This window comes from Podarcis muralis, chromosome 2, assembly GCF_964188315.1.
Source record: "Podarcis muralis chromosome 2, rPodMur119.hap1.1, whole genome shotgun sequence".
Taxonomy (NCBI): Eukaryota; Metazoa; Chordata; class Lepidosauria; order Squamata; family Lacertidae; genus Podarcis; species Podarcis muralis.
In genome coordinates, this window is record NC_135656.1 from 6,657,483 (window position 1) to 6,717,680 (window position 60,198).

The window sequence follows — 60,198 nt, forward strand, 5'->3', positions numbered from 1 at the left end:
GGTGCTGAATTGGACAGATCTTCGGTCTGATTCAGCAGTGCTCAGTCATGAAACAAATTTATACATTATATTTGTTTTATTGCATTTATACCCCATCTTTCCTCCAAAAAGCTCAAGGTGGCTTACTTCCTTCTCCCTTGCCCCAATTTATACTCACAGTCACCCTGTGGGTTAGGCTAGGCTGCGAGGCAGCGATGGGCCCAAGGTTACCCAGCGAGCTTTGCAGTGTTTTGCATGCCGTGACATTTGCTTGGAGAATTTCTCTGGAGCATCTTTCAGTAAAATGCCTTTTTTTCTCCCCAGCGGTGATCAGCAGCTCTTCTACCATGGGCGGAAGCAGTTACGGCCTTGGTGGTGGTGGCGGCGGCGGCCGTGTGAGCAGCGGAGGATTTTCCCTGGGTGGTGGTGGTGGTGGAGGTGGTGGCAGCGGCGGCGGCAGCCTTCATCTTGGAATGGGGGGTGGCAGTGGCGGCGGTTATGGCATGAGCAGTGCGGTCACTGCAGGAGGGAGCAGTTACAGCTCTGGCTTTGGTGGGGGGCTGAGTTCAGGAGGGGGAGGGGGCTCCTTGAGTGTGAGATACAGCTCAACAACCTCATCATCAAGCAAGAAAGTACGGTAGTCAGATAAAAAGGAAAGCAACCACAAGTGCAGCCACTTCTAGAAAATGTTCATATCTGTTCTAACTGCCCGCAGCAACACCCAGCCTCCAAGCTAGTTGTCCTTGACTCAATGATGGGAGAAATGGTCCCCCAAATGACCACACACAGGAATGCAGTGGATATTCATGAAGAATGCCTTTCCACAGTGCCCCCTAGCCTATAGATTCTGTTGTTTAAGGCTATATTTTCCAATTAGCATCATCATTCTGGCTGCACAAACATCTAGACCTCATTGAAATAAACGAGAGCAAACTTGACCAGAGAGCAGCGCATCTCCTACTTTGTTTATCTTTTTCATTCAGTCCCTGTTTCCCCCCTTCTCTCTGACACGGTTAACATTGGCTGCAGTGCAAGAATTCAGAACCACTTGCAGCGTGAATGAATCGAGGCACCCACATTAAATTGCGTCAGCTGCTGTCTCTGTTCCAGTTGTTTGGGAGGGAGCGGGGACGGAACTGGCATGACAGTTTGAAATCTTTCAAAAAGTCCGACAAAACCAGCAGGAAATTTACTTCAAATTTTGGGTATTTTTTTTCTCTCCATTGAAGGCAAATAATATAACACTTGGATCCCATTGTAATATTGCAATCATTTGGGGGCATGCTCCAACTGCAAAAAAAATAAATAAAGCACTTTAATACCCTGCTGATTTCAGTGAGAGAATTAAGGATGTAATTCAACTTTGCCCACTGAAATGAAAGTGGCTGATAAAATGCTTAATCTTTGGCTGGATTGTACTGCTTAAAAACAAAACAAAACAACACCCTAGAAAACTTGAGTATGTCAAAGAATGACATTTATTTTAGATCATAGCTTCACTTCAAAAGACACATTTGAAATAAATCCCTACTTCTAATGACTTTGTTCTAAACTTTAGGCAGCAACTGAATGTACAGTTACACACAGGGTTTTAGAATGTGTAACACTATGTGAAATGCAACCTTAATGTCTGTGTTTTTCCCTATGAAATTCCATTGCTCCATTTGCAGATTTGTGGACTGATCTCTTGGAGCACCTAGAAGTGTGGAATGCAATGTATACCATCCTCCAGCCAAGGTGACACTGGGAATATCAAATACCATTTTATATATTAAAATAATTTTGCCATAAAAGGCATCTGATATCCCAGTCTGTGCAATCTGATGCACGTCTAACTCAGAACTAAGCCCCATTATGTTCAGTAGGACTTACTCACAGGTAAATGGCTGTACTCTTATGGATCCTATATCCACTTGCCTGAGTGTAAGTCCCCTTGAACTCAGGGGTCTTTACTACAGAGTAGACATATTGTGGATTGCACTGTTCATTTATTTTGAATGATTATAAACCACTTCTGACACCATGTGCCACAGGCACAGTCAAAACAGGGAATTGTTTAATAAACAAAAGGAGCAAGTGCACCAATCAATCAGCTTTGGTTCTTTTTTAATTTTAATGAGTGCCCAGGACAATGATAGCGTTTGGCTTCATCAACGTCACAGTTGCAGCTCCTAAGTGGAGCACATATTTGTCTTGGTTGGGTTGTTTTGCAAAGTGATGAATTTTACAAGTTTGAATAGAATTGACACACTGTTGGAGATTTTAAGGAATCCATAACTTAGCAAGCACATTCACTTTGATTGGTTTCTGTCTGCTAGTGCTTATTGTAAATAAAATTGCAGAGGCCCATCCTTTTCTCACTGTTCATTTTTCTGCATGATCTTTATTGCCAATAAACTGCATTGTAATATTTCTTTCCTGCAAGTGTTTTTTTTTTTAATAAAAATTTAAAGTATAATGGAAGGATACCATGCAGCCTTGCAGAATTGCCTGGATCACATACAATCTGGGCAAGGAAGAGTCTAGTATAGGGAGCCTGTTGGGTCTCTGGTGAGACCAGAACATACTACCACATGGAAATACAGGAGTGAACTGAGCTCCTGTAAATGAGGGTGGAAGGAAATGTGGTTTTGTGTGTGGATGTGTGTCTGTGGATGTGCGTTAAATGTATGATGCACACACAGTCAGTTTCAGAAATTAAATAAAGTCATCCCAGCTGAAGACGGCTAAAACTCAGAGTCAAATCACCTACTGGAAGTTTATTAGATGAGTCGCAGCATCCCTAGTGCCATGGGCCACATGACAAAAGAAAGCTCAACTCCTGTATAGTCTGATGAAGCATGGAAAGATTACTACCGCCCCTAAATCTATGTGCATATATTAAGAAGGAAGTTACATTGAGATTGTATTTGGTAATGCCAACTAAGAATAGGACACAGACTTACACCTTGATGCCAATTAGGGTTGTTCCGATGTAAGACTCATTGAGCCCAAGGGGCCTCACTCCCAAAGACGTATGGAAAAGATTGAAACTCTTATTGTGGGGGACATCAAATGATGGCCAGGCTGACAATACAATTTATGTTGCTGTCATTTGCAGTGTTAGCATGTTGTTGTTGTTGTTGTTGTTTAGTCGTTTAGTCGTGTCCGACTCTTCGTGACCCCCTGGACCAGAGCACGCCAGGCACGTCTGTCCTCCACTGCCTCCCGTACTTTGGTCAAACTCATGCTGGTAGCTTCGAGAACACCATCCAACCATCTCGTCCTTTGTCGTCCCCTTCTCCTTGTGCCCTCCATCTTTCCCAACATCAGGGACTTTTCGAGGGAGTCTTCTCTTCTCATGAGGTGGCCAAAGTACTGGAGCCTCAGCTTCACGATCTGTCCTTCCAGTGAGCACTCAGGGCTGATTTCCTTAAGAATGGAGAGGTTTGATCTTCTTGCCGTCCATGGGACTCTCAAGAGTCTCCTCCAGCACCATAATTCAAAAGCAAGTGTTAGCATACTAGATGATAGATAGATGATGATAGATATAGATAGATAGATAGATAGATAGATAGATAGAGATAGATAGAGATAGATGATAGATAAAATATTCTTTCCACTGGATAAATTTGATGAAATGTTCTCCCCCTCCCCAGTTTCTCTTACCACAAGTAAGATGGAGAATGGCAATAGGTCATGTGCTTAGAGCTCTAAGTGAAATATACAGGAAATGTGAGAGTAGATAACTGTTTTCTGACCTGGTCAAATCAAGACAGTTTATATCAGAATCTAATAAACAGATCAAATTCCTAAATGAATCCATTTGGATTAGACGCAGCGCATAATACATTCCAGGCTACCGCCATGACCTACATGCATGCTAAATTTGCTGTGTGAACCTTCTGGGTGAAAGAAGGCTGTGGCATGAAGACTTTTCCTGCAATCACCCACACCCACAAGAGGATTTGGACATACTGCCTTTGAAGTAGAAGCCTGATATATTAATTATAAGGTTTCATGATGTCCACAGCCATATATGCATGGTTCTTGTCAATGATAACTCAGGTGCACCCAAGATACCAGCTCCAGCTTGCTGTTCCAAACTGCTATAGCGAGAAGAAATTTCCTAAGACAGCCATGGAAATGTTCTTGTCTTCTCCATTTCACACCTTTGTGTGAATCTCCAAGCTGCTGCCAGCCAGAAGCTCAAGATGTAGCCCAGTCAGAGATCCACGAGGCAGGAGACCATAGTAGCCAATCACTCCAAACTAAATCTGTCCCAAATGCACAGATGTGGATCCAAAGAGGGATGGTCAAATCAATCTATCTCCAGATGGATATCACTGTTGCATGTGTTTACTCGCAAATTTGTTCTGTTTCATTTCTGTATAAATTGGTGAATAAGGAAAAAAAAAATCAGTGTAAATGTATTTTCCTCAAAATATGCATTTCTACAAAATGTATTTGGATAGTATTTTCCCCAAACGGGAACTGTACAAGTCAGCAGAGATGCTGTAGTGGTGGTTCCTGAGTCTGGATAATGGGGCTATTGCCTATTTTGGATGGGGCCACACTCCTGTTGAAGGAGCAGGTTCATAGAGGTAGGGTGTGCTACTACTGGATCCATCTCTGTCACTAGTGCCCCAAGTGACCTCAGTGGTTAGGATTGCGTTTCCCCAGCTTTGGTCCATGTGCTGGTGTCCTCCAGATTGGATTACTGCCATATATAGAGTGAGAATGACCTGGAAGCTGCAGCTAGTGCAAAAGTGCAGTGGCTCGACTGCTCCTTAGGGAAGAATATCGCCATCATATTATGCCAGAAAGAATGGCACTGGCTGCCCATCAGCTAACTGCCTAATTCCAACCTGCTGGTACAGGTGAACAAAGCCATATATAGCTCAGGACCAGGAAACTTAAAACAGTGTATTATATATCCTCAACTGATTGCTGAGTTCTGCAGGAGAAGACATCCTGCAGATATCATCTTTCTTTGGTCCCTATTACAGGTCCCAAACTGTGTTCCAAATTCAATTCTATTTCTGGAAACAGGTGAATGCCCACTCTCCTCCAAAGCATGGTGAGTTGCCTTGAGATACTGGCTCAAGATCTCAGTATTTGGCCTGGGGAAGGGATTATTAGTACATTTAACCAATGAGAAGTTTGTCAGCCCATGGCTGAAAACTATGGCCAGAAAAGCCTCCTCGATTGGACTGCCATCATGCCTCTTATATCATCTGGGTTACGACACTGCCCTTGAATCCCTGAGGCAAAGGCTTTGGGACATCTCACATAGCGACTTGTGATCCCAATCATATGTAATTTGTAGCCCGGTCGCAGCTGGAATCCAATACACGTATGACTTTCAGATATCCTCATACCTTACGAATTTGTCTGTACCTACCTATTGGCGTTTATTTACCAAAGCCAGACCAAATGTATTTCTGAATGGTAGACTGAGTGGCATCCCCTATCAGAATAGACTTTGTTTATGTTCCCAGGACATCGATTGTATGAAGCATATCCTATTGCAATGTGGGCAATATGAGCAAGCAAGGGACCAACTGATCAAACCCTTACTGGCAAATTTGCCGGGAAAATCCGAAGCCTCCCATATTAAATATAAAGACAGTTCAAACGATACTCCACTGGCCGTGGCAAAGTTTCTTTCAGGGGTTATAATAAATAAAATCATTATGCCCTAGATAAAACAAAATGACTGCCTTGGTTTCTTCCATCTGTCTGGTTGTTTTAACTGTATCTAATTTTGAAATTGTTTTATGTTTTATGGGTCTTTGGACCACAATAAAATATTGATTGATTGATATCATCTTTATAAGGAGGTACATTCTGCATGATGCCAGAATTGAGCCTTTCGTGTGGTGGCACCTAGCCTTTAAAACTCCCCCTCTTTATATATTATGCAGATACAGGATATTCTTTTCGGTGTATGTTGAAGAGTTGCCTCTTTCAACAAACCTTCTAAGTGCAGCGTTTTTTTAAAAAGCAGAAGATCCCAATTGGTATCATCTGAAACTCTGTAATCTGCACATTAGTCTAGGAGCTGCAGGATCAGATCAGTTCCCACCAGAGTTCACAAGGATCGAATTCTTCAAGCACTTCTTGAAGGGGGCAACTTTCCATGCAAAATGAGCACTATAGCTTTGCACATTTAAGAAGTGTAATGATATTCCTTTCTCCACGTGCATTTTTTTTTTAATGATGCAAAGGTGGTAATGATTCGAGGAAGAAGGGGGAGGTTGGTACCCACTCAGGAATCTGCAGCCTTTATTCACAGCTTCACTGTGTTTCATTGTTGGTACAGCCCTGCATGTAGGGACTTGTGCTCCCACAATTAAAGCCCAACCCAATGCCTGGGAAGTAGGGCAGGCTTGCCGTATATGGCTGCTGTAAGTTTGCTGTCTGGGCTGGAGGCTCATATACGATGGCTAGCGGGACCTGCTTAAGGTGTTACACAAAGGAGACCCAGCGCGTTCCCATCAGAATCATCATACAGTGGACCCTCCGGATATGAACTTAATTCGTTCCGGGGCTCCATTCACACCTGAAAATTACATAAATAGAGGTGCACTTCTGCGCATGTGCATGCGGCGAAACCCCGAAGTATAAACTTCCGGGTTTGCCGTGGCCGTAACCCGAAGATTCTGTATCCAGAGGGATACGTAAGTAGAGGTACGACTGTACTTTTTCATTCATTCATAAACTTTATTGCACTAGCCAAAGGCCATGGCATCATTCACAGGGGGAACAAAAGGAAAAACAGCAATAACCATAAATACATTTTAAAAAACATTTTAAAAGAACTACCAGTGCAATAAACCATGGATACGTCTCCTAGAGATTATTTGTTGCATAAGCTAGTATAGCAGGGAAATCTCAGATAAAATATGCCAGCTTAAATGTCCGAATCCCCTTTGCAGTTGACCACTATTTTATCTTGCTCTTTTCTCCTAATCTTCTTAGCTGCCAATGCATATAATGCTACTTTATAAGATACAGAGGACTGTACTTCCTTTGCCTGGTACACTCAGGGCAGGGCAAAGGCAGGAGGTAGCAGGCATGCCAACATTAGGGGGCCAAGGGGTCTTTGGTCCCCTCAATATCTGGAGGAAAGGGGCCAGGGCCCCTGAATGTTTGAGGCCTCCTCCCAATGGCTGAACATTGGCTTCCTACAGTCTCACATATGACACATGAAGTTCCAAGGTGCAACTGTGCTCATCAACAGAGCCATGCTGGAGGGCTGGATCTTCAGTATAAACCTCTGAGGAGCCCAGCACACCAGTGCTGCTGTATGGTGCCACACGTGTTTGATGTCATTCATGTGTGACATCATTCAACACGCGACGGGCCCGCTCATGTTGGGTGCAACTTGGTGCCTCTGGGAGGTGGCCTAGCAGCTGAGTTTGTTTATGTTTGTTTATTTAGCAAGAATTATATACCACTTGATTGAAACAAAACCTCCAAGCAGTTTATCAGAAATATTAAATTTATCAATCAAAACTAACAAAACTATTAAAATCCAGAACCAGCAGGACCAGACTTTTCAGAAAGACTGGAAAAAAATTTATGCTATATTTGAAAGACAATTGTAAACTATTAACATCGCTAGTAATTCAATTCCTTTTGTTGTTGTTGTTGTTTGTTTCAGATGCTGCCAGTTTGGATACCAATAGCTCATCTGAACAAATGGCATTAAAACAATTAATAAGTTTATATTTCAATTGGACTGATCAAGTATTTAACAAATCTTTATTATACCCAGGGCTTTTTTTCAGCCAGAACTTTCCAGAACTCAGTTCTGGCACCTCTCAGGTGGACACCATTGCCATTACAGTGGTACCTCAGGTTACAGACGCTTCAGGTTACAAATGCTTCAGGTTACAGACTCCGCTAACCCAGATATAGTACCTCAGGTTAAGAACTTTGCTTCAGGATGAGAACAGTAAGCCATGCGGCTGCAGCAGCAGTGGGAGGCCCCTTTAGCTAAAGTGGTACCTCAGGTTAAGAACAGTTTCAGGTTAAGAATGGACCTCCAGATCAAATTAAGTTCTTAACCTTAGGTACCACTGTATAAAAAGAGAACAAGGTAGGCATTTATGGAGAGTTCTGGCAAATCTTTTTCTAGAAAAAATAGCACTCACTGATTATACTTCCACCCAGTGGCGTAGCGTGGGGGGTGCAGGGGGGGGGCGGCCGCACCGGGCGCAACATCTAGGGTTAGGGCAAATCCACAGGTTAGGGGGCGCAAATCCACGGGTTAGGGGGCGCAAATTACTTGCCTTGCCCCGGGTGCTGACAACCCACGCTATGCCACTGCTTCCACCAATCAGCCGGCAGTTGGGGCATTCCAAACTTAAGTAGCTATTATGAAGGGAGCCAATTTAGGCCATACGGTGGAATTGCTGTTTTTCAATAAGAGAACCCATTGGTTGAAACTGGTGGATAAAGAAATCCATATTGTTCCTATAGGGGTATTAACATTAATAATAATAAAAAAGCTTTGATCGCTGAGTTGTCTTACTAATTCCTATACACTCAAATCATTTAGAATATGAAAAAAATGGACATTTTATCATGCTTGGTGAACATGTAAAAAAGCCAAAAAATATTGGATACAAATACATGCATTGATATGGAGAATTTTGAAGACTAACTATCAACTGAAGCCAGAATTCTTCCTGCTGGAACATATAGATAAACAGTTAGAAAAGGACTATGAAACTTTGCTTCAGCATTTGATTATGACGGCGAGACTTTTAGATGCACAAAGATGGAAGGGCTCATCACTACCAACAATGGAAGAATGACAATGACTATTAAAATTAATAGATTCAGCTGAAATGGAGAAACTGACATGTTTAATGAGAGAAAAGTCATTGTTAACATTTATTAAAGAGTAGAAACCTCCCATATTTTTGCATGAAAAAGAAAAAGAAATAATGACATTTGGATCTGAGGATGGAAGATAATGTTTGTTTATAAGAAGTGGCTTTTTAGGGTGTTATACTGGAGTGGTTGAAATGAATATTGTTTATATACAGTGGTCAGACGAAGAAACGAAAGTTCTTTAATTTCTGAATTTTATTTCTCTCTCTCTCTCTCTTTCTTTCTATTTACCTGCTTTTATTTCTCTCTTTGTTCTTATTGTACAGTGATACCTCGGGTTAAGTACTTAATTCGTTCTGGAGGTCCGTACTTAACCTGAAACTGTTCTTAACCTGAAGCACCACTTTAGCTAATGGGGCCTCCTGCTGCTGCTGCGCCGCCAGAGCACGATTTCTTTTCTCATCCTGAATCAAAGTTCTTAACCTGAAGCACTATTTCTGGGTTAGCTGAGTCTGTAACCTGAAGCGTATGTAACCTGAAGCGTATGTAACCCAAGGTACCACTGTATTTAGATTACAGTGGTGCCTCGCAAGACGAAATAAATTCGTTCCGCGAGTTTTGTCGTCTTGCGTTTTTTTTCGTCTTGCGAAGCACGGTGTTGGGAAAGTTTTGGAAAAGCTTCAAAAATCACCAAAGTCTTTAAAAACCTCAAAAAAGGCTACCACACCGCGTTCTATGAGTTGCTCCTCGAAGTCAAGTCGCAACTGTATTAACGGTGTTAAGAAAAAGGAAACAAACTTGCAAGACGTTTCCGTCTTGCGAAGGAAGCCCATAGGGAAAATCATCTTGCGAAGCAGCTCAAAAAACAAAAAACCCTTTCGTCTAGCGAGTTTTTTGTCTTGCGAGGCATTCGTCTTGCGAGGTACCACTGTAATGTTTTAGTTTTATATTTTTTTTTAAAGGCTATTTAATATTAAGATGATAAAATATAAAATATTTGAGAGGGCCTGGCCCATCCAAAGTTACTGGGCATTGCCATTCAAATGATCTTGTGATTAATTGTGTGGTACAGGGCCCCAATTTTATTCAAGTTGGCACTCCTATGTCTGGCCATACAAACAGAGCTCTATATGATGCATGTTCCTCCCAATGTCTCAGATACTTCTCTCCCCCGCCTCTTACTGTCAAATTAAGAGTCAATTGACAGCCTTATCAGATTGTTTGTGGAAGAGGGAGGGATGCTATCTTATCCTTCACTTCAGGAAACAAAATATATTGGCCCAGTCTTGAGCTTAGATTGATAAACAGTGCGTCCATGACATAATTATTGCCATAATAATAATAATAATAATAATAATAATAATAATAATGTATGTTTGGACCATCCTGCCTTGCTCAACAATCTGGCTACCTACAGAGGTTGCCCCACAAATAACTCACTGGAAGGACAGATCATGAAGCTGAGGCTCCAATACTTTGGCCACCTCATGAGAAGAGAAGACTCCCTGGAAAAGACCCTGATGTTGGGAAAGATTAAGGACACAAGGAGAAGGGGACGACATAAGACAAGATGGTTAGACAGTGTTCTCGAAGCTACCAGCATGAGTTTGACCAAAGTACGGGAGGCAGTGGAGGACAGACGTGCCTGGCGTGCTCTGGTCCAGGGGGTCACGAAGAGTCGGACACGACTAAACGACTAAACAACAACAACAACATGCTAACACTGCAAATGACAGCAACATAAATTGTATTGTCAGCCTGGCCATCATTTGATGTCCCCCACAATAAGAGTTTCAATCTTTTCCATACGTCTTTGGGAGTGAGGCCCCTTGGGCTCAATGAGTCTTACATCGGAACAACCCTAATTGGCATCAAGGTGTAAGTCTGTGTCCTATTCTTAGTTGGCATTACCAAATACAATCTCAATGTAACTTCCTTCTTAATATATGCACATAGATTTAGGGGCGGTAGTAATCTTTCCATGCTTCATCAGACTATACTGGAGTTGATCAAACTGCGGGAGGCAGTGGAAGACAGGAGTGCCTGGCGTGCTCTGGTCCAGGGGGTCACGAAGAGGCGGACACGACTAAATGACTAAACAACAATAACAACAGTAGTTCAACCAAGAGGTTAGTAGAGCATAGTCAACAGAAGTTAGGCTGCCCCTGTCCAGAGAAACTCTAATCTGATGGAAGGCACACTGAGGCTACTTGAGCCTCAAGTGACAGGAATGGTTCCAGAAGTACCCATAGATATGTTCCTGCTCCTACACAGAGAGTGTCTCCCCACCCAGAGCAAACCACATCTCCCCCACCCAGTCTAGGGAGCCACCTTGGGACTTGTGCCCCTTCTTAGCATCCCTTTTGAAAAAGTGCCCTGATGTTTTGCCTGACCTTGGCATCCCTCACCATCAGAAATGCTATACGTCTCTTGGAGTCAAACATGTGCAGGCATGATCAGAAAGGAGTCTCTTCATTTTAAGGCTTGATGTTATCAAGTCAACACAATTCCTCCTATCATGTTCAGTCCTGTATTATTAAATGGTGGGTTGGCCACTACGCTGGCCTAGGATGAATGAAAATGCTTTGAGTTCACAAGGGAAAGAGACGGAGCAGGTGGAAGCCTCATTCCTGCCCATCTTGCTCGGCATCTTAGGTGTGGCTTCCTGAGCATTAACCTGGATGGCACCACAAGTTTTGGCCAACTCCATAGCTATACAGGAGAAGGCTTCAGGATATAGAGTGATGAAAAGAGCTCCTTTGGTGCTTAGGGATTCTACAGAAGGTTCATTATGCCATTTCTCGCTGCCTCTTTCTCTGGGTGGGGAACCATTTTCAGCCTGAGGACTTCATTCCCTTCTGGATAACCTTCTGAGGGCCTTATGCCAGTGGTGGGCGGGAGCAGAGGCAGAGAAATGAATGTAGGGTTGACCTTTGTGCAGTAGGCTAGTTTCTAGAAACTCACACGCCCTTCTCTACTGTCTTGGCAAGCAAGAGGCAGTATCAGAGTACAAGGCCACATCTCAGACAGGGAACAACGATGACCGAAGCAAGGGCCATTGAGAGGTGTGGCCTGGGGAGAGTATGAGAGCCAAATAGACTTACATTAGACACACATTTGGGCACATTCCCCACCCTTGTGTGCTCTCTCGCTCTCTCCCCCTGGCCAAACAGAATATTTCAATAGCGGGGGAAATAGATGAAAACCGAGGAAAGGAAAAGCTAAACTGGTGGACTTCTTTGTGGCCTGATACAAAGAAGAGGGTGTGTGGCTGGGGAGAGGGTGTGGTCTGTGCAGAGTCCCAAGGGCTGCAAAGAGTGCCCTGGAGGGCCACATTTGGCCTGAGGTCCCCCCTCAAAATACATGTTTAAATATGCCCTCATCAGCTGCATACCCAATGCAACCTTACTGCTCGCACTGCCCTAAATTTGCTGATTTGAATTTTTTGAGGAACCTTAAACAAATGCTTAAGAACTTGAGAGTCTGTCTGGAGTAGTGTTCAAATCCAGGGTTCAAATCCCCACTCAAGCATGAGGCTCACTGGGTGTAGTGTTGTTGCGGTCCAACTTGGATCAGGCTGCAAGCCATAATGGGTCCCAACCCACCCTCTGAATAACAATGCCCTAGATGGAGCCTTATTTGGATTGCAGAGAAACAGTCACAGAGAAAGTTTTGTTTCATAAACACCCAATTTTGCTTTATTTCTAAAGCAATTTTGTATTTCTAAGATCTCTTGATTCCATGGGCATGTTGATATCCTCCCTCATGTGCATGGGGTAGTGCTGTCTTGGCTACAAAATCTTCCTTAATGGATGTTGGGTCCATTATGTAATTGGCAGTGCTGTGTTGGGAACATAAACAACAGCACCTACCCCCTGAAGATTGATGTTAAAGGGAATGATAGCTGCCTTGGTGGGAGGGTCCAGATAGAGCCACAAAGCATTCAGATGAGATGCAAAATCTTGCTTGAAGAATGCTTGATGACTTCAGATACTCACCACATAATGAAGAGGAAAAGGTTGTGTGTCCTCGCATGGTTCTAAGGGCTGTAAAGAAGTATAGGAGCATCTTTGTGAGTACTAAAGAGCCCTAGTAGAGAAGGCAAGACTTCAGAACTATGTTTAGCACAGGGAGGAGGGGGACTGTGATCTTCCATATGTTGTGGGCTCCAGTTCCTATCAGCATCAGCCAACATGGCCAAAGGCCAGGGATGTTGGGGTATGTAGTCTTAGAACATTTGGAGGGTCATGTGTGCCTCATCTCTGGTTTAGCATGAGGGTTTTTGTTTTTTTTAAAACTAGACCACTGGTGTATATGATTTATGAATGAATGAAACTTTATTTGCATCAGCCATCAGCCATAGCAACAAAAGAACATTGTGATATACACAGAACAAAATTAAAAGTCAATTATATAAAACACAGTTTAGGGTCCTGAATCAACAGTCAAATAGTGGACCTTATTCTGATTGCCCCAGCTAAAAACCTTGCAACTGTTGCTGTCATCTCCTCCTCTTGATCTGCCAGGAGAAAAGACACTGTGGCAGTGGTTGGGCGACCCGGAATGGTCAATAAAAGAGGGGTGATAATCTCATTCCTCAGGTCTTTATAAAGAGTACAAGCCAGGAGGGCATGCGCCACTGATTCGGTGCTGCCATCTCTGCAGGGACATAAGCGTTTATCGTGTGGAATTTGTTGGAATCGTCCCTCAAGTACAGCTGAGGGCAATACATTCAATCTTGAGAGGGTAAAATCGCATCTATATTTTGAAATTGCTAGGTAATACAGATGGGGTGCCAGAGAATTGAAGTGGGAAGATGGAAAATGGTCATACCATGGGCAAAATTTCCTTATTGTGGCCAAGTTGTTCTGATGCTCGAAATCATTTAGACATTGACAAATTAGACTGTTGCTTTACTGAAACCTACGGTGAGTAGCTGTTGTGGGGATAAACCACAAGAGTGAAGTTTTTGATAGACAATTTTAGACCAGGCACTCTTGTGACAGCCTTGTAGAACTAGGGATATTAGACTGGGGGGATTTGAGTTTAGCCGAAGCCAGAAGTTAAATGTCCTGTGCCAGATCCGTTACTTACTTGCTAACAGAGAGACAAAGAGTGGGGAATTTCTGGTCTCTCTCAGGTATGTGCTTCCCAGTGCTTGGGGGACTAGTCAGATCTAGGCAGATGATTCAAGTTCAGCTCAAGAACAAACATAGCACAAATTAACATAAACATCCATATTTTGCCCACCCTGGTTGTGCCCACTCTGAGGGCATGCACAGCCCATGGGGGAAAGGTGCAGTGTGCATGTATCCACTTGCAACATTTGCAGCTGCAGAAATTGACAACCTAGCTCAAAAACGCATTCTGTGGAAAGACTCTGAAGGGAGTGAGTCTTGGACCGGCTACTTGTTGCATTCCATTGGTCTTTCTGCCTGTTTAAACCTCTGACATCCTGAACATTTGCTCCTATATGACAACAAGAGTAGAGTACTGTGTCTCTGCAGTGCAGCCACCATGAACCGTGACAGATGGAACTCTGCATCCTAAATATTAACTGTATAGTACAGCTAGTCACAACTATAAATGAAGAGAAAAGAAGGTAACTCTGTGTGTGACTCGGAAGGCGAAAGGAGATTCCTGTGACTTGCTGCTATATTTAAAACATAATCATACCACTTTAAACTGCAATGGCTTCCCTCAAATAATCCTGGGAGCTGAAGTTTGTCAAGGGTGTGGATAGTTGTTAGGGGGCCCTATTCCCCTTAAAAGGTAAAGGGACCCCTGACCATTAGGTCCAGTCGTGGCCAACTCTGGGGTTGCAGTGCTCATCTCACTTTATTGGCCGAGGGAGCCAGCGTACAGCTTCCGGGTCATGTGGCCAGCATGACTAAGCTGCTTCTGGTGAACCAGAGCAGCGCACAGAAACGCCGTTTACCTTCCCACTGGAGCGGTACCTATTTATCTACTTGCACTTTGATGTGCTTTTGAACTGCTAGGTGGGCAGGAGCAGGGACCTAGCAATGGGAGCTCACCCCATCGCGGGGATTCGAACCACCGACCTTCTGATCGGCAAGTCCCAGACTCTGTGGTTTAACCCACAGCGCCACCCACATCCCTCCCTATTCCCTTTACAGAGCTACAATACTCAGAGTCAGTGCCTTTTTTCTAAAAAATGTTTAGGGGTACTCTCATTTTGACTCAAGAAAACCACCATTTTATAGTTCAAATCGGGGGAAATAAATACAGTGAATGGACAAAAGTACAAAGATTCACAAAATGTTTAGGGGGGGGGGGTGGACAAGACTGCTCAGAGTGATTTTAATAGTCAATCCCTCTTCCCAGAGAACTCTTGAAATTGTAACTCTGTGGGGGTGGATCAGGGTCTTTTAGCAACTCTCAACACCTTCAGCTAACTACAGTACCCAGGAAGGTTTTTTTTTTGGGGGGGGGGGGAAGCCATGGCTGTTTAAAGTTGTATGATACTGCTTTAGATGTTTCATGAAAATGGGGCTAAAGCGTCTTGAGGCCAAGGGTGGTGGTGGTTGTGACTCAGAAAAAACTTCTTCGAAAAAGTGACCAAGTGGTCAGAAAGAATGCGTTGTTAACTAGCCTCACATAAGGTAAAGGTAAAGGTATCCCTGCCCGTACGGGCCAGTCTTGACGGACTCTAGGGTTGTGCGCCCATCTCACTCAAGAGGCCGGGGGCCAGCGCTGTCCGGAGACACTTCCGGGTCACGTGGCCAGCGTGACATTGCTGCTCTGGCGAGCCAGAGCCGCACACGGAAACGCCGTTTACCTTCCCGCTAGTAAGCGGTACCTATTTATCTACTTGCACCTGGGAGTGCTTTCGAACTGCTAGGTTGGCAGGCGCTGGGACCAAACGACGGGAGCGCACCCCGCCGTGGGGATTCGAACCGCCGACCTTTCAATCGGCAAGCCCTAGGCGCTGAGGCTTTTACCCACAGCGCCACCCGCATCCCAAGCCTCACATACCCGCCAACATTTATATGATGAAAATAGGGATGTCCCATTCCACAATGGTGATTTTACTATTTAGACCCCACACGTCTTATTGGGTTGCCCCAGCGCTCTGGGCAGCATCCAACATGTATAAAAACATAATAAAACATTAATTTTTTTTTAAAAAACTTCCCTATACAGGATTGCCTTTAGACTGCTCAGGGGTTGGATAACTCCAAACCCTCCAACCTTTCTCTAATGAAAAAAAAAAAGGATGTCCTAAGGAAAAACGGGACATTCCAGGCTCAAATCAGAAACCAGGACGGCTTCTCTAAATCAGGGATGTCCCTGGAAAATAGGGACATTTGGAGGGTCTGGCCTCAGGGTTGGGGCAGGCTCATTCACCTTTAGTCAGCAGGAGGTGGTAGTGGCTGTGGCAGCTTCTGTCTTTAGCAAACACATGCATAGTTTGTTCCATTGCAGATCTCATTTGCTGCAAAGTTATTAAAGTTGTGGCTTTACTTTACCCAAAGTCAAGTTATTTTATTTCTGAGTATGAGTGCAATCAAACCGCAAGCTATTACCTTCAAAAATAGTTCCGAGTGTGAGCAGATAAATGTGACTCAGAACATAGCCCTAAGACACATCAATCCCCCCCACTCCCATCGTTGATTTTTGGGCACCACCATTAAGGGATGCAGTCTATTTATGCCACACTGTAAACCCTGGCAGGCCAACCAACTAAGCATTGGGTTCAAAAGAAGACAAAAAACCATTTGTATAAAGACAGAAACAAATGATTACTTATGACATGTATTCAAGGACATAATTTGCTTCTTGTCAAGGGTGTAGACTGGTGTTAGTGCATTTACTTTGCTGTGGAGGTAGCCGATTCTGATCTAGACTATTCTCAAATTCTAAAACAAATCATTAGGGGTTGTGTACCATGCTGCATGGGGTGGCGCTGTGGGTAAAAGCCTCAGCGCCTAGGGCTTGCCGATCGAAAGGTCGGCGGTTCGAATCCCCGCGGCGGGGTGCGCTCCCGTTGCTCAGTCCCAGCGCCTGCCAACCTAGCAGTTCGAAAGCACCCCCAGGTGCAAGTAGATAAATAGGGACCGCTTACTGGCGGGAAGGTAAACGGCGTTTCCGTGTGCGGTGCTGGTGCTGGCTCGCCAGAGCAGCGATGTCACGCTGGCCACGTGACCCGGAAGTGTTTGCGGACAGCGCTGGCCCCCGGCCTCTTGAGTGAGATGGGCGCACAACCCTAGAGTCTGTCAAGACTGGCCCGTACGGGCAGGGGTACCTTTACCTTTTTACCATGCTGCATGAGTGAAGTTCCACTTGTATAATGAAACTTCCCCTTCATCTCTTGTCCCTGTGTGACTCCCAAATCTTCTCTGGAAAGTCCCCGGCCCCGTGGAGGGCATTTTAAAGTTGTGGGCAGCAGTGAACATGAGAAGAAAGACAAGTTCCATTGCACAAATGGAAGTCTGTTGCAAGAGCAGCACCTAAGTGCTGTTTACAGTGGAACCTCGGGTTGTGAACATGATCCGTGCAGGAGGCACGTTTGCAACCTGCAGCGTTCGCAACCCACAGCACCACATCTGCGCACAAACGTGACATGATTTGGCACTTCTGCACATGCACTAAGCGTGATTTAGTGTTTCTGCGCATGCGCGAGCTTCCAAACCTGGAAGCAACCTGTTCCGGTACTTCCGGGTTCAGCGCGTCCATAACCCGAAAACACGCAACCTGCAGCGATCGCAACCTGAGGTATAACTGTACAGCCCTTAATCAATATTTTCCTGATATTTGCAGGTTGCATAATGGAATTTCTCAGCTGAAATTTATTTATGACTTATTGAACATAACGTGATTTTCATCTTCTGTGAATTTGTGCTGCTTTGGATACAACCCACTGAAGTCCTCACCGTGTGTAAATTTGAAATGGAATACCCATGAAAGTAAAAAGTTTTTTTTAAAACAGACTCGGCTTCCCATCTCTACCCTCACCCCCCCCCCCCAGTTCAGGATTTTCTGTTTTCTTGATAGCGGTAAGCAAAATATGCCATACAAAGCTCTCCCAAATCTTTGATTGCTGACCTGCAATAGAAATGCTCATTGAACTCAACAGAGCTTGGCTTTTCCCTTCCTTCCTCAGCTTATGTCCATAGGTGAATGTACAGACATGGCAACAAATTGTTATGGGACAATGGGGAGTCTGCCACGCATCTCCAAAATTTCTTTCCTTGTATTTATTGTCTTTCTTAAGTTACTTACAGTCTGGAACTTGCATAAATGGACCAAGTCATTAGGGAGGACTTGTTGGGGTACACACTATGGTTCTTGTGTTCATGAATGTTGTTAGGGAAACAGAAGAAATGATTTTTCTGCATCTCTCTTTGACAGGTGTGGAGAACCTTCAGACCAGGGGTTGGCAACCTAAGGCCCATGGGCCGGAAGCAGCCCACGAGGGTCGTTTAACCAGACCATGAGCCGCCCGCTTGGCGAGTCCCTGCATGCTGTGCTAAACCGACACAGCGTGGTGAAGGGACTCTCTTCCACGGCTCCGGAAATAGCTTCTGCGCATGCCCAGATGCCGGGAATCGCTCCTGCGCAGGTGCGATTTCTGGCATTTGGGCATGCGCAGAGGTGATTTCCTGCGCCGCGGACATGCGCAGACGCGATTTTCAGCGTTGCGCTGCGCCGGCCCAGCTCACGGAGGATCTCCGTGGGAGAGATCCAGCCCATGCCCAGTAAGCCTTGCCAACCCCTGCTTTAGATCTCCAGATGTTGCTGAACCACAACATCCGTCATCCCTGGTCATGGGCCATGTTTGCTAGGGATGATGGGAGCTGTAATCCAACTACACGGGAGGAAGAAAAGGTTCCTCACACCTGCTCTATGAGGATCCCTCCATACGTAGAGACTGTGCTTATATATTTCATTCACAAAATGGTTTTTATAGGAAACTTAGCAATGAGGGTATTTTAAAATTAATATTGTCTTAGGAGATAATTCTTTGGACATTGGCTACAAACTGGAAATATTCTTTAGAAATTTTTAAAAAATCATTTCATTGAAGGGCACGAGCAGAAAATCCTCCATCTCCGAGGAGGTGTTTTTCCGTTTAAAGTTAGGTGTGTCCCAAGTATTAAACTGAGGTCTCCACCAGGGATGGGCCAATGTATCCGTTTCTCTCTCAGTTTCTAGTTTCCCCAAACTCATGTTTAGTTTTTCACATTTCTTTTCCCACACAAGGTATGTTTGTTGACTTTTCAAAAGCAACAACATGCAAACAAGGCCAACAATAAAAAAGCAAGGAACAACGACTGTGTGGAGAACATTATTGCAGCTGGAATAAATTAAACAGAAGGTCCGGTACAATTCTGCAGACATCATAATACAATAGATTTGATGAAACAAGATTTCAAGTAGCCTTGCCACATAGAGGCTTGTGTTGTTGGAGACTTATGAAGCACATTATTTTCATGTATAGGGCATATAAACTGTGCCCATACAACATCAAACAAGTCATGTTTTTAACCCCTCTCAGAAACTTCCTAAATGCTCCGACAAGGCAATATCCTCTCAAACCATCCATCCCTAGAGTTTCCCACATCAGTCTGCATTTAAAAAGTCATTGTGAAAATTCACAAGCTTTTTAGTGTGATTTTCTCCTAATATACATATTTTTTGTGTGCAGTTTTGCCTAATCTATACCTTTTTGCATAGCATTTCCCCAAAATGCAATGCATTTTGTTTGATATTTTCAATGCTATAGGCATGCATATTCTAGGTTTTCATGCATTTTTGTATACATCACTGGGTTGGAGAACTACACTGTAAAATTAGGAGAAATGCAGAATTCATTGTCTTGGAAAGTGTGAGTTAGGCAACTTTGTATGTGAAGTGAATCAAATTTCTTCCCCCATCGCTAGTCTCTGTGTGGTACACGTAAATCTGTTTAGTCCAGCTAACAAGCAAACAAATGAAAAGCAACAAGAGTGGGTAGATAGACCTTGCATATCAGTGATGCTCTAGCATGAAGTAAAATATGTTGTTTACCCAATGGCTCTATCCTTGCTAGTTTCTTCTCACATCACCATTGGCTCATGAAGAATGGAAGTGAGTAGAAACACCAGGTAGCAATTCCTCCTCTCCTCCTCACTGAACGACTTCTGTATTTTATTGCACACAAAACATCAGTTTCCCTTTTCCACGTCTCACGTTCTCTAAAGGATATCACCCTAAAGGTGTGCAAATTATGGCTTCTGCAGAACATTGTTTATCCCGACACATACTTGGATCTCTCTATGCAAGACCATTAATGGGTAGAGAATATATCTCTTGGTTAGCATCATCCGACATTGCGTTATCTCACCTTTGTGTCCCATAGCTTAAAGCCGTTTGCAGGAGGCAACCATGGTAGCGGTTAACATGAAAGAGATGCTAATGAGCAAGTATTGCATGGCAAGCAATTTCGACAAATTAAAAGCTATCTAATAGGTGTGTTGCATTTGGTGTTGAGCCGTTAGTGGAGAACTCATTGCTTGAAGGCAAGCCAAGCCCTTGATGAATATTTAGCCGTAATCTTCCCATTCCCAGGCAACCAAGCCCAGCTCTCCAAACACATATAAGGAGAAATATCCCACTCCCACATCACAGGGGGCTCTCGGTCTCCTCCAGTCTCCGCTCGTCTCTCCCTGCTTCGCAGCTTTTGCCATCCTAACTTTTGCCATCCTCCCAAGGAGCCACAATGAACCGGCAATTCAGTTCCAGGTCGTTCTCAACAGGTGGAAGAAGGGGCTATTCTGTTTCTGGCAGTGGCTTTCGAATGGGCAGCGGCTCAACTTCCGTTGTTCCTGTTGGAGGAGTGGGAGCCTTCAGCGGTGGCTTTGGCAGCAGAAGTCTCTACAACCTTAATGGAAGCAGGCGGATATCCACGGGCCTAGTTTCTGGTGGTGGTGGTGGTGCTCACTTTGGAGGAGGCTTTGGCGCACGAAGTGTTGGGGGCGGTCTAGGATTCAGCAGTTTTAGCAGTGGTTATGGAGGTTATGGTGGTGGGGTAGGCTTTGGTGGTGGTCTTGGCATGGGCAGTCATGTTGGAGGCTTTGGTGGTGGTGGTGGATATGCCCTTGCAGGCCCTGCTCCCTGTCCAGCTCCGGGACGAATCCACAATGTCATTGTAAACAAGAGCCTATTGGCTCCTCTGCACATGGAGGTTGATCCTGACATCCAGAGGGTCCGGGTGCAAGAGAGGGAACAGATCAAGACCCTCAACAACAAATTTGCCTCTTTCATCGATAAGGTAAGATGGGACAGGGAGGAAGTTGTGTTGCAAAAGGGGCGAAAGGAAGACAAAAATGACCTGTTGATATTCTAAAATAGGAAATGAAGTAACTTTTTCTCGCAATACAAATGGTTAGAATGATGCTATTTCATGTATGGGTATCTTGGTGAACACAAAACAGTCTAAGGAGAGACAGCATCACTAGGCCTGAAGCAATAAAATATTGGTTTTCAATTGCTTGTAATTCTAGGGCAAGGGCAAATAACTTTAATCTATGGATGTAGGTTAAACACTAGGAAACTATGCAAGCATACTTCAGCAGCGGAATTAGCTTCTTTAAGGGGATTGTAGAATATCCTTGTTGTTCAAAGCCTGGACAAGCAGCTGTCAAGGATGCTACAGATATGAGAAGGAGCTAATTTCTGAGGATGAGATGAGTAGTTGGTTCCTTTTAACTCTGTGATTCTATCTACTTATACCTATGTAAAAAGATAAACCATTGAGATTTGTAAGCTTCTAAAGAGTCCATACATCATGCCATCTGGGCAATTTAGATGTTTATGAGCCATTAAGCTTGTGGACCATACCTTACTGTTGATCACATATGCTTAAAAGGCCGGTTCTATGTTTTGTGGATGTTTACATGTTTAGGGCATTTAGTATTAGCATAACATGGAATGAGTAGAGCTCCCATTATCAGAGTATATGTGCAAGGACCTAAATTCTATCGACAGCATTTCTAGCACATGGGCTAGGAAAGATCTCTGACGGAGAAATTCAATAGTGATAATGCTATTCTAGTGTTCTAGGTAGCCTTGCAAGCAAATGTAGGACCAGCAGCGTCAATTATATTGACTTATAAAAGCCTCCATGAGGCACAAACCATTTTGATTCCTCAACAGACATTAATCTGCAGAGCAAGTCATTTGGGACAAATACCATATTTTTCGCTCTATAAGATGCACCGGACCACAAGATGCACCTAGTTTTTGGAGGAGGAAAACAAGAAAAAAAATATTCTGAATCCCAGAAGCCAGAACAGCAAGAGGGCAGCGATCCCTCTTGCTGTTCTGGCTTCTGGGGTAGCTGTGCAGCCTGCATTTGCTCCATAAGACGCACACACATTTCCCCTGAGTGAGTCTTATAGAGCAAAAAATACGGCATTTCATTGCTGCGTCTCAAAAGATGATCTTGTGTTCCTAAAATTGAGATGCATCTGAATAAATATAGCCCTCCTGGATACACAGTAGATTTTTTACAAGAGCAGAGAATGGCTGGAATGTACACAGAACTCATTGCATCCATTTTATTGGTTTCCCCCCTGAGGTTCAAACTTCCCACATGCAAGGTGATTTTGAGGACCAAACTACTTTTAAACAATCTATTCCAAATGGAATGGAAATGAAATTTCATGAAGTCAACAGTTAGCAAGATTCTAGAACTTACCTTTTTGAATTTGGAAATGCTACAGATTCTGTGTTTGAAATTTGTCTTTGAGAAAGTTACATCCTCATCCTCATCTTCATCCTCATCCTCATTCTCATCATCATGACAACAGCAATAATACACATAAATCTTAAATCTTTGATTAGTTCTACAGCAGTAATGTAAAGGGTAAATTTTATGTCATGAAAAGCCCTGAGATTTGCGGATGACAGGCAGTACACAAATTTTGAAAAGAAAAAAGAAAAGGAAGAATTAAACCCAATGGCAAAGATGCAAAGAACTGTGGATCCAGTACTGGGGTGGGGAAGGCTAGGGTCACATGATACTTCTGAAGTCACAATGTAGCTGAAGGCTCACTAAATTTCTCCATGTTCAGCACGATCATTTTCGTAGCTCTTCAATGTAGCCTTTAAGATGTGTTAATAATCTTCTAGATGGACAAATTCCAGCAATTTTAAAGGAGAATTAATGGCTCGCCTCAGTTAAAATTGTCTCTGACATTTACCTTGTCAATTTCATGCCAAACACTCATTCAAAACATTCCCCTTTGGGAAGCTCATTGCTTTCCAAAGCCTTGACAAAGTTATCAAATGCTGCACATCTACAGTTTGCCAGGAGAACGTCATTGTTTTCCCCTTTTAAAATGCAAATGGAGAAAGAGAGTGGAAGATTGCGTAACTGAGTAGGGCACTATCTACAGCTGTACTGAAATGCTATAATCATAATAATTTAATTCAAAGCTACTGAATAACCCCACTCTCTCCCCAAAATTTAAGGCTCCAGTCCTGTTCTCATTTCCCTAAGAGCAAGTCCCACTGGGACTTCTCAACAGACAGGCATAGGGTTCTGCTGTAATTAGACCTTTGTGCTATACAGTGGTACCTCGGGTTACATACGCTTCAGGTTACAGACTCCGCTAATCCAGAAAAATTACCTCGGGTTAAGAACTTTGCTTCAGGATGAGAACAGAAATCGTGCTCCAGCGGCGCATCAGCAGCAGGAGGCCCCATTAGCTAAAGTGGTGCTTCAGGTTAAGAACAGTTTCAGTTTAAGTACGGACCTCTGGAATGAATTAAGTACTTAACCTGAGGTACCACTGTACATTTTGATGAAGAAGGGACTATAAAAATGTATTGCAGCCACATGTGATAGCCCAAGCACTGAATTTAACAACTGATTAGCAAAATATAAATATTAGTGTTTTCAAAATGTAGGAATAGGTGGGGAATTCAATTCAATTTGCACTTTCTGAATCAAGATGTGAACAGAAACACATCCTTTACAATTTGAAATACAGTTCTCCAGCCAATAATGTCTACAAAGTGCATACGCTAAAGTCTGCATGTACATGCAAATATTAGTAAACATACAGACATACATTACATCAGGGGAAATCGTTTTGCAAAAATGTCTCTGTTAGGCAAATCGCACACAAAAATGTATATTCACACTAAATTCACACTAAAATGATGATGACTTTTCACTAGGATTTTTTTATTATTATTGCAAAGTGATATGGAAATGCGAAGGATGGGGGGAAAGAAGAAATAAAAAGAAACTGAAATTTACAGATTGGCCCATCCCTATTGAAATATTAGGCAGAAATTTTCACAGATGTTGAACACAGATGTTTCATCAGGAAAGTGCTCCTTTGTGAAAAATTCAGGGACACGTGTACATATATAGTATTGAATTTATACAAAAACCAGTTCAGGCTACTTCTTGTATGTCACTCTTGTTCTATTGTGGCTGCCATAGGTGAGATAGATCAGATATGAAGTCAGGGGCTGTGTGCATTCTTGTGCTGAAGGGGGAAATGGAGATCAAGTGATGATAGTCTTATGCTTCCTTGCCCTATCAGAAGAGGAATATGTAGCATGTGGGGTGGGGTGTCATTTCCCTTATTGGTTTCCCAAAAAATATATTGGGAAGATATTCTGGTCCTGTCTTCTCACATTAAATATGATATGGAAAGGCCTTATTTTAGACATAGCATTATTTTCAAAGAACAGCAGACATGCAGCCTGCTCCTGTGCAGAATCTAAAACCTAAAGACACTCTCAATATAATTTCACACTTTCCAGCAGTTTCTCTGTACCTGTACTTCTTATAAGCAAAGTTTTCCTACTGCTTATATCAGAATTAGGGGATATGGGTGGCGCTGTGGGTTAAACCACAGAGCCCAGGACTTGCTGATCAGAAGGTCGGCGGTTCGAATCCCCGCGACGGGGTGAGCTCCTGTTGCTCGGTCCCTGCTCCTGCCCACCTAGCAGTTCGAAAGCACGTCAAAGTGCAAGTAGATAAATAGGCACCGCTCTGGCAGGAAGGTAAACGGCGTTTCCATGCGTTGCTCTGGTTCGCCAGAAGTGGCTTAGTCATGCTGGCCACATGACCTGGAAGCTAACGCTGGCTCCCTCGGCCAATAAAGCGAGATGAGCGCCACAACCCCAGAGTCGGTCACGACTGGACCTAATGGTCAAGTGGTCCCTTTACCTTTACCTTTATGTCAGAATTACCGTATTTTTCACTCTATAAGACGCACCAGACCACAAGGAGGAAAACAAGAAAAAAAATATTCTGAATCCCAGAAGCCAGAACAGCAAGAGGGATCGCTGCGCAGCGAAAGCAGTGATCCCTCTTGCTGTTCTGGCTTCTGGGATAGCTGCGCAGCCTGCATTCGCTCTATAAGACGCACACACATTTCCCCTTACTTTTTAGGAGGGAAAAAGTGAGTATTATAGAGCAAAAAATACGGTACTTCCCTCCCCCTTCAAAGACGTCCAGGGCTCTGCGCTCTACTAATGGGGAAAGGATAATCTTCATCCAAGTGAGCAAGCCAGGGTTTCAGAGTCCCACGTTGGGAATATTCTTGCAACTGTGTCACACTTGCACCAAGCTTCAAAAACCATTATCCCATTAATTCTTCCAACATCCCTTTAGGCTCAGTTCCTTATTACTATGTCTCTTGTTGTACAGATTAAGGAGCTGAAACTGTGATATAGATACTTTGCCCAAGGCCACCCAGAGACTCCTTGGCAGAGTTCCAGTATGCATTCAGTTCCCACAGTTTAAAAGCCTGTATTCTGGAATAATTTGAGAGTTTGAATTACTGTTAGGAAATGGGTTTCTGTGCTTGATTTATATCTTAATAATAAATACGTTTTAACTGAAAATCATTTACCAGCACCACCCAATTCCCCCTCTCCTACATTTTCACTCTCACTTTAGGGGCTCCGTGATCAAGAACGGATCATGCTCACACCCAAAATATACAAAGTGGCTTTCCTTTTATAACAAAGAGTCCTTACTAGTTAGAAAAACATTTCTATTTTTTCACTTCCCCAAATGTACTGAGCAGATCTTCACTAAGGGCCCCTCTGGACTGGGTGGTTTTGTTGTTGTTGTTGCTGCTGCAAATATACTTATGGTCTTAATGGGACGCGGGTGGCGCTGTGGGTAAAACCTCAGTGCTTAGGACTTGCTGATCGTAAGGTCGGCGGTTCGAATCCCCGTGGCGGGGTGAGCTCCCGCCGTTCGGTCCCATCTCCTGCTCACCTAGCAGTCGAAAGCACCCCTAAGTGCAAGTATATAAATAGGTACCGCTTTATAGCAGGAAGGTAAACGGCGTTTCCGTGTGCGGCGCTGGTGCTGGCTCGCCAGCTGCAGCTTCGTCACACTGGCCACGTGACCCGGAAGTGTCTTTGGACAGCGCTGGCCCCCGGCCTCTTAAGCGAGATGAGCGCGCAACCCTAGAGTCAGACACGACTGGCCCGTACGGGCAGGGGTACCTTTACCTTTACCTTAATGGTCATTCACAATAAAAATTTTAAAGTCACCATTTTCAAAAGTCAGTTCCGCCTTTTAGAACGTAATATTTCAAATATTGCTGAGTTATAAATGCATGCATGATTTCATTTCAGTTTTAATTGGCTTTTTAAAATGCACTGAAGGGGTAGACGCAAGGTTGAAGGAAGCTATGCCTCCCCTGGTACTAATATATTGTGAGACAGGTATACCTGTGGTGGTATAGTCCTACCACAGGAGTGTAATACCTTAGAATGTGCATGGCAGGTATTTAGTACAGGGCCAGAGACTCACCATCTTCTTTTTACATGATGAAAGCTCTGTGAATTGACTCTGGTCACATCCACGCCACGCCTTTAAAGTATGTGGTTTTCCTCAAGGAATCCTGGGAACTATAACCTCTAGTCTCATCTCTGCCCTTCCCTTGTTGTGTTTCAGGTGCGATTCCTTGAGCAACAGAACAAAGTGCTGGAGACCAAATGGGACTTGCTCTACCAGCAGGGCAGCCCAGCTCTGAGGGACAATCTTGAGCCACTTTATGAGGCTTACATTGACACTCTCCGAAGGCAGCTTGACCACCTAGTCAACGATAAAAACCACCTGGACATTGAACTGAAGAACACACAGGAGCTTGTAGAGGATTTCAAGAACAAGTATGTGGCAGAAGGGGGACGCGGGTGGCGCTGTGGGTAAAAGCCTCAGCGCCTAGGGCTTGCTGATCGAAAGGTCGGTGGTTCGAATCCCCACGGCGGGGTGTGCTCCCGTTGCTCGGTCCCAGCGCCTGCCAACCTAGCAGTTCGAAAGCACCCCCAGGTGCAAGTAGATAAATAGGGACCGCTTACTGGCGGGAAGGTAAACGGCGTTTCCGTGTGCTGCGCTGGCTCGCCAGATGCAGCTTTGTCACGCTGGCCACGTGACCCGGAAGTGTCTCCGGACAGCGCTGGCCCCCGGCCTCTTGAGTGAGATGGGCGCACAACCCTAGAGTCTGTCAAGACTGGCCCATATGGGCAGGGGTACCTTTACCTTTACCTTTTATGTGGCAGAAAAGGTGGCAGTGAGGGTGACAATGCCTCTTGCTTGCCTGCTTGGAGGACAAATAGATGTGTGTGTTGTGTGTGTTGTGTGTGAGTGTGTGTGACTTTAGCCTGACTGAAATCGAGCCTACTTTTAAAAAGTGACATCCATAGTTCTGCCCACTTTTTTTGCCTCTGGCCCTACTTGGCATGTGGCCTCTGGAAGGTTCTCTATGGGGAAATGTGGTCCTCAGGCTGAAAAGTATTTCCCACCTCTGGACTTTTGGGAGGTCTCTTCCATTCATCATCAGTTAATTTCCTACAAGGATAGCATACTCCTCAAACATCCCAATTTGAGCAGGACATCCCGGAATTACAGAAGCCATCCTTGTTTCTGATTGGATCCTGGCATGTCCTGCTTTTTGGCCCGGCGCAGGAATTTGGGACCAAAAAGTGAGCGTCTTGATTTTGATCAGCAGGAAGTTGGAGGGTGTGAGATGGCTGTGATCCAGCAGAATGACCACTCCCCACATCAAATGGGGCGCCTTTTGCGTGGTCGCACACAGCTCCCCAGATCCCAGTGTGGCTCCCGGTTGTACAGGCTGGCTTCGCCCTCCCCAGGCTGGATACCTGGAGGTTTCCACCTACCTCAGCCAATCGCCCAAACCCGCTTGGGGAGGTGTTGCCAGGGGATTGGCCAGGTACTGGGAGGGACCACCCTGCCCACAGAACAGAAGGTCAATTTTACCTGCGAAGGGTCAGTTGGCTCCAGAGCTTCTCCCACCCTGCCCTCCCTCAGTTAAGCCTTCTTTTGCAGGTTAACCTCTTCTCCACATCTACGCGGACGCTGCTACGTCATGGTTGTTGTTGAAGGGCTGGAAAGGAATTTTCCTGCATTGGCAGGTTTTGCCTTTCCCATAGCAAAATGTCACAACTTTGGCGGTTTCAGGCCTTGGGCGGAATCCTTTAGTCTATCTTCCTAAATGGGGTGGGTGGGTGTGAAGCGGTGACCCACGCCCCCCTTGCAGCGGTGATCCCAGGGTTCCCTGTTAAAGGGGCCTTGAGGGGCGGCATTGGCCATACGCCAAGTGGTTGTCATTGCTTTCCCCTGCGATGGTGGCAAAATGGGGGGGTGGGCTCTCTGCTTGAACATATGTTCTCCAGACCAGCCCAATCCCCACACATTCTGGATAACCCTGATGTCTCCCAGATCCCCAGCTGGGGACTGGGAAGGATAAACGCCCAATGCCTGAGCCAAGGTCTTCCTACATCTGAAACTTAATAAAGTTGTGGCCAATTTTAATCCCATAGCACGTTGTCTTGAGTCATTATTCAGCTCAGGGGTTGCCTGGGGTTGGGGGACTCTGCCTGTCCACACAAAGCATATTCTCTTGGGATAAAGCAGTCTTCCAAAACATTGGGCTTCCTGCAAAACTTTGAGTAAATCACTGTCTCATAGCCTCATCTGCCTCACAATGTTGTTATGAAGATATATACTACTGGATAGCTCAGTTGGTTATAGTGTGGTGCTGATAACACCAAGGTTGCAGGTTCAGTCCCCATACGGGACACTGCATTGCAGGGGGTTGGAGTAGATGATCCTCAGAGTCCCTTTCAACTGTATAATTCTATGATTCTATGCCTGTATGGTTTGTATATCATGCACTTAAATTATGATGGTGACAATAATTATTTCCCCCTTTCTAACAGATATGAAGATGAAATTAATAAACGTACAGCTTGTGAAAATGACTTTGTGGTGCTCAAAAAGGTAAGTGGCATTAGGAAAATTTAAAACCAGAATGGCAGACCACTCTTATTTCCTATTTCTTATACACGCTGATCCTAAGTATCTGTATTCATGTATCCGTCTGTAGTGCAAGAATAATGACTAAAGTCAGCACTTTTGCATTTTGTAGTTCCACTTGTGCAAAACCCAGACCTAAACCATGGTTTGTGCCGTTTGACTGGTGAAGCAGAGAATAGTCAGAGCTGGCATGAAAGGTCACACACTTACTTTTCAGTTAATGTTTAAAATTATCTAAAGCTCAGCTTTGGGTGGATTTTGATTGTTAAATTCAATTTTGAGGAAGACTTTTGACAAAACAGAAGCCTAGCTGTTGAGGCTGGTTCTTAATCAACAGATTCACATCAGGGAATTCCACTTCACTTTGTTCCAGGGTGTATCACACCAATATGTTTTGGAGTTTGCCCCTAATATTGGGCCTTATTGCACACACTGCTCTGCCCGGCTTATGCTAACAGTGATTTTATGTTCACCCCTAAGGATGTGGATGGCTCCTACATGCACAAGATAGATCTGGGATCCAAGGCTGACTCCTTGACTCAGCACATCCAGTTCTTAAGAGCGCTCTTTGATGCGGTAAATATTTTCATCTCCTTTTCTAACTGTATGGGAATGTATTCCTAAACCAACTGCATCATCCATAATGTGACAAATAACTACAGCCCCACAAACAACAGATCCCTTGGACAGACTAAAGTACAGTCGTACCTCGGCTCCCGAACGCCTTGGGAGTTGAACGCTCTGGTTCCTGAATGATCGAAAACCGGAAGTGAGTGTTCCAGTTTTTGAATGTTTTTTTGGAAGCCAAACATCTGGTCCAGCTTCCGCCATTGTTTCCGGTGCGCCTGTGCAATCGGGACGCAATTGGAAGCCGTGCCTTGGTTTTCGAACTTTTCAGAAGTTGAACGGACTTCCAGAATGCATTCCGTTCAACTTCCGAGGTACACCTGTACTTCAACAAATTCATATCCACCTGCCAATCTATTCCCCAAGGACTTGACTTTATTCCAGTTTGTTAAAAACAAGCAAACATCCTAAACTGAACTTCGCTCTTCAAGCCAGTCATTAATTTTAACACTGGCTAAACCAATTCCTGTTATTATGGCAGGGTGAGTGCCAGGGTCCTTGGTTGGGATGTGCACAGGCGGAAGAAGGGGTGTGTGGTGGGTATGGTTTGCCCCGGGTGTCACCACTGAGGGGGGTGACAAAATGCCGGGCAGCACTCACCGCAGGGCCTGCAGCACACCCGAGCCATGCATCTCTCCTGGGATAGACACGGTGGCTTGGGCGCACACAGGCTCCGCACTGCCCAAATAGGCTGCCTGCTGCCTCCCCCCCCCAGCTGTAGGGCGCCTGAGGGGGAGGAGGCAGGCAGACTCTGTGGTGTGCCCCACCCTTGCCCTGGCCCTAAGGGCAGCTCGCCCCACCCCTGGGCGCACCACCCCAGGCTCCTGAGCAGCTTCCTCCGCTGCTGGGGATGTGCTATGCTGTTATGTGCTCTGTGCATACAGGCACATGAAGGCCAGGCTGTCAGGCACCAGAAGTGAGGGAAGAGTTTCCCCCTTTTGTGACAGCACCTTCAAGTACAGTCTCTGCTTCCCCCCCATAAGGGGGGATACGATAGTGGTGTTTGCAGCAAGGCTATAAACAAAATCCATTTCTTTTCAGCAACCACAGGTCCAGTTTGTAGGCTATCTCAAATGTCCCTTTTAATAGAAAGGAAGGATTAAAAATACCTTGGACAAATGAATAAATACCTGCTGGTGCCAGAAACCACAAGATGTAAAGACCAAGATAGTACAAAAGTTTTTCAATTGATAATAAAAATTCTTTAATAATTCCCACAGGAACTGACTCAGGTACAGGCACAGGTTAAAGACACCAATGTCGTCCTACAAATGGACAACAACAGAGATCTGGACCTGAACAGCATCATTGCTGAAGTGAGAGCTCAGTATGAAGATATTGCCAACAGGAGCAGAGCTGAGGCAGAGGCTTGGTACCAAAATAAGGTAAAATTTTGCTGTAGCTCAGACACAAAGTGTTGCCAAAAACTGAAATTCAAAGGCCCTCCTGAATTTGAAAGTAGATTTTTGAACTGTTCCAAATTGTTCATTGGAATTCAAATGCTTTTCTCAATGGAGCAATCAGCTTAGCACTACATTGAATTCCTTCCATTAAGTATTTCCACATGAGTCCATTCATAAGGACACAAAGATTTTCTCCCATGTGTCTTTGCTGGCTTATATAGACAAGCTGAACAATATAACACAACACGATGGCCAATTAACAATGGCACTAAACACTATTTATAGACTAATACAAATGATCAGAAATTACAACCAAAGTCTCTAAATCTTCTTCACCAGTCGCGGTAGAATAATTCAAAAGTTTGATATATACATAATCTGTCACCAAATATCGCTGGAACAGAGTTTCCGGATAACCAATCTGTTTCGTTCAATGCTTCATCAGCCAATCTTGATCAATTCTTCATCAGCCAGATTTGTAAGAATTAATATGAGAAGGATGCAGTTCAATTTCTTAACAAGCCAATCTTACATGCAAGCAAATATAAATATAAAATATGCTCTGGATCAGTGCTCATATGATACTGTAGTCACTGATGAAGAAGATTTAGAGACTTTGGTTGCAATTTCTGATCATTTGTATTAGTCTATAAATAATGTTTAGTGCCATTGTTATTGGCCATCATGTTGTGTTATATTGTTCAACTCATTTTTGTTGGCTTAAGCAGAAAATATTCACACATTACACTTTAGTACAAAGATATGGTCCATATGGCCTTCCTGGTGTTGTTGAACTCCAACAGTTTCCAGCTCCAACATGACAAATTGGGAGGGGTGGTGGAAGTTGTAGTCCAACATTTGGATGGCCGAAGGTTCCACATCCCTGGTTTAATACCATCCAGAACTTTATCTGTTTCCAACATCTGTGTAGAAGTGCATCCATTATACCTTTCTTTGTAAAATTGCAACGATGTGTCCTTTCTAATCAATGCAACATGCTACCAACTGAAATCTAACTGAGCACCAACTCCTTTATCTATATCCATTTACAGACATGTACTTAGAAGAACTTGTTGACATGAATTGCTTATGGAGTATATGATGATTGCTATTTTGTTTTGTGGGTATCAGTTCCAGGAACTCCAAACTACAGCTTTCAAACACGGCGATGACTTGAAATCCACCAAAGATGAGATCGCAGAGATGAGCCGGCTTGTCCAAAGACTTCGCTCTGAAATTGAAATTGTGCAGAAAGCTGTAAGACATAACTTTCCCCCCCTCCGCATAGTCTGTAGGCAACCAATTGAGGCAGTTAAGGGCTTCATGAGGCTCAAGGTTCCTTCTCCTATAATATGCTGTATAAATCTATGTCAAGCTCAGCCCATCCTGGACATGTTTTGAGCAAATGACAAGATATCCAAAAAATTCCTTCTGATCGCTTTTATTTAGTTTGTCAAGGACCTGTGTCATTGCTATTTGTGTCTTATGCTTGTACATCCTGTTCTTCCTCCTAGGAGCTTAAAGCAGCTTATATATACAATTGTCTATACAATTGTCCCATCCATGCAACTCCCAGGTCCAGACCTGAACAACATGCCTTCAGACAGCTCTCATATATTCTACCCTCCTAACACCTTCCTCACCCCCAGGATTTAACCTGGGCTTACCGTATGCAATTATCGATGCTTGGGTGCATCTTTGGCTTATGAAAGGAGGTGGATTTAAGAAATAGCAGGGGCAGGAGAGAGTGGAGAGCCATGGAACACCGTTTGTTGCATACAGTGCTGCTTCTGCTCTGCTGCAGTTCATCTTCTGCCAAAACCTACATTATTCATCTCACTGTCCACTGTGGCTTATATTACATAAATTATGCAATGACAGCATCCACCCCATTCATTTCAGTGCAAAGGAAATGCAATGCAAATAGTGGGGGGAATGCATTCAATTTTGAATTGTTTCAAGATTGAAAGCAACAACAACAGTGAATGCCAACTGTATTCTCTGGATTAGTTTCCATTCCAGACATGAAACAAATAAGAGAACATTGTTGTCATTGGAATTATCTGACATCTCTAATGAGAAGTGAACAACAGCAGTTATGGCAAGACTCTTGCAATACCAGATGTTAAAAACCTTTCTCTTGAATGTTTGTGTGAGCAACTATAGTATCAAAGTAAGATCTTGTAGATAGACTCAGTGGGTAGAGTTAGCAATAGCCAATAGAATGAAAGAAAGTTCCAAGCTGGCCTTCCCTTTGCATTTTTTATTTATTATTTTTTTGGCCTCATTCCTTCCTACATACAGAGTACTTCTTTAGTCCTAACCTGTTCCTCATCCCTTATCCCATAAAGCAAAAAAAAAAAAATCACCTCTCGTTGTAACAAGCAACAGCATCACAAATGAAAGCAGCAATATGAGGGCAGGGTGTTTCTTTCAGGGCTTTCAGGACTTTGGATATGAACACTACCCATCCAATAGATTGGTCAGTTTTGAGTGTGGTGAGAGGAGAAGTGTTGCATGATGATGAAGAAAGTGGAAAGACCAATGGAAAGCGGAAAGCAAAACCTACCATCAGGTTATTTTACTGGATCCTGTATCATAAAATGGATGTTGGCAGAGCCCACAAAATCTTTGATTAAGACATCTCCAGATGCACAGTTGCCTTGGCAATTGCCATCTTTGATACTCCCCCTTTCTTTCAGAATAGCGTTTGGGGGAAAGATGTAGGAAACTAACCCACATGATTAATAACTCATAACCAAAGGAGGTACTTCTCCATTTTTTATTTTATTTTATTTTTTAGATTAATGGCCTGCAATCTTCCATAGCAGAATGTGAGCAGCGTGGGGAAATGGCCCTCAAAGATGCCAGGACAAAACTGGTGGACCTGCAGACTGCTCTGCACACGGCAAAGGACGAGCTGGCTCGTCTGCTGCGGGACTACCAGGAACTGATGAATGTGAAGCTGTCCCTGGATGTTGAAATTGCTACATACAAGACACTGCTGGAGGGAGAAGAGATCAGGTAGGCACTGGGAAATCAGACATATCTGACGGCGTGTGGATCCAGGTGCAAAATATGTCTGCCATTTTGTGATTTGGATGTTTGGAATGGGACTCCTAGTTCTTTTTAGAATGTGGAACATAGGAGGCTGATTTATACTAAGACAGACTATTGGTTCACCTATCTCAGAACTGCCTACACTGACCGTCTCCAGGGTTTCAGAATGGAGTCCGTCCCCAACAGTAACTGGAGCAAACAGGGATTGGATAGGCATATGAGGCGCATGCTCTGTCACTGAGCTCTGCCCCTGTCCTGTATCCAGTTCATGGAGCAGCCACTGCCTAGTAGCCCTTGGGAAGTCTCTTCAATGAGGAATGTACTCTGTTGAATGTAAATCTGTTGAATTTTCAAGTACTATGCAATGTTCATTCTGCAGCTGTCAGGTGTCAATCCATCAATGTGGCAGTGCCTTTGCGTTGGAATTCCCTGCCTGTTAACATCAGACAGGCACCCTCGCTATCCTGTTTTAAATGTCTGACCTTTTTACAGTCATACCTCGGTTTGCAAACGTGATCCATGCGGGAGGCACGTTCGCAACCCGCAGCATTCGCAGCCTGAAGAGCAGCGTCTGCGCACATGTGTGACGCAGTTTGGCGCTTCTGTGCATGCGTGTGATGTCATTTTGTGCTTCTGCGCATGCGTGAGCGCTGAAACCCGGAAGTAACCCGTTCTGGTACTTCCGGGTTCAGCGCGGTCCGCAACCCGGAAACACGCAACCCGCAGCATTTGTAACCCGAGGTATGACTGTATTTCAGGATTTTTCTTAAAAGGGTTGTGGGAATGGGTGATTGGCTAATGCGCATGGTGAACCTGTTGACAACTGTTGATTACTCTAATTACTCCTACATGAAAAAGCAAGGGATGCTTGCTAAAGATATTTTTGGTCACTATCTCTTTAAAAATGCCTTGCTTTTTCCTGTCAGACCAACTGCAGTCATCAATCCTTCCCCTCCTTCTTATTATATGTGAGGGTTTGGTGACTTCTGTCTCAGAGTATCTGAAGAAGTGTGCATACACACAAAAGCTTATACCCAGAACAAACTTAGTTGGTCTCTGAGGTGCTATTGGAAGGATTCTTTTAAAGACTTTCTTAGGACAAATAGACTTGATTCTTTTAAGGGAGTTTCTTTGGAAGAGCTTTTAAACAATCTTTTTAAAGAATTTTTTTGTTTTACGTTGGTTTGCGTACACTGCCAGGGCCGTCTTTAGCATATGCGCTAAGATCTGCCCATCGCCCACAAATTTAGTTTAGCTGGCACATTTTTGCAGAAATGGAAAACTAAAATCTTGTGCTGAAACCATGTTTAGTAGAGCCCTAAGTACTAAGTAGTTAGTCAAAGAAAATGCAGACAATTAGCAAAAATAAACATTTTCTCTCCGGCGCGAGATCAGCCGGGTCAAAGGTGCCGCTGACCCTGCTGCCGCATAGCAGCTCAATACAATACGTAGCATAATCTTAGGCAGCTTCAGCAACGGGCCCCTGATGCCCCCCAGAATTCGGCACCTGGGTGCCCCGCACCCCTCCACCCCCGGGTACAGTGCTTAGATTTTTAAAAATCAAGATATATAAATTAACCCCCCTCCAAATAGAATGAATGTAGGTAGATTCAAGTACTGGAGCAGGGCTGGGAAGCAGTGGCCCTCCAAATTAGGAGGCGCTGTTTCCTGTTCCACCTTGTTTTTGTCACATGCAGCACTGTTTCCGTTTGCTGCAGTTTGACTTCTGCCAAAAGCTACATTATTCATCTCAGGGCTTATCCACCCTTACCTTTCCTTCACTCTTAAATTGTGGCACAGCCCACAATTCAAAGCTCTGTGTCCCATTCCCCTTTTGCTCCGGAGCTTTCCCCATGAAAACCCACTCTTGGAAGCTGAATTGGAGCAAATGTCCATCTGCGAAAAACCTGAATTGACATTTGCTCTGATAGAGCACTAAAGAGTGGGTTGGACTGCACCCCTGACCATTGACCATGCTAGCTGGGGCTGATGGGAATTGTAGTCCAAAACATCTGGAGGGCAACAGGTTGAGGAAGGCTGAGCTAAATCAATCCCTATAACTAATGAAATTATCAGGCTGGTCTAGCATGGTTTGCTCTCACCTCAATAGGTTGTGTTTATCTTTTTAGGATGTCTGGAGAATTCTCAACCCCTGTTAACGTATGTAAGTATGTGCCATAGCATCTGACTCCATTAAGAAACAAGGCTCTTTGCTTGAGGGACAGAAGGGCATCTCTAATATGATTTTTCTACCCCACAGCTGTGGTCAGCAGTTCTAGCACCATCAGCGGTGGTGGTGGTGGAGGAGGATATGGCTTTGGAGGCGGAAGCGGATACGGCATTGGAGGAGGAAGTGGATATGGCGTCGGAGGGGGAAGTGGGATGAGCCTTGGCGGTGGAGGAGGCGGGAGCTGTGGACATGGCCATGTCAGTGTTGGAGGAGGAAGAGTCAGCAGAATTAGTACCGGAGGCAGTTTAAGCGGTTCTGGAAGCCTCACCGGTGGAGGATATGGCTATGGAGGTGGCAGTTCGAGTGTGAAGATCGTACATTCCTCTTCAAGCAAGAGAATAAGCAGCTAAGGTGTCCTTGCTCACACCCTCCAAAAGTACCCACCATTCCTTGCTTCAATAAAACAAAGATTCTCCCCCAATTATGTACATCTCCCTCAAAGCCCATAACACACACACACCTACTGGTGGTTTTCACCTGTATAACTTCCCCTTCAACAATGCAACAAGGAAAGTGCCAAATATTCAATTATTCTGTTTATGCCACTCTTTGAGTCATGATGAGAAAGGTTAGCTGGCGCAGCTTTGTACCAGGCTGTAGACAGGAGAAGCCCAGGCTTGAATATGTAGGCATATTTTTAAAAAGAAAGAAAGAAAGAAAGAAAATGAATTCCTAAATTAGTGTTAAGGAGGAGGGTTTCTTGTTCAGCTTTCTCGCTGGCATGCCAGTTTTGTGTGGATAGGGAGGCTTTGTAATAAATGGGAAGCAGTTAAAAATGTGCTTGCTCTCCTCACCCAAGCAAAGAGCTGAAGTAGTACAGTACAGGAGAAATTGTACCACGCGACATGACTGTTCCAATAGTGTGGTGTCTTCAGCCCAATGCTCAGTCACAATAAGGTTGTAGAGAGTTGCTTTTTCCTTGCGCTCTAGTTTTCTCTGTTGATACTTGATCTTCTCTACCCATGGGGTGCTTCTTCCAGAGCACTCTCATCCTTTTCGTTACAGTTGCATAATTCTGAAGCAAACTGGTGCATAGCCTTGTCCCAGAATTTCTCTTTTCTCACCTAAGTGGCTCCTCCCCAAGCCCATTTCGTGGCAAAGAAAAGGAATGTCTGGAAGCGAAATGAGAAATGAATAAATAAGGTGGCGCAAAACAACAGAAGTGCTTTCATAAACTCCCTTTAAAAATAATAATAATTGTGTTGTATATTCCATTTTAAAACACACAGTCTGTGTGTTTCCATTGTTAAACATGGCTAACAATAAGCTACAATTCAAGTATTCAACAATTTCATTGGCCGTTCCGTAAGTCTGATGAAGTATGCTCTTGTCTATGGAAGCTCATACTGCAATAAATCTGTTAGCTTTTATGGTACACCAAGACTCCTTGTTGTTTTTACAGTTCAAAGCATTGGTATCTCTCTAGGCAACAGGTAGAACTGTTCTTACAGATCAGGCCCAGGCAGACTACTCTGGAGAGCACTTATGTCAGGCATGGCCAATTTGGCCCTCCAGCTGTTTTGGGACTACAATTCCCATCATCTCTGACCACTGGTCCTGTTAGCTAGGGATGATGGGAGTTGTAGTCCCAAAACAGCTGGAGAGCCAAGTTTGGCCATGTCTGGCTTATGTGAAGTACAAGGTACTTGTCATGTGTTCATGCTGCTCCAGTGGCGTGAGAGGCAGACATGTGAGAGAAATCAAAATGGACAGATTCTCCCATCTCTAAAACCAGGGTGGAGCCAACATGGTGCCCTTCCGTTAAACTCCATACTCCCACTGAACAAAGTGAACACAAGCAATATTCAGGGGTAAAGATTGGTGGAACAGGGACATCCTAAGCCAGATAGGAGCTCAGTCAACGCTAATACCCACCTCATACCTTTGCAAGGATGTAAAGGAGGAATTTCAGAAGCTCAGTCAAAATCTGAAAATCAAAACATACCTCCGCTGCAAGGACCGCTTACCGTGTGGACATAAGCAGGCAGCTCACCTGTATGCCTTACTCTGGAACTATTCAGCTGCCATATTCAGAGCTAGGAAGGAATTTGCCTGCAGATGAATCGGGCTTGCCTGGGGTTTTTGCCTACCTCGTAGCAATTGTCACAACTTTTTGGCAAAAAGGGCATTGAGTTGGATTCTTAGTCAAGACCTAGGGGGTGGGTGGGTGCCCGACCCCCAGGTCCAGGATCAAATTCAGGATACCCCAGTAACAGGGTATAGGGGTTGGGTTCTCCCCAAAGCCCCACATGGGGGACTGATGGGCCTTAGGATATACCAAAATCACGACCCATTAGATTTGTGTCAGTGGGATATCCTTACCACCAGGTTCCACCCTAATGGAGGTATCAGCAAACAGTTGGTTGACTGATTCAAGATAAAGATCCAATGCTGATGTCAAAGCCAACTTATACCTGAATAACTCAATAAAGTTATGGCCATTTCAATCCCAAGCTGGTGCCATATGTTTTTCTCTTCCCCTCCCTCACCTCATATATTTGGCCCCACTTCACTGTTGTCTGCAACTTACATTATTCTCAGCTCTGTGGTATGAGAGGCCTTATTTTTGGCTCAAAATGTAAACATTTAAAAACATGGACTCTCTTTCTGCAGACCAGATAACACCACTCTCCAAACACACTGCTGTTTATTGCAATAAATAGATTCCTGCACTGCAGGGAGTTGGACTAGATGACTCTTGGGATCCATTCCAACTCTACAGTTCTGTGATTCTACAGTGGGAAGGAAACCTCCATCGGCACCAGTGGAGGATTCCCTCCAGTAGGGGAAGAGACATAGTTCAGTGGTAGAGCATCTACTTTGCATACAGAAGATCCCAGGTTCAGTTCTCTGGCATCTCCAGGTAGGGCTCTGAATGTCCCCTGGCTGAAACCATGGGGAGGTGCTGCCAATCCGTGTAGGCAATACTGAGCTAGAAGGGCCAGTAGTGTAAGGCAGCTTTCTAAGTTCTTCCTATGGTGCATATAACAGGATCCTCTGCCATTTGCTATTCGTGCAGGTGGAGCTGTGGGTTAAACCACAGAGCCTAGGACTTGCTGATCAGAAGGTGGGAGGTTCAAAACCCCGCGACGGGGTGAGCTCCTGTTGCTTGGTCCCCGCTCCTGCCCACCTAGCAGATCGAAAGCACGCCAGAGTGCAAGTAAATAAATAGGTACCACTCTGGCTGGAAGGTAAATGGCGTTTCCATGCGCTGCTCTGGTTCGCCAGAAGCAGCTTAGTCATGCTGGCCCCATGACCCGGAAGCTGTACGCCGGCTCCCTCGGCCAGTAAAGCAAGATGAGCACCGCAACCCCAGAGTCGTCCACGACTGGACATAATGGTCAAGGGTCCCTTTACCTTTTTACATAACAAAACAGTGTGAATGTTACTTACATTACGGCTGTGTTCAGCACTTTTACAAAAGGGATGTGTGTCGGGGAAAACAGCATCAGCATCATTCACAAGTACATAGAAGACAATGCCTTGCCTGCACCTTATAATCTAAATACGTCCCTGTTTCAGGAGGCCTCAATTAGTTATCTTATATGCATTTTGAAGATATCCATCATGGATTCTGTTTCATGCAAAAGGGCAGAATGATATATTTCTGTCATGCACTCTGGGATAGCTCAGCTGGTAGAGCATGAGATTCTTCGTCTCAGGGTCATGGCTTTGAGTCCCACATTGGGCGAAAGATTCCTGCATTCCAGGAGCTTGGACTAGATGAACCTTGTGATCCCTTCCAACTCTACAGTTCTATGACTGTATGACCTGAGCCATCTTCCTGGGGTCAGGTTGCTGACCTCGTCCTAAACACCTGTCAGGTGAGATCACTGGACAGCCTGTTCTATGCTGACATTGTTTCCCCCCTAAAGTGTTGCATTGACTTCATGGCTATAGGTCTTCTTCCCAAAAGCTGCTTTGTGGACCTATTTTGGCTGGGCAAAAGGCCTCAAACAAATCAACCAGCATGGGCCAACTGCAACAAAAAAGAAGATTTCAGTGTTCCCAGGGAAATACTTGAGTGTGCAGAAGAACAACAATATTAGCTTCTAAAATTAGTTGATACATTTTATTCCTGCCACACACAGGGGCGTAGCAATGGGGGTGTGATAGGGGCGCTCCACACCGGGTGCCACCACTGAAAGGGTGACAAATTCTGGGGGGCACTCACCATGGGGCCTGCAGCACGCCCGAGCCATACGTCTCTTCTGGGAGAGATGCGGTGTCTCGGGCGCGTACACTTGTCTCAGACTCTGTCACTGCTGCTCAGCAGTGGTATCAGTCTTCTTGGCCAGCTGCGCTTCCTCTGGGAAGTACAACATTAATTATAGTGCTTGCTCTGCTTCTAGCACATTCCTCTTGCAGGACAAAACTTGGCATGGAGCACTGGAGCAAGCCCTTGAGCCAAGAACTTACTGCTGGAGATTAAGCCATTTGAAAATTAATTGAGTTAATTCTTCCCTCAGCTGCTATTTGGTCTGCAGGAAAGGCCTCTTATGCTTAGCTTTTCTGCTTATTTGCCTGTATGAATGGATGAAACACATAAGAGTTTGGATTCGATATCCCACTTTATCACTACCCGAAGGAGTCTCAAAGCGGCTAACAACTCCCTTCCCTTCCTCCCCCACAACAAACACTCTGTGAGGTGAGTGGGGCTGAGAGACTTCAGAGAAGTGTGACTGGCCCAAGGTCACCCAGCAGCTGCATGTGGAGGAGTGGGGACGCGAACCCGGTTCCCCAGATTATGAGTCCACCGCTCTTAACCACTACACCACACTGGCTCTCAAAAGGGGGAAGGGCTAGGGATTGGGCTAAATTAAATTGTGCTGGTTGGGGGAGGTATTGAGCGCAGGACACTATATAGCTCATGTTTAAATTACTGCCTTTGAAGCATACCACAATGAATTTTCAGAATAAAAAAAAAAGCATTTTGAGGAGTTATTTCTCCTATGAGAAATCTGCATGAGATTTTTGTTTTCTCCCTGCAATTCCCTTCAGTTTTTTGTTGTTCTTTTGTTTTGCATCATGTTTTGGATCCAGTTCCTTGAGCAGCAGATGATGCTGTCGACCAAATGGGAAATGCTACAGCAACACCATAGGCGCCTTTGACTGGACTTAACCGCCCAGGGGTCCTTTATCTTTAGGGACAAGGGTGGCACTGTGGTCTAAACCACTGAGCCTCTTGGGCTTGCTGATCAGAAGGTCGGCGGTTCTAATTCCCGTGATGGGGTGAGCTCCCGTTGCTCAGTCCCAGCTCCTGCCAACCTAGCAGTTCGTAAGCACGCCAAAAAGTGCAAGCAGATAAATAGGTACCGCTCTGGTGGGAAGGCAAACAGCGTTTCCATGTGCTGCTCTGGTTTTGAGTTTCCGTTGCACCAGAAGCAGCTTAGTCATGCTGGCCACATGACCCGGAAAAACTGTCTGCGGACAAACGCCGGCTTCCTCGGACAGTAAAGTGAGATGAGCGCCACAACCCCAGAGTCGTCTGCGACTGGACTTAACTGTCAGGGGTCCTTTACATTTTTACAGCAATATAGTCTGCAAAGTGTGAGCCTTCAAAGTACTGAATCGCTTTTTGCAGTCTTCTGCCCAAAACTTGGGGATGGAACTAAGCGGGGTGCAAGGACAGAAGGGACTGCTGTTATCAGAACCCCAGCTACTGCAAGTGGTTGTGGAACACCCAGCTACAAGGTTGAAGGATATAGTTAAAAAGGAACAAGCACTTTGGAAATTGCCTCAGACAATTGAAAAACTGGAGGTTATGCAAAACAATGGATAGCGTCTTGCTCTGAAGCTGCAATTTGTGGAGATATCTCAGGTGGCCTAGAAAACTCTGAGGGCATTGCTTGGCAATTCAGAGATATAGCTCTGGAAGGGTAGCGTGTTGCTCCAGATGGATTACCTGCTCTAGTGGTAGCACAGGTAGATCAGCACCTTGTGGGAGTGAAGAATATGCTTCTCCCATTTTTGTAAGAGAGCGTTTTTGTAGAAGTAGTGGATATGACACTAGAGGTAAAGAGAGCTCTGAGATATGTGTAGCTCTAGAAGTTCAGGTAGCAGCTCCAAAGACAAGAGATACAATTGTATGCATGAGGAATGTGATTACAAAAGCTTAGGGAACTGCTGCAGGAAGAGTGTTTGGCTAGAAGATTGTAGAGATGAAGGAAGATTTTTGGGTACTATGTTTGGCTCCAAACCTTCTGGAGATGAGCAGTTCTGGAAGTAAGAGACCCAGTTTTGGAAGTGGGAAGGGTAGATCTAGAGGTATTAGTAGTTTAGAGCGGGGAATAAATAGCCCACCAGAATGTGGAAGTGGAGGGTTTCATTTTGGGACAGTTGACTGTGGGTCAACTGAATGTGAAGGACGTGCCTTCTGGGCAAGGAACTACTGTGTGAGCATTGGGGTTCATGGAGTTACCTGGGCAGGGAAGATTGATTGTTAAACCATTCTGGAAACTGTAGATTTGTAAGGGGCAAATGGTCTCCTAACAGCTCTCAGAACCCTTCACAGACGGATGGACACGGGTGGCGCTGTGGGTTAAACCACAGAGCCTAGGACCTTGCCAATCAGAAGGTTGGCGGTTCGAATCCCAGCGACGGGGTGAGCTCCCGTTGCTTGGTCCCTGCTCCTGCCAACCTAGCAGTTCGAAAGCACAAGTGCAAGTAGATGTACCACTCCGGCGGGAAGGTAAACAGCATTTCTGTGTGCTGCTCTGGTTCGCCAGAAGCGGCTTAGTCATGCTGGCCACATGACCCGGAAGCTGTACGCCAGCTCCCTTGGCCAATAAAGCGAGACGAGCGCTGCAACCCCAGAGTCGGCCACGACTGGACTTAATGGTCAGGGGTCCCTTTACTTTTACGGATGTTTAAAGTGGCATGATATTGCTTTAAATGTATCATACAGATGGTTTCTATTGCACTATTGCATCAAGAATATGTGGCAGAATACACCCACAAGAAAATACATCCGTCTGGAGAAGCCTGAAGTATATGGCAGACTGTACTCTTCTGAGTAACCATAAGAATATTCTATTCATCCAGCAAAAAATATTTCCTCTGTAGGTGTGTTTTTCTTTCCCCCGCCCACCTTAATAGATTCCTGTTCTTGAAATCTTTAGTAGCCCTAAGCAGTTGTCAAATTACAAGAGGCATATATTTAATGGAGCAAATTGCATCTTAGATGGAAAAGGATCCTCCCTGCAGAAGGTGGTGAGCCTGGCATTCCTCATGAACCCAATAAAATTAAGGAATGCCTAAGTGAGGGGATTAACAAGGCAAATGAGTCTGGTCTAACTTTGCCACAGACACAGGGCTCAATAAATGCTGCCCGTTCTGTCTCAGAGGCAGACATGCCTTTTAAATGAAAGGGAGTTGGTTGCTGGATCAAGGCTGGAACAGAATCCCAGGGAGGTCCTTCCTCTTCTTGCCCCACAGTCATCAGACTTGGTGGCACCTCCAGAACAGGGCATGATGATCTTTGGACGTGTCAGCTGGTCCAGAGGAATGTGATGAACAAGTGAATAGCCCAAGTGTATGGCCCCCTACAGACACCCACAAACCCACACACCCAAAATCAAAACAACCATCTCCTCCCACAAAGACATTAAAACTTTGTGCCAGTTTAACCATTTTTGAATGAGTTACTTACAAGGAGATGTCTGATCATGCAAGTATAGCTGTCTAGATCCAAATGCCAGAGGCAGGTGCTTTTATTCCAGCCTCACGGAATCCCCTTTCCTTCATTCTGTGGAACTGTGTGAACATAACAACACCAACCACATTTATATTCTGCCTATTCTCTGAAGCATTCAGGGAGGCATACATGACTCTCTCCCTGTCCCTTTTATCTGTACAACAAACCTGTGAGGTATGTTAGCCTGAAAGAGAGTGGTTTATCCAAGGTTCCCCAGTCTACCCATTCATGGCTGAGCGTGGATTTGATCTCTGAGATCTTAGTCCAGCAGTCTAACCACTACACTGGCTTTCACATCCTTTCTTCCCCTCCATTCGCTTCTCAGGAAAATGTCTGTCCACCCCTTGACCATATACAATAAGATACATGAAAGCATTAAGTGGGAAGAGAGAGTTTCATTTATTGCCATCATGGATGTTTGCACTTTGCAAGCTGGTTTCCATCTGTCATCTGTGTAAAAAGATAAAGGACCCCTGACCGTTAAGTCCGGTCGAGGACGACTCTGGGGTTGCGGCACTCATCTCGCTTTAGTGGCCGAGGGAGCCAGCGTTTGTCCACAGACAGCTTCCAGGTCATGTGGCCAGCATGACTAAGCCACTTCTGGTGAACCAGAGCAGCGCACGGAAACAGCGTTTACCTTCCCGCCAGAGCGGTACCTATTTATCTACTTGCAATTTGATGGGCTAGGTTGGCAGGAGCAGTGACCGAGCAAAGGGAGCTGACCCCGTCGTGGGGATTTGAACCGCTGACCTTGTGATTGGCAAGTCTTAGACTTTGTGGTTTAGACCACAGCGCCACCCGCGTCCCTTGCCATTTGTGTACAACAGCACTTATTTCCATGCAAGCTGCTTGTCTCAGAAATACTGATGGTATTTCTCATTTAAGTCAGCAAATGACTCACTTGCTGGGTTGTAGCTTAGCCTTGATGCTTTCTTCAGCTCCACCACTGCAGGTTGCTTGCCTGGTTTCATATTTACTCAAAGGTCCAGACCTTAACTAGCATTCCAGTCCTGAAAAGTAGCTGAGTGACCAAGAACTGCTAGAGGCTGGGCTATTCCAAATTTAAAAAATGATTATGAGGCATGTGAACCACAGCACTTGCTGTCCTTGCTGAGCAAGAGGCAGGAGAGCCAGTGGCTTCAATTAGAATGCTTCTTACTGACAGATGTACAGCTGCTGGCATTTCGCCACACATGAAGAAATATGTTAAATCCAGGACGACAAATCAACATACTACAATGCAGGCAGTTTTTCAGGCCTTGATGAGGAGAATGGAACTGCTACTGCGGGGGCTCTCTCCACTAACTCTCCTGCAGGATCATCAGGTGTACAGACTAACTCAGAAGGTGCTGGACTCTCCTGCAATGGAAGTTTTAAAGCAGAGGTTGGGTGCCCATCTGCCATGGGTGCTTTAGTTGAGATTCCTGCATTGCAATGGGTTGGGTTAGATGACCCACACAATTCTATGGTTCTATGATTCCGTTGTATGCATGAGTGGGTGTAAACGCAGCTACAGTGGTACCTCGCAAGACGAATGCCTCGCAAGACAAAAAACTCGCTAGACGAAAGGGTTTTTTGTTTTTTGAGCTGCTTCGCAAGACGTTTTTCCCTATGGGCTTGCTTCTCAAGATGGAAACATCTTGCAAGTTTGTTTCCTTTTTCTTAACACCGTTAATACAGTTGTGACTTGACTTCGAGGAGCAACTCATAGAACGCGGTGTGGTAGCCTTTTTTGAGGTTTTTTAAGACTTTGGTGATTTTTGAAGCTTTTCCAAAACTTTCCCAACACCGTGCTTCACAAGACGACAAAACTTGCGGAACAAATTAATTTTGTCTTGCGAGGCACCACTGTAGTGTGATTCCTGCCAGCAGGATCTAGTGTAATGCCTCAAAATGGAGCAATGGGGGGGGCAGGACAAAGTTTGCCTGGGTCTATTGGATCAGGAGCTGGCCCCACTGCCATCACATGACAGCATTTCTGATGGTTTGTTGTTCTTCAGTTGAATTTGTGCCTATGAATTTGTGCCTGGATGATGCTAATGGTTCTCTTCATTTCTTGTTGCTTGCATTAATTGTGTCTCTGTACAACAGCACCATCCCAGTACAGTGGAACCTCTACTTACCACCATAATCTGTTCCGGTGGCTCGTCCTTTAGGTGAAATGGCTTGCTGATAGAAGCGCCGTTGTGCGCATGTGCAGACGGCGACAGCTGCTTCTGCGCATGTGCAAATGGCAGAAGCTGCTTCTACGCGTACACGAATCACAGCAAACCCGGTATTTACTTCCGGGTTTGCCGCAGTCACGACTTGGATTGGGCCCAAGTAGAGGCGGTCGTAAGTAGAGGTTCTATTGCACAATGATACCTTGGTTCACAACTATAATCCGTTCTGGAGGACCTGTTGTAAACCAAAACAGGTTGTAACCCAAGGCGTGCTTTCGCCAATGGGGCCTCCAAAAAAAGGGGGGTTGTAATTCCCCCAAAATGGATTGTAATCCAAAAAAAGGGGGACACACTTCCTGGTTTGACGTGGTTGTAATCCAAAATGGTTGCAAACCAAGGTACCACTGTATTAGAAACATCTTCTGAACAGATAAGGGTGATAGTAACAACAAACAATCATGCTTCAGCTTTTATATTGTATCCCCCACCAAAAAAACACACACAGGCATTATTGCAATAATCATTACAACAACACTGTAAGCTATATAGAAGCAGGGAGAAGAGTGTGTTCATGTTTTCATAATTTTTCAGCCAACCAGCTGGCTCCACTCATTGATCTGTTCAGGCTATAAATAATAAAAGGGTAGATGTGCCAGCTGTGCATGTTAAAGGCACAATCATTTGATTTAAAATGGAATGGCTTTTTGAGATGTGTCTTGATTTACGCCCCCCCCCCCCAATGTAATCCTGATTATGTCAGAGGTGGGGAGCCTGGGTGCATTATAGCCATAGTTGGACTCCAACTCTCATCAGCTGTAGTCCAGCAAGAACTGGAGGGTCTCAGGTTACCCATACCTGTTACATATCTTAGAGAGGACTTTTACACCTTGTTTTTTATGATTTTAGTTCTGAATTTCAAAAGTTTGCAAAACAATACATACATTCCAAATACACATCCATTTCACATTTGACTTCCCCTCCATGGTTTCCCCTGTAATTTCTAAATTTGTTGCATATTATAAATATTCTGTCTTTTCCAAATTGCACTCCAAAAGTCTTCAACTGCTGTTCTTCATTCAAATCCTACCTGCATTTTTACATGTTTACAATAATTCTTTCAATATTCCACAAAAGGTTTCCACTCCGCCTTAAAGTCTGCCTCTTCTTGATCTCTTGATAGTTAAATTTGCTAATTCAGCGTGTTCCATCAGTTTTAACTGCCACACTTCTTTAGTAGGTATTGCCTGATTTTGCCATTTTTGTGCATTTAAGTGCCAGCCTCCGCAGTGTGGCGCCCAGTGCCAGTCACGCTTCATTGCGTTTGTTGACTGAACTAAAAAGTTTCGTGAGCCTATTTATTTATCTATTTATTTATTTATTTATTTATTTATTTATTGTGAAACTCGTATTTTGTCATTTTGTTTCACACACACACACACACACACCTCCCTCAGTGATGACACCCGGGCAGTGGCGTAGAGTGGGGGGTGCAGGGGGGCCGGCCGCACCGGGCGCAACATCTGGGGGTTAGGGTTAGGGGGCGCAAATCCATGGGTTAGGTGGTGCAAATCCACGGGTTAGGGGGTGCAAATTACTTGCCTTGCCCCGGGTGCTGACAACCCACGCTACGCCACTGCACCCGGGGCAGCCCGCACCCACTGCAGCCCCCTTCCTTCGCCGCTGCATGGAAGATGGGGCAGGATGGTGGCATCTGGATGAGGCAAATTGCAAAGGGCCTTCCTGAAGCCATTTAGCTTGAGCCTAATTGCCTTATGGAAAACAGATTAATTAGCTAACACAACATCATCATTCAGCTGCTTGCAAGCCCAGCGACTTCTCCCCATTTCAGATTACTTCATTGGCATAAGGTTCTCTTTCTTTGATGTCTCCTTTTGTATGCATGTTGAAAAATGCATTTCATTTGCCATTTATGACTTCCAAGTCAACCAGCCCCATGGATTAAACTGATTGCTATCTTGAGGCCAAGCCCATCTTATTGAAGGTATATAAAGCCTCAACTTCCAGTGGACATGTGAAAAGGGGTTCCATTCTCTTCCCCTCTCTCTGGGACATCTGGTTGCAGCTCAGCTTTGCTTCAATAATCTCTGTCCCATCTCTGATTAAGCCATCATGAGCCGGCAGTGCTTCAGTTCCCGGTCCCTTAATGGAAGACGGCCATCATCTGGCTCGGCCATCAGCAGTGGATTTAGGGGTGGCAACAGTCTGTCTTCCATCTGCTACACCGGAGCAGGCCGATGTGGTGGCTACAGCAGTATAAGCCACTATAATATCGGCCGTAGCAGAAGACTTTCTGGCGGAAGCCTTGGTGGATACGGAGGAAGTTCTGGTGGATACAGTGCAGGCTTTAGGGACTTCAGTGGTTTGGGCTATGGTCCTGGGCCATTGGGATATGGTTTTGGGCATGTAGGCTATGGTGCTGGCATTGGCAGGCCTGGAGGCTTCAGTAGTCGAAGTGCAGGGGCCTATGGCACAGCTGGAGGAGTCGGCAGCCAAAGCCTTGGAGGCTACGGCGGCGAAGGAAGTGGTAGCTACAGATATGGTGGCTTCAGCAGCCGAAGTTTTGGTGGTGTTTGTGGCAGAGGCTATAGGACAGTTGGCTTTGGCAGCCCGAGTCTGGGTGGTGGTGTGTATGGCAGCAGAAGCGTTATTTGTGGCCGCCCTGTTTGTGGGGGCTTGGGCTATGAGCCCATTGGCCGTTTTGGTGACTGCAGGGGGATCCAGTCGGTCAGGGTCAATACAAACCTCTTGAGGCCCCTTTGCATACAGGTTGATCCAGAGATCTCTAGAGTGAAGGTGGAGGAGCGAGAGCAAATCAAATGCCTCAATGACAAGTTTGCCTGCTTCATCGATAAGGTGAGATTGTATGGTGAGTCTGCTCTGGTGCATTCTGTTTGAGTTAGCCTCTTGTGAAGAGACAAAGGGATGTTTCACTTTTCAAAGAGCTTCTAGTAGTTTTTGTGTCTGGGATTAAGTGGGGAAATAACCATTTGGACTGCATGTTTAGTTTCCGAGTTACTCAAATTATGATTACATTTCTCCTTGCCTTTTAAAAACAGATTTCATTTCTAGGCCTGTCAATCAGTGAAATAAAACTGACTAATCAACTATGTTTATTAACTAATCAGCTAATCAAAATGTTGATTTAAATATTAATTATTTAAATAGCTTTGCATATAACTAAAAAATACAGGGCAAATATCCTTTTAGAGCATTAAAGGGCTGTGAGATAATGTCCACACTACAGTAACACACCAGAACCAAAACAGCCCTTATTAACAAAAGTGATTCTAATGCCTCCAGACTGATCAAAATTGGCCTGCATTGGTTATTTTATTGTGTATGGTGTTGGAATGGGTCACAACAAAGAAGATAAAGAGATAAAACAGAGTTTAAAAGAAAAATCCACCAAAAGTAATCGTCCTTCAATCTGGACATACTATCATAAAAGGCCTGCAAGAAGAAAGCAAGCTTTTATTGGGTGCCAAAATATATACAATGCAGAAGCCAGACAGAGGTCAGAGGGGAGAATATTCCACAGGTGGGGTGCTACTGGGCAAGACTGCATGGGGAATGGCATTCCTTCAGGCACTCAGACCCCGAGTCATTTAGGGGTTTGCATATTGTACTGGCGACTAATAGGCATCTAGCATTAATATTTAAGAACTGGTGTCATAAGATCCCTTGCAAATGTGCCTGATGATCATCTGGCTGCTGCATTTAGAACTAGTTATAATCTCCAGACCGTCTACATGGGTAGGCCCTTGTAGAATGCATTTCAGTAATCCAACTGTGAGATTACCAGGGCATGGATAAAATAGGCTAGAATCCTAGTGTGAAACCCTGCAGAACCAAACTGTGCAGATTCCTAAAATCCTGACCAGCAGCCTCTTGGAGACTGCGTGAAAAGAGGCAAGTTGCAGCACAGCACTCAGCAGTGGCCAGCACAACCCATGGCCAGAATGATCAAGAGGGAGTTTAGCTGTGAGATGTGCTCTGCATCCTCCAACTTCTTTCCTATGGTCTATGGACGCAGGTGGCGCTGTGGTCTAAACCACAGAGTCTAGGCTTGCTGATCAGAAGGTCGGCGGTTCGAATCCCCGTGATGGGGTGAGCTCCCATTGCTCAGTCCCAGCTCCTGCCAACCTAGCAGTTCGAAAGCAAGTCAAAGTGCAAGTAGATAAATAGGTACTGCTCTGGTGGGAAGGTAAACAACGTTTCTGTGTGCTGCTTTGGTTTCGCCAGAAGCAGCTTAGTCATGCTGGCCACATGACACCGAAAAACTGTCTGCAGACAAACGCCAGCTCCCTCGGCCTGTAAAGTGAGATGAACACCGCAACTCCAGAATCGTTTGTAACTGTCAGGGGTCCTTTACCTTTTTACCCAGCAAGACCTCCTTCTCCAGCTGCTTTAAAGCAAGAGGTCTATGGAAGCAAATAAATCCCTCTGGATTTTCACATGCATTGAGTGTGTGGGTGCAAATGGCTGCCCCCTTTTCTTGGCTGCTCTAACTTATGGAGGTGATGGAAATGCATCATTTCCAGCTGCCTTATAAAAACCCAGTGGGGTCTCAAAATTTCAGTAGCGCCCTGCGCATTGCCAAAAATCAGTGACTCCCACCTCTCGTCTTGCATTCTACATGACAGCACTGCCTGCAGCGCCCCCAAGGCTCTGTGCCCAGTGCAACCAAACTGGTCATGCTCTCCTAAATCTGCCTCAGACAAACCTCACCCAACCCAGTATTGTCTTTGCAAACAGACAACAGCTCTCTAGGGGTTCAGACAGGGGAGACTCCCAGCCCTATTGGGAGGTACTGGGAAAATGAACCTGGGACCTTCTGTACCACTGTCCTGTGGCCCTTCCCCAATTCTATTTAAGCAGAAATGGACTGAACTCTTTCAGACCCTTTGGAATTTAAACTTGAAGATCATTGTGTGTGTGTGTGTGTGTAATAGTAAACTATTTATATTCCATTTTGATGTTTCCTTTGGATGAATTTGAACTGGGAACTGAATGTGAACCAAAGTAGTTTCTTTAGTAAAGCAACAAATGTGAACTAGACTTATTTATTTATTATTATTTTTAATGGACTTTCCAAGCTCTTGTTCTGTGTGGCTTGCTCCCAGGCCAAACCTTAACTTGATTAACAATTAAATTGATTATGACTGCACGCTTAGATAAAACTTGCTTGGGAGTAAGCCCCATTCAACACAGGAGGGCAAACTGTCGATTCTGAGTCAATAAACATAGGATTGCACTATAAGGCTTGCAGCTCTGTCTATTTGCAAACCATTCTTTTTTCCAATGGCAGATTTAAATGCTCTTGTTCTATAATTTGTCACTGTATACTTAAAAGTAGTCATTTCTTCTCAGATAGCATTCCCTTAGCAATTACAGCTGTACTGCATAGTATACTACCCATCAACTCAGTTCCTGGGAGTCACAAGTGAGAGAATGCTGTTACACACAAGGTACTGCTTGTGGGTTGGCTAGCTACTGTGAGAACAGAACAATGGACTACAATGGGCCTTTGGCTTGATCCAGCAGAGCTCTTTATGTTCCTAGATAATTGTGGGTTCACTCTGTTTCTTCATTGTCAACTCAACTCTTCTGTTTGCTTTAGAAATGCATGAAATGCCAATGCCTGGTTCTGGCAAAAAAAACCAACCCACTGGATTCAAGAACTGAGGAGGAGATTTTTCCCCACCTCATAGGAAGACCTAATAGGTTCCTGTGTTTAGTACACTATCACCATGGCTCCATTTTAATTGCAGGTGAGGCACTTGGAGCAGCAAAACAAGCTTTTGGAAACCAAATGGAATTGCCTGCAGCAACAGGGGCCTGTTGAGAAGAAAACCATTGACCACCTGTTTGAGAACTACATTGCAACCTTGAGGAGGCAGCTGGATCTTTTGCTGAATGAGCGGGAGCAGCTGCAATGTGAGCAAGCTAAATTCCAGGATGTGGTCGAAGAGTACAAATGCAGGTAAATGGTGGGCTGTCTTCCCCATAAAAGGTCTGGTTTAAGAAATGAGTAAGGGGTCTATTTCTCCTGGGATGCTGTGTCCTCCAACCATTTGTGATGGTTCTAAGACACAGCTATCGGCAATTTGAGAAGAATAACGCTGGCCCACCTTATAGGGCTATTGTAAAGATTATGGTGGTAGTGTGACTAAAATGTTTGGACACTTGAAGTGTGCTTTATAAAACAAGTGCTAAGTGTTACCTTTATTTTCATTCTGAGTTCTACGGGGTAGATTCAGTGGAGAAATATTGCCTGGTTCAATATGATGAACATGCTCGCCCTTCTTTCACCCTGTGCTTCTCAGCCATGCTGAGTCCCAAGCCAGAATCTCCCCAATGCAAGTCCAGCCTTCTGTCCATGCCCAGACAGTGGCTCCTAGACACTTTGCAGTAGAGCTGATTCTCAGGAAGCTTTGTATCTCCTTCTGTTCTCCACTGCAAGGTATGAAGAAGAAATCAACCGGCGTATGGCTGCGGAAAATGAATTTGTGTTGCTGAAAAAGGTGAGTCAAATTGGTTTCGAAGAATGGAAAAGACAATGAATTACAATGTTCAGAGAGTTGGAGGCATGGCATGGTCATGACACTTTGCCCTGCTTGAGAAGCTCCCCCCAAAGCATCTTCTAAGCACAGTGCTGGAAAAAGGTCTTTCTTTTTATCCATCATATTCTTCTTACTAGGTACCTTATAATAGGCCTTTCTTTGCATGTTGTCTATATTATAGCAGAAGTAGGGAACTGATGGCCTTCCAGATGTTGATAGACTCAGCCCCACCATCGGCTCCAGCCAGGTGGATGGTGGAATTTGTAGTCTGGCAACATCTAGAAGGTTGTGTGTACCCTACATCCTTTTAAAAAATTTTTTAGAAAGGCCCAATAAAATCATAGTATACATACATATGCAATGCTACAGTGATTTTCCCCCCTTTTGATCTAAGAGTCGAAAGCATGTCAAGTGCAAGTAGATAAATAGGTACCACTCTGGCAGGAAGATAAACGTCGTTTCCATGCGCTGCTCTGGTTCACCAGAAGCAGCTTAGTCATGCTGGCCACATGACCCGGAAAAACTGTGGAGTAATGCCGGCTCCCTTGGCCTATAGAGTGAGATGAGCGCCACAACCCCAGAGTCGTCCGTGACTGGACCTAATGGTCCGGGGTACCTTTACCTTTTTTAGAATCAAGCAAATATCATTGGATGTCAGGTTACAGGCAGTAAAACTTTGGGGTTCGCTCTGTGGCAGCTACAGTGGATTGCAGGAAGTGACATGGTGCAATTCTAAACATCTCTATTCAGAAGAAAGTCCCATTGAGTGCAGTAGTGAGAGCCACTTCAAATGCATGGAAATATACCAATATGGGAAGCACAGTCCCATAAGTATATATTGTTTGGAAAAGTTCTGGGAAGCTGCACATTGACAGAAAGGTGCCCTTCCTCTGACTGTGCCACTATAATAATAATAATAATAATAATAATAATAATAATAATAATAATAAATAATAATAATAATAATAATAATAATAATAATAATAATAATAATAATAATTTATTATTTGTACCCCGCCCATCTGGCTGGGTTTCCCCAGCCACTCTGGGCGGCTTCCAACAAAGATGAAAGATACACTAAAATGTCACATATTAAAAACTTCCCTGCTTTGACATCTGATGGGAGGGCGTTCCACAGGGCGGGCGCCACTACTCTCTCCCAACTCCATTTGAGACAAGTAGATAACACAAGAATGGTTGATTTAATTATCTGCCATATTAAAGCTCAGGTCTTTCTTGACTGAAAGTATGGAGACCTCCTCTCCTCTCCTCTCCTCTCCTCTCCTCTCCTCTCCTCTCCTCTCCTCTCCTCTCCTCTCCTCTCCTCTCCTCTCCTCTCTTTCTTAAACAAGGCTTGTTGTCACTGAATTACAAGAGAAGTATTTATTGTGTCTTGTCTTTCAGGATGTAGACTGTGCTTACACCGGCAAAGTGGAGCTGGAGGTGAAAGTGGAAGCTCTAAGACAGGAGCTGGAGTTCCTCAGATGTGTCCATGAAGCAGTAAGTATTTCTCATGATTTATTTTGGATCTCTGTTTTCTTAACTTAAATTCAATTTTTCACATTTCTGCAGCAATTCGCGATTTTTGAAATAAGAAAAACAAATCCTCGTGAAATTTCGCCTGCAGTTTAGTTTGAATATCTCCTGATAAACACATTTTATATGAAGTTTTCACCAATGTACAATTTTTTTCAAGCAATGTCCCCTAAAATAAAGCAGTTTTGCATGCTATTTTCCCCAGCATATGCATTCTTGTGAACATTGGTTGGAGAACTGCACTGTGAAATTCGATAGATCCACCTTTAAATGTGAGCTGAATCAAACTAATTCCCCATGCCAATTTCCAAGGCAACCGGAAGACAACTTTAGATAGTTCATCCATCTCTACAGCTAATGAAGTAGTGTCTGCTATTAATACTGGATACAGCAGAAAGCTTTAAAAATACAAACTAATCATAATTCACATTAAAAATATTACCTGCCCTTCACCATCAGGTACCCGGGTGGGTTACCACACTTTAAAAGTCAGAACTAAAACCATTTAATAGGTGTTACAGTCACAAGAATAGAGTGGCCACACGGAACAGCCCAAACTGTCTCCCTCCAGTATGGACAATTAATGACCTGCTAAAAATATATATCAATTATATATTTTCTTTTCAGGAAATAGAAAGCTTACAGACAACAACAGCTGACACCAATGTTGTTGTGTCTATGGACAACAACCGAGAACTAGACATGGAGGGGATCATTAACTCTGTGAGGTGTCAGTATGAGGAGATTGTACAGAGAAGCAAGGATGAGGTCAACGCTCTTTATGAAACCAAGGTAAATATGATATAGGCCTGTCTGCAACAGAGAGAAGCAAATGCCATCGATTGTTACCACTGTTTTAGATAACTGAATCCACAGAGGCAAAAATAAAGTCATCCTTTCTCTCTGATTTTAGTTCAAAGATCTGCAGTCCACCTATGGGCATCACTGTGACGCTTTGGCTAAGGGCCGCCATGAAATCCAGGACCTGACTCGCCTTATCCAGCGACTCAAGGCTGATATGGAAAATGCCAAGAAACAGGTGAGAGAGGTGAAGTCGAACAGGAGAAGTTTGAGCATCAGAAATCCTTTTCCTGGTCTTGATGTACACCAGGGTTAGTCAATGAGGAGCCTTCCAGGTACTTTTTGTCAATGGGAGATGTAGTCCATCAGGGATGGTAGGAGCCAACAGCAACTGGAGGTCACTTCATTGGCCACCTCCAGGTTCACACTGTCCTTTGTGCTCATCCTTCAGAACTGAATTTTTTTTATATATCTATTCAAAAATGGGAGGCGAAGGAAGGAAAATTCCTGATCCTCCTGTAATAAAAGTTAAGGCATTAATGCTGTCTTCGCTTGCTAGATTCATTGCCTTATATTCTAAAAGGTAAAGGTAAAGGGACCCCTGACCATTAGGTCCAGTCGTGACCGACTCGGGGGTTGCGGCGCTCATCTCACTTTATTGGCCGAGGGAGCCGGCGTACAGCTTCCAGGTCATGTGGCCAGCATGACTAAGCCTCTTCTGGCGAACCAGAGCAGTGCACGGAAACGCCGTTTACCTTCCCGCTGGAGCGGTACCTATTTATCTACTTGCACTTTGACGTGCTTTCAAACTGCTAGGTTGGCAGGAGCAGGGACCGAGCAATGGGAGCTCACCCCGTCGCAGGGATTCGAACCGCCAACCTTCTGATCGGCAAGTCCTAGGATCTGTGGTTTAACCCACAGCGCCACCTGCGTCCCTTAGGTTTATATTCTACTCATTCCAAAACCTGAAACCTCATTGATAATTTAAAAAACCCACCTGCTCATACATAATTTCCATTCCTGTTTCTACCAGCTGCCTTCCTTTTTGATTCTCCCCTCCGAGAAGTCATCTGGTTTCCCCACCACCACCCTACGTTTCCCCTTTTCTGCCCCAGCTGTTTCCTTCACAACATAGAGTTTAAAGACACCTCTAGCTGCTGCTCATTTCTTAATTTCTAATGATTAGCCTGGACTAAACCGAATCAGAAGAATCACATACGGCTCCAGAATCTGGGGCTGCATGCATACCGTACTCTTAAAGCGCATTCTGCTGCCCTCCCCCAGTAATCCTGGGACCTGCAGATTACCCCTCAGAGAACTATAATTCTTAGCCCCTTAAGAAACTACATTTATCAGGATTTCTGGGTGGGTGGGTGCTTTGAATGTGCTTCAAAAGTATGGAATGCATGTAGTCTGTGACTATCTACTTAGACTGGGCCAGGAGGCAGAGTAGATGAAGATCTTTCTCCTACTCATTGAATGTTATTACACTCAGGATGACCTTTCAAGCCCTAAACGGCCTCAGCCCAGTATACCTGAAGGAGCGTCTCCACCCCCATTGTTCTGCCTGGACACTGAGGTCCAGCTTTGGGGGCCTTCTGGCGGTTCCCTCACTGTGAGAAGTGAGTTTACAGGGAACCAGGCAGAGGGCCTTCTCGGTAGTGGCACCCGCCCTGTGGAACGCCCTCCCATCAGATGTCAAAGAAATAAACAACTATCTGATGTTTAGAAGACATCTGAAGGCTGCCCTGTTTAGGGAAGCTTTTAAAGACTGATGTTTTAATGTATTTTTAATCTCCTGTTGGAAGCCGCCCAGAGTGGCTGGGGAAACCCAGCCAGATGAGTGGGGTACAAATAATAAATTATTATTATTATTATTATTATTATTATTATTATTATTATTAATTCATGGACCAACTCTTTTCTCTCTTTATCTGTGCCTTTTGAAGATTGATGTACTACAGACAGCTATCGCTGACAATGAGCAGCGTGGCGACTGTGCCCTGAAGGATGCCAAGGCAAAACTTGCGGAGGTGGAGAATGCACTGCAGTGCTCTAAGGATGAACTTGCCCGCCTGCTAAGGGATTACCAGGATTTGCTGAATGTCAAGATGGCTTTGGACATCGAGATTGCTATGTATAGGTCACTGCTGGAAGGAGAAGAGAGCAGGTGGGTGGGGAAAAAATTAGCGCCCATGCAATACTCATACATCCTTGCTGGAATGTTGCTTACATTGCTCTTTGGAATGTAAATATAGAGATTTTGATGAACAACCTAAAATCAACAATAACATTGCATTGATAAAACGAATACAGAATAAATGAATAGAACAGATTACTACATCATAGAAGTATCACTCCTCAGGGAGCGCTTGGATTAAGATGCTGAATTAATCGGCTGGAATCCAGGAAGAAATCCTGTTATCAAGTTATCTCAATAATGTGTGGTTGATTCTTAAATGTTACTAAGCTTTGAAACATGGCCAAATAATATATGATATGATTGAGCCTAGTAAGCTTACACAAAAAACTTGCCTTTCAATTATTCACTATTCCTCAAAGTCACATTTCAAAAGTGAGATTCGAAAATATTAAAGAAAATTTGAAAATAATTAGAATTCTGAAATATTGGGGGGGGGGATTAACATTTTGACTACTTCTGCTGCTATTATTAAATTCCCGATTACTACAGAATTGTGGCACTCTTGGAATATTAACATTTTCTTCTCTTTTCTCAACAGGATATGTAGTTCTACTCCAGTTAACATAGGTAAGTAACTTTAAAGCTATATATTATTGCATTTGGACGCGGGTGGTGCTGTGGTCTAAACCACAGAGCTCAGGGCTCGCTGATCAGAAGGTCGGTGGTTCAAATCCCCACGACGGGGTGAGCTCCTGCTGTTCGGTCCCAGCTCCTGCCAACCTAGCAGTTCGAAAGCACGTCAAAGTGCAAGTAGATAAATAGGTACCACTCCAGTGGGAAGGTAAACGGCGTTTCCGTGCGCTGCTCTGGTTCACCACAAGTGGCTTAATCATCATGGCCACATGACCTGGAAGCTGTCTGCAGACAGACACCGGCTCCCTTGGCTTATAGAGTGAGATGAGCGCCGCAACCCCAGAGTCGTCCGCGACTGGACCTAATGGTCAGGGGTGCCTTTACCTTTACCTTTATTATTGCATTGAAAAATGCTATTCATTTCACTGAGAGGCCTTAGATGTGTGTGTCTAAGTAACTGTCTTTTCCTCTACTCTTGCAGCTGTGTTGGGTTGCTCCAACATGTCTCCAGGCGGTGGAGCTGCATATGGTGGTACCTTGGGAGGAGGTGGTGGATTTGGAAGGAGATGTGTCTATGGACTTGGATCAGAAGGACAAAGTGCCAGCGGCGGTGGAGGATTCAGTTCCAGAAGTGGAAGGCTGAACTACAGAGCTGGATTTAGCTCTAGGAGTGGAGGGTACCTTTCGAGATGCACAATGAGCTCTGGATTTGGGCAGTGCAATACCAGTAGTGTGGCTCCCTGTGGACCTAGGGATTGTGGCTTAGGATCCATAGGCAGTGGAGGCTTTAGTTCTAGGAGCAGAGGATACAGTTCCAGAAGTGGGGGTTGCAGCTCAAGTGGACCATGCATTTCCTCAGCTGGTGGAGGCTACACCACTGAGAGCACAGGAGGCTGTGGAGTGACCCACACCTCTGAGTGTTCAAGCGGTGGCTACGCCACTGGTGCTGCTTCTTCTGCTAATACCGGATGCAGCAGTGGAGACGCGAGACGCAACTCTGGGAGTGGATGTCGAACAGGGTATGGAGGAAGCTGCTCCATCATCAGATAAAGTTCAGGCCCAGAATATTGTTTGGGGGCAGTGGGGGATGTTTCTGTTTGCTGAGGAAAACAATATACCATTATCCATCACTGCAATTTGTGTTAAAAACGAGGGAGATCTTGGCATTAGGGAATTCCCTTTCTTTGGCCTTTTAACTCCCCCCACCCCTCCCAAAGTCATAATATAAGTTGGTCCAGAACACCTTGATTCTGAACATCACTACAGAAGTGGTGGGTTTTTGCTACATGATGGGTTTTGCCATAGGGGTGAGAAGGGTGTCAGAGAGGGCAACCTCACTGAGAAACCCCCACCATTTCAGTCATTGCATCGTATCCAACTAAGTTATAATCAGAGTAGAGCCATTTAAATTAATGGACCTAAGTTAGTCATGTGTCCACTAGCTTCAGTGGGTCTCCTCTGAGAAGGGCTAACTTTGGTTACAACCCATAATTATTGACAACCTCTTGCCTCAGGATATGGCACCATCATTTCATGAAGATTTCTGCACCTAGTAATGTTGGCTGTTTGCTGGGTGACTTAAAGTAGTCAATAATATTCATATTGAAGCCCAGAATCCTAGGGAAGACACTTTGGGTGGATTTCAGCATCATGCTATGGTGAATGTCCCACCAGCACAAGCATTGCAACTTGCCAGGTGGAATGGTCCTCTCTCTTTGCCTCTTTTGTGTTGTTCTGGAGGTTCTCCCAATGTTCTCCAAGCCAATTTCAGGGGTGGCAGGGAGCATGAGGGGGGAGAAGAAGGTGGAAAGCCCCTTTGCACGAGAGGTGGCCCTTACACAGGGCTTGTGCTGATGGGACTCATTAGGTGAATCCCACACTATGTCAAGGGCATTGTAGGAAATTAAAATGACTGATCTTCAGGCTCAGCCACGTAGTATGAGGTGCTGGAATCCCAGCAGCTATATGAGGACGCTGTGGGCTGTATTCAACCAACCCTTACTTGGGTAGATCCATCAAAATCAGTAGCCAAGACTAACTGGGGCCCCATCTGCACTATGCATTTAAAGCAGTATCATGCCACTTAAAAAGTCATTACTACTTCAAAGAATTATGGGAACTGAAGTTTGTTGAGGGTGTTTGGGAGATCCCATTCCCCTCACAGAGTGACACCTCCCAGAGGTCCCTGGGAA

General features: G+C 44.7%; 3 protein-coding genes across 3 annotated transcripts in view; all 3 read left to right on the forward strand.

Annotated features, from left to right (window-relative positions):
- The window catches only part of LOC114592995 (keratin, type II cytoskeletal 6A-like), a 21,174-nt gene extending 20,535 nt beyond the window's left edge, over positions 1 to 639 (forward strand). Inside the window, exon 9 of the mRNA XM_077923817.1 lies at positions 304 to 639. Coding sequence (XP_077779943.1) covers positions 304 to 620 — 317 coding nt within the window. The 3' untranslated portion in view covers positions 621 to 639. The remainder of the gene's footprint in view (positions 1 to 303) is intronic.
- A 19,664-nt stretch (positions 640 to 20,303) lies between these two features.
- Positions 20,304 to 37,828, forward strand: LOC114592998 (keratin, type II cytoskeletal 6A-like). The gene is made up of 9 exons (XM_028721459.2): positions 20,304 to 21,079; positions 26,750 to 26,964; positions 29,035 to 29,095; positions 29,612 to 29,707; positions 30,979 to 31,143; positions 32,293 to 32,418; positions 33,965 to 34,185; positions 36,351 to 36,385; positions 36,482 to 37,828. The coding sequence occupies exons 1-9, from the start codon at positions 20,528 to 20,530 to the stop codon at positions 36,799 to 36,801; spliced, it is 1,791 nt and encodes a 596-aa protein (XP_028577292.2). The 5' UTR covers positions 20,304 to 20,527; the 3' UTR covers positions 36,802 to 37,828.
- Positions 37,829 to 48,439: 10,611 nt separating this feature from the next.
- On the forward strand, positions 48,440 to 59,056 carry LOC114592803 (keratin, type II cytoskeletal cochleal-like). The gene is made up of 9 exons (XM_028721072.2): positions 48,440 to 49,183; positions 52,102 to 52,313; positions 52,794 to 52,854; positions 54,298 to 54,393; positions 55,057 to 55,221; positions 55,343 to 55,468; positions 57,180 to 57,400; positions 57,972 to 58,000; positions 58,488 to 59,056. The coding sequence occupies exons 1-9, from the start codon at positions 48,440 to 48,442 to the stop codon at positions 59,054 to 59,056; spliced, it is 2,223 nt and encodes a 740-aa protein (XP_028576905.2).
- Positions 59,057 to 60,198: the final 1,142 nt, after the last annotated feature.

What these genes read in the sequence shown, in the direction of transcription:
- LOC114592998 (XM_028721459.2), top strand. Translation starts at nt 20,528, where the DNA reads ATGAACCGGCAATTCAGTTCCAGGTCGTTCTCAACAGGTGGAAGAAGG. An exon ending in TAAGAGCGCTCTTTGATGCG is followed by an intron (nt 29,708 to 30,978) that starts GTAAATATTTTC and finishes TAATTCCCACAG; the next exon opens with GAACTGACTCAGGTACAGGC. An exon ending in AGGCTTGGTACCAAAATAAG is followed by an intron (nt 31,144 to 32,292) that starts GTAAAATTTTGC and finishes TGTGGGTATCAG; the next exon opens with TTCCAGGAACTCCAAACTAC.
- LOC114592803 (XM_028721072.2), top strand. Translation starts at nt 48,440, where the DNA reads ATGAGCCGGCAGTGCTTCAGTTCCCGGTCCCTTAATGGAAGACGGCCA. An exon ending in GTCGAAGAGTACAAATGCAG is followed by an intron (nt 52,314 to 52,793) that starts GTAAATGGTGGG and finishes CTCCACTGCAAG; the next exon opens with GTATGAAGAAGAAATCAACC. An exon ending in TTCTACTCCAGTTAACATAG is followed by an intron (nt 58,001 to 58,487) that starts GTAAGTAACTTT and finishes CTACTCTTGCAG; the next exon opens with CTGTGTTGGGTTGCTCCAAC.